The 71,395-nt window shown below is 44.3% G+C and overlaps 5 protein-coding genes across 6 annotated transcripts in view; 2 read left to right on the top strand and 3 right to left on the bottom strand.

The window, feature by feature from the left end:
- Nucleotides 1–7,009, bottom strand: part of LOC310807773 (glutaminase kidney isoform, mitochondrial-like) — a 14,808-nt gene extending 7,799 nt beyond the window's left edge. The window contains exons 1-6 of the mRNA XM_083674372.1: nt 6,709–7,009; nt 6,206–6,281; nt 3,830–3,951; nt 912–1,041; nt 477–556; nt 1–31 (exon numbers count right to left, since the gene is read on the bottom strand). The exon at nt 1–31 is cut by the window's left edge and continues 133 nt beyond it. Coding sequence (XP_083530498.1) covers nt 1–31; nt 477–556; nt 912–1,041; nt 3,830–3,951; nt 6,206–6,281; nt 6,709–6,920 — 651 coding nt within the window. The 5' untranslated portion in view covers nt 6,921–7,009. The remainder of the gene's footprint in view (nt 32–476; nt 557–911; nt 1,042–3,829; nt 3,952–6,205; nt 6,282–6,708) is intronic.
- A 12,781-nt stretch (nt 7,010–19,790) lies between these two features.
- LOC310808317 (uncharacterized protein) lies at nt 19,791–43,504 on the top strand. The gene is made up of 52 exons (XM_083675154.1): nt 19,791–19,796; nt 20,148–20,180; nt 21,216–21,248; nt 21,447–21,500; nt 22,353–22,454; nt 22,957–23,034; nt 23,799–23,843; nt 24,182–24,235; nt 24,890–24,943; nt 25,720–25,773; nt 26,005–26,058; nt 26,229–26,282; nt 26,885–26,929; nt 27,136–27,189; nt 27,590–27,634; nt 27,761–27,814; nt 28,223–28,321; nt 28,451–28,495; nt 28,661–28,759; nt 28,951–29,004; nt 29,154–29,261; nt 29,401–29,454; nt 29,751–29,849; nt 30,111–30,164; nt 30,341–30,439; nt 30,645–30,698; nt 30,962–31,015; nt 31,252–31,305; nt 31,676–31,729; nt 32,092–32,136; nt 32,247–32,345; nt 32,826–32,933; nt 33,332–33,385; nt 33,529–33,582; nt 34,081–34,134; nt 34,759–34,812; nt 35,061–35,168; nt 35,415–35,468; nt 35,845–35,898; nt 36,033–36,194; nt 36,472–36,579; nt 37,278–37,385; nt 37,809–37,862; nt 38,396–38,503; nt 38,643–38,696; nt 38,905–39,012; nt 39,146–39,199; nt 39,944–40,051; nt 40,334–40,622; nt 40,833–41,020; nt 41,436–41,678; nt 41,955–43,504. The coding sequence occupies exons 3-52, from the start codon at nt 21,246–21,248 to the stop codon at nt 42,099–42,101; spliced, it is 4,092 nt and encodes a 1,363-aa protein (XP_083531280.1). The 5' UTR covers nt 19,791–19,796; nt 20,148–20,180; nt 21,216–21,245; the 3' UTR covers nt 42,102–43,504.
- A 975-nt stretch (nt 43,505–44,479) lies between these two features.
- aaas (achalasia, adrenocortical insufficiency, alacrimia) lies at nt 44,480–49,505 on the bottom strand. The gene is made up of 17 exons (XM_083674380.1): nt 49,402–49,505; nt 49,090–49,216; nt 48,615–48,742; nt 48,465–48,520; nt 48,240–48,331; nt 47,909–47,955; nt 47,596–47,694; nt 47,109–47,252; nt 46,852–46,972; nt 46,516–46,640; nt 46,308–46,368; nt 46,119–46,209; nt 45,793–45,886; nt 45,576–45,643; nt 45,393–45,477; nt 45,120–45,204; nt 44,480–44,740 (listed from the first exon to the last, which is right to left on the bottom strand). The coding sequence occupies exons 2-17, from the start codon at nt 49,201–49,203 to the stop codon at nt 44,585–44,587; spliced, it is 1,566 nt and encodes a 521-aa protein (XP_083530506.1). The 5' UTR covers nt 49,204–49,216; nt 49,402–49,505; the 3' UTR covers nt 44,480–44,584.
- A 2,344-nt stretch (nt 49,506–51,849) lies between these two features.
- map3k12 (mitogen-activated protein kinase kinase kinase 12) lies at nt 51,850–58,360 on the top strand (the record flags this gene model as incomplete). The annotated part of the gene is made up of 13 exons (XM_083674759.1): nt 51,850–52,354; nt 53,399–53,582; nt 53,864–54,055; nt 54,180–54,338; nt 54,556–54,714; nt 54,856–54,964; nt 55,174–55,283; nt 55,582–55,698; nt 56,101–56,235; nt 56,454–57,186; nt 57,272–57,339; nt 57,697–57,994; nt 58,202–58,360. The coding sequence occupies 13 exons, from the start codon at nt 51,850–51,852 to the stop codon at nt 58,358–58,360; spliced, it is 2,928 nt and encodes a 975-aa protein (XP_083530885.1).
- A 2,328-nt stretch (nt 58,361–60,688) lies between these two features.
- Nucleotides 60,689–67,358, bottom strand: pcbp2 (poly(rC) binding protein 2). Of its 2 annotated transcripts, none has more exons than XM_083675290.1 (13): nt 67,198–67,358; nt 66,293–66,426; nt 66,030–66,053; nt 65,889–65,921; nt 65,586–65,702; nt 65,110–65,241; nt 64,277–64,405; nt 64,026–64,100; nt 63,364–63,423; nt 62,715–62,787; nt 62,534–62,589; nt 62,227–62,396; nt 60,689–61,892 (listed from the first exon to the last, which is right to left on the bottom strand). In XM_083675290.1, the coding sequence occupies exons 2-13, from the start codon at nt 66,359–66,361 to the stop codon at nt 61,856–61,858; spliced, it is 975 nt and encodes a 324-aa protein (XP_083531416.1). In that variant the 5' UTR covers nt 66,362–66,426; nt 67,198–67,358; the 3' UTR covers nt 60,689–61,855. The 2 variants fall into 2 exon arrangements, with proteins under 2 accessions (XP_083531416.1, XP_083531417.1); XM_083675291.1 differs by having other exon boundaries at nt 63,382–63,423.
- Between the last annotated feature and the right edge of the window lie 4,037 nt (nt 67,359–71,395).

Here is a 71,395-nt window from a genome sequence, read left to right as displayed (position 1 = left end):
GAACGGGACCTTGGTGTCACCGACAGAATGCCTGCAGCACACAGGACCACAGAGAGGGAGTGTTGAGAGTGAGAGTAAGGGCTGCAAATACAGTGGAGGATTCGACAAAAGCAGAAGAAGAAGAAGAAGAAGAAGAAGAAGAAGAAGAAGAAGAAGAAGAAGAAGAAGAAGAAGAAGAAGAAGAAGACTCTTTATTTGGCCATGCAATCAATTCTCATCAATTGTAGGAATTTGACACGTGCACACCCCTCCCGAGACAACACACACACACACTGCACACACCACACCCCCAAGGGAGAACAGAGCTCTGGGCTCTGGGCACAGGGCAGCCATATTCGGCGCCGCTGGAGCAGTTAGGGGTTAAGTGCCTTGCTCAAGGGGATATTCAGGGTTGGATATTCCATAGACACAGACGTGGTTCTTCAGTCACCAAACTGTAAGACACACACACACACATCATGGTAGTGTCATCTTACCTCTGGCCATCGACAGTGCAAAGAGACACGCCCCACAGATCAGGGCTGAACTTAGCCAGTTGGGGAATGTAGTCTGCTACCTGGACGAAGACAAAACACACATAGATGAGTCGATGTGTGGCATCATTTGTGTGTGTGTGTGTGTGTGTGTGTGTGTGTGTGTGTCTCTGTGTGTGTGTGTGTGTGTGTGCCTCTGTGTGTGTGTGTGTGTGTGTGTGTGTGTGTATACATGAATATTGATGTATGTACAGTTTCATACAGGAGGAGATGGTTGGTGTCTGCATGTCTATTGGTTTGTGCTCAGTCAGCACCTCATACAGTGTGTGTATAATGCTGTGTACTGTACAATGGGTGTGTGTGGGCTTGACAACGAGTGCAACCAAATGGATATGTACTGTAACACCACAGAAGAGCCATTACAAAGACCACTCTCACCTGTCCCCCTTCCTGCTGTTGGGCACTATAGTAGATCTGGTCGATGTGGGCCACAAATGCCTCAAAGTCTGGGATGATGAACTTCTTTCTGAAGGCCTGGGTCAGCAGGAAGATGTTACTGCCCACACACCTGAAACATTAGACACACACACACACACACACACACACACACACACACACACACACACACACACACACACACACACACACACACACAAGCAAATTATTTGTATAGCACATATTCATACAACTGAATGCAATTCAAAGGGCTTTACAGAAAAGATAGATAGTGCTTGACAGAAAAGATGCATTAAAAAAGAAAAAAGTGCAATATAATAACAATTTAAAAGTTCAAATTTAAAATCTAATTTAAAAAAATCATTCATAAGCAAAAAAGAGTAATAAAAAGATAAAAGTGCAGTGCAGAGCTTTACACACACACACACACACACACACACACACACACACACACACACACACACACACACAAAAAGGTCCAGTGTTCCAACCCACAAGTCTGGGAGTGAGTGAGGGGTCTGGCTTCCTCTGTTGTTGCCCTCCAGCCTCTGTCTGGGCAGAGTGCCCACTCCTCACTCTTCACCTAGTGGTCCCTCTGATCCTTCATGTGCTCAACATTTGTGTCCAACACACCAGGACCTGACCTGTCTTACTCTAGCATTACCAACACCCTTTTAGATGAGCCTTTCATGCTTTCATGAGTTCTTTGATTGGTTGCCATGCATCGTGTCAATTAAATCTGTAAAAGTGGTTACCCTCAAAAATATGCATTCTTATGTAGGATAATACAGAAGATTGGATGATGGATTACATTCATTTCAGCCTGAATGTCAGAGAGGCTCCATCCAAGACAGTTTAAATTCTTCCAGGACGCATGCTGTCAAGACAGTCCCACATTAAATCATTAAGACAGTCCCTCAGTAAGACACACACACACACACACACACACACACACACACACACACACACACACACACACACACACACAAACACACACACACACACACACACACACACACATCAGACAGGTGCACCATACCTGGACTGTCTCATAAATACAGTATCAATATATCAAGTCATCTATAACTGTCACTTCTGATCTCATGATGAAATCAGATTACACAAACCTAGTCTACAACTGGCACCCAATTAAGCCCCACAAATAGCCGACCAATCACATTCAGAATAAACAACACCCGCCTTTACTATTAGATAAACAATTGCTATGTTTAGTAAGCACAGGTGTGATCTCAAAGAATGGAATTCACATTCTGTCATATCTGAGCTGAGCTGAAATATCCGTCCCAGAGTCCTCTCTAATACAGCACTTTGGGACACTTGGGAGGGGAATAGAGGGGTTGCATAATTAATATGGAACATTCCCTTAAAAATATGAGTTTCTCTATTTCTAGTTTCCTATTTTTAGTGACTTAAAAGTGTTCTTGAGAAAGGGACGACAATATCTCATCATCACATCACGTTCTTATTCTCTTACCCAGAGAGTCTGTGGCTCCTCAGACAGTCTGTGGCTCCTCAAGGACCAAACTATGCAATTGTCTTGAGTGGAATTCAGTAACTAAGTCTAAGAAGTCGACAGACTCAGTGACACCACTACTGTAACAGGCCAGAGTATGAATCATCACTGCATTCATTAAGTTAGCTTTGCTACTTAGGAAGTAATACTGTTTGGACAGCGGTCTGGATCCGCACAAAGCTTGCTGATAAGATGAGCCTTCTAATACAACTGGCATCGCCTGCACCCAGAATTAGCTCCCCCTCGCGACTTAAGCCTTGCACAGATGTCATTCTCTGTTTGCCAACAATCCTAGAGCTCTCTCTCTCTCACACAGAGTATTGGTCTGCCTGGGTGTGCATGTGCAAGTGTCTGTGTGTGGCTCTGGAGGCAGCTGTCAGCCATAAAGCAACTGACACTGTCAGTCTCTCTCTGACTCGCATTAACCTCACCACAGACACTCAATCTATACACCGTCAATCAAACATCTGAGGCCATTAACCTTCCATGACCTTAAACAAACAAATCTCCACCTGTCCCCTGACAAGGCTTCCACACCAGACCCACAGAGAAGCAGCCAAACAATCAATAAAAATCTGGGAAAATATAGGAGCTATTTTAGTCATTGCCCCCTGCATTTTCCAGACATTCCTTGACATGGTCTGCGCCTCTCTCTCTCTCTCTATGTATTTATGTTTGGTGTGGATTGCCTTTTGCCACATAACCTTAAAGGAGATGCTATGGGAAATGTGCGGGAGTGAGAGTGTGTTTAGAAACCAGTCTGAATAATAATGAACTGCATGAATATGAGTGAGAGAAAAAGCAACACTGTATTAATCTACTGCAATCTACTGTATTCATCTACTGTAATCTACTGTATTCATCTAATGTAATCTACTGTATTCATCTACTGTAATCTACTGTAATCTACTGTTACGTTACGGGAAGCCATGTTCCGTTCTTCCACAGCCCCAAGGAATCATGCGGTTTCCTACTGCAAATACTCTGTATTTAACTATAGGATCATTCAAATGTAAAGGGAGGGAAGAGTACAAAATCTCTTCAGGCTACATCTTGACTGTCCCTCCTAAAGACCTCTTCACCTCCCACTACCCCTCTGTACAGTTCCTCTACTGTTAATAAAAAAATAAAATAAAATAAAAAGTAATCGTTCCTTCCTCTAGCATTGTGACTGCCAATGGCCCCTGGTCCTAGCATAGGTCTTATGATGACTGATATATAGATGATTCACTTACTTTAGACAAGTGCACTTGTTGTAAGTCGCTTCGGATAAAAGCGTCTGCTAAATGTCAAACATTTAAATGTAAAAATGTAAAAGGGCCGGCAGAAGCATTAGAGGGAGGTGAGAGAAGAGAACTTTGCTCACTTTCTGAACAACGTCTGGTCCATCATGACTGTTCCTATGGAGTCACGTGTAGACTGGCGCAGCTGGCTCATGCAGTCACGCAGCCGGGGATCAGACGTCAACAAACCTGTACTCCTCAACGCCTATGGGGGAAAGAGAGAGAGAGAGAGAGTAAATATTTTGAGAGAAAGTACAGAGTAGATATGGGGTATGGGGGCGGGGGGGGGGTGGGGGGGTGGAGTAAGAGATAGGGTGTTGTTGATTTGATTCCGTACTATGACAGTAATTCAAAGCACTGCGGTGATCATGGGAAGGAAATACGCCAGATATCAAAGACGACCAATATAGTCAGCTACGGAAGCTTCAAGAATCCCCAGAGATCACCCTGAAGGAGGAACATACGTACTGGAATCCCTCTCAAACATGTGTGTCTATTTCTGGGCCATCATGTGCAGAAGCCAGGAGACTTGCCTCATGGTTGGCTCCTAGTTATTTTCAAACCTGTGTGTGTCTGAGCAATAGTCTAATGAAAACAAAGACAGGGCCTACTTGAATGTTGGTTTCAGTTGTTGTATGTGAATGGGTCTTACCGCTCAGTGCCTTTCATGAAAGCCTGAAACAGTAGTAATAATAATAACAATAATAACCAATAATAACTGTACAGTGGGGATGCATTCACAGCAATGTTTGCTGACGGTTTTTTCCTCTGTTTGACTTTCAGGCACTACTTCTACTGTGTATTTGTGCATTAAGTTAAACACATACTGTATGTTTGTGTTTCCTTATCTGAGTGAAACTGTGGTGAAAGAACATGAGCTTTTTATGGTTGTTTTCATGACTGACAACTTATAGATTAGTAATATTGGCAGAACCTCTCAATGAGAATTCAAGATAAGCTCGCCGCACGAAGGACCATGTTTCTGACCGCTAGACACAGATCAAAGTCACAGGTACCTGCACTGATAGTGTTCAGTAAATTCAACGTAGAGTTTTTTTTTTCAATAAAGGTAGGTGAATGAATCAAAAATACATACATGCACAGTGTGTGCATTGTACTGTATGTGGTGAGAAATATGTGACACACATCAAGATAATATATATATATACTCTGGATGACAAATGAAGTTTCATTAAATTGCTAGAAAACACTTAGGACAGTGTACTGTCCAGACAGCTATTCCTCGAATCATCTTCTTTTGGCTGCCTTACTCCAGTGACACACTGGATAAACACTGGCTATCTGTTTACATCCCCTTCTCCCTGCCCACTGCAGCCATGTTCCTGGTCTCTACCCAACTCCAGTCTGTTCCACAGACATCTCCTATCACCTGCGGTGTGGTGTTTTCTGTCAGCCACCTCTGGCTGCATCAGCCCAACACTGTTGACACGCTTTGGCGGTCCTCATCAGGGGACACCATGTTAAAATGCCCATCTTAGTCCGGGTGACTAAGATGCAAAGGTCACTCGTCGTCTTCTCCTCCGGTTCTTCTGACACTGCGAACGGAACGCAAACTTCTCGGAGTGGTGAGGGTGTGACTGGTCACAGGTTTGAGCAAACGGCCTGTCAAATATCACAGCACGCACCGACACCACCCGGTCTTTTAATAGACGCACGGTTCATCTGGGCATGCATATGAAGGGGCCTCACGCAAGGCTCTGAGGGCGTGAATTATGCTGTAAAAGCACAGGGAGAAGGCTCTTCACACCCTGTATATACTATAAGTCAGTGTGCATGTGCAATTGACCTATGGATGAATGTGCTGGTATGACACTTTCACTAGCTGCGCTTCTACTTACGGTATGTGATGTTCAACATCGACTCATGTGACCAATGTTCTTGGGCCCTTTATACATCACATTACGTTTGAGCATGGAAATGGGTGGTGGTTAGGTATTTAGGTTAGGAAGCTCTTGGCTGCCACCCACCACAGGAGCACAGCATTGAGATGAGGCCAACTCAACCATCATTGATTAAGACACGGCAATCCACCATGGATTAAGAGGACAAAATGCTGCCCTCATTAAAGGTGGCTAGAGTTGTCCATATCTGCTATTAATCCAATGATTACATAGACATTACCTCAGCTCACGGCACGGTGTGATAGTTCCCTGTAGATTCCTGTCTCCACTCAGGTTACCCTCTTAGGGGTTCAGTGTGGATTTAGCTCAAGTCAAGAATGTGTTATGGTACAGTACATGTTGAGTAAACTCTAAAGGACATCATGGAAAGTCAACGCCACTGTCAATAGGATCATAGGGAAAGGCATTCTAGAGAAACCTAAACAGACTTGTAAAAAAAAAGAAATTCTGCTCAAGCCACAACATAGTTTTGCTCTCAGTATAAACACACGTGTGTTGTCAGGTGTCGCAGAGGGAGGGGATGAGGTGGGGACTCACAGAGACGAACTGAGAAACAGAGATCATCTCTTTGCCCTCAGTGATGGTGTAGAAGAGCAGGTCCTCCAGTCTGTTCCTGCCGAGATAAAATTCAATAGGACAGCACGTCACCATTTTTACTTGGGCCATTGTTTACTAGAACACACAATTTACTTTGTTTATTGTGTCAATGTTTTGGTCTGGTTTTCCTGTCTCAAGACCTTAAGCAGATACGCAGGAGTAATCATTAACAATGGTGTCTGAAAAATGGGTTTAATTACACAATTCAGCATTCTATTATCAATAGGCTTATAGGCCCATGTTTAAAAGAGTTTGTTAACATTAACGGGGAAATCTGGGATTCAAACAACAAAGCTTGCCCCTTTAAAGAGACACTTTAGGCCTACTAGGCCTACTGCATCATTGGGACAGCTTCAATATCATCATTCTCTTTTATCAATAACAACTTGCCACTATTGTATTAAGCACATTATTACTCTAACAACCAGTAAATAAATAGTTACCTGCAATCTCCATCTCTGTCCTGGACCTGGGCAACTTGGTGATGGAACGGTTGCTGCGTGTGTGATGCTGCGCTCGAGCGACACATGTGAACAGGTTGCTGATTCCTGGCTATGCCACTGCTGTCACTCCCAACTCGTGCGGAGTTTACAACATGTTTTAACAACTGTAAAACTCCAGCATTAGTTGTCTGTATACGTTTCAGACTGTGCATTTTGAAAAGATTAAACGCCGCCCCAAATAATTCACGTTTGATAAGTTAACACAAAGTAAGAATGAAGTTCAGAGATATCGGTGTCCAGTGCGTCGTTCCTCCTCGGCTGTCTGTGCGTTGTCATGCATGCAGACTCGAGTAAGGACACGATACCGTCTAGGGGGGTGGGGTAGTGACAGGCACAAATTGGTTGACAGATTAAATGGTCCAGTGACCAATGACGAGTCAATTCCAACCGGGAAGAGGGTGACTAATTTACGATCAATGGCACATGTATGATTTCGATTACGTGATTCAACGACAAGGGGTCAGCGAACTCTAAATATACATTTAACAAAATATATGCCAGGAAACATAACGTCACAGGTGAATAATTCAATTGAATATTTTGGTTAATGTTTCAAGTCAAAGTCATGATAAGATTTAGTTATATTTGATAATGTGACATGTTAAAGAATGTGTGAACACAGAATACAAATATAAAAGTTAATATAATCCTACTTAGAGATGGGACTAGGCTACTGTACATAATGTGTTTTGGTATTGCCAAACTATGTGACCAGAGTCGTTGATACAGCCTTAACATAGTTTTTCAACACCAGTAGGTCGGACCTGTGAGAAATAAAACACCTGCTGATTATATGACTATATTATTACTAATGCCTAAAATCATATGCCTATCTACAGTAAAAACTCGCCCACTTGTAGTGGAGTTTCAAGTCGTTTGCAGCTGTTATGGGTAGCGCCACCCCATGGTCATATACAGTACCACACTACAATTACCACACCAAGCCATCCGCTCTGCCTGTAGGTGGCAGACTAACTCCAGATGTGGCACCTCTCAGACCAGGGCTGAGAATCACTGTCAGTGTGCCTATTGTATACATGGGCAGGCATCTCTCAGGGGTCCATCACACACACACACACACACACACACACACACACACACACACACACACACACACACACACACACACACACACACACACACACACACACACACACACACACAAAGGTCCAGTGTTCCAACCCACAAGTCTGGGAGTGAGTGAGGGGTCTGGCTTCCTCTGTTGTTGCCCTCCAGCCTCTGTCTGGGCAGAGTGCCCACTCCTCACTCTTCACCTAGTGGTCCCTCTGATCCTTGATGTGCTCAATATTTGTGTCCAACACACCAGGACCTGACCTGTCTTACTCTAGCATTACCAACACCCTTTTAGATGAGCCTTTCATGCTTTCATGGGGAGTTCTTTGATTGGTTGCCATTGAAGGCTATGACAGTGCAGTATGAACATAGCCTTCTAATGACAATATTAGGTGCACCATTGACGACCATTGTCTTCTAAAATTCGGAGACCTCAATTTATAACTATCTATTGTGTCAATTAAATCCGTAAATGAAAAGTGGTTACCCCCAATCATATGCATTCTTATGTAGGACAACACAGAAGATTGGATGATGGATTACATTCATTTCAACGTGAATGTCAGAGGGGCTCCATTCAAGGCAATTTAAATTCTTCCAGGACGCATGCTGTCATTAAGACAATCCAGGCCCCCAATGGTCCCCGCCTGTCCCTGTCCGCATTGAAAATGTGATACCCACACCCATATTGGATTACATGCGTTTCAGTCTGGGCAGATGTTAACCATTCAAGCACTGCCTTCCTGGTGGACAGTACAATATCCGTTTCCTGACTCCAGAATCTAAGAGGTGACATAACATTAGCTCCATTATCAAATAAATGAAGCCTCATCATCTGGCATTGGTGATGCCTTTACTTCAATTTGCCTTCATAGGCATGCGACTCGTTGAAAGGTCACATGCTAAACCATGGCCTCTCTGCACTACCTCCACCGGTGGTAGCTTCTCTGTTTTCAGGAGAAAATGTTTTCCATTCCTCGGCCCGATGAATGCCAGCTTTGTCCCCTCGGCCTCCATCTTGTGTGAGAAAGCTCCCCTGCCCCACCCTCCATGCCTGCACAAACTTAACCTCTCTCCCCCTCTCTCCGTCTCACACAGGAAAAGGAACATACCGGGCCTGGTGCTTTGATTTGGGCTCAAGTAATCTTTGAGTCTGGATAAAGCCCTGGAGCTTCCAGACCACAATGGATGGTCAGTTTGGAAGACTTCAGGGAAAATAAAGAATGCTGTTGTTGTTTCAGAAATTACAGGTACAGTATTGATGACAAATGCATAGTTTGCAGATTTAAACATAGATTTAGATTTAGGCCGAGGCTCGTGGCACTCTGGAAGGAGCAGTTTATAATGCCTAGGGTTCCTTTTGGCTCCCAAAGCTTGCCGGGGATCCATGTACAGTATCAGATTACCGGTGTGTTAAAGAGGATAAAGAGGAACTGTTGCACACAGTTTCTTCTCACCAACATGTCCTTTGCTACATGTCTCCAATTACTCTCAGGCACTTTCTGAGGAGGAGCAACGCTTGTTTGTTTTCTGACCCTAAATCCTCTTGGGCCTGAAATGCATGGACTCTTTTGAGCCTAACTACGCAGACGGTTGGAGTGACAGTTTTATTGTCACTCAGAAAACGTGTGTGTGAAGTGTTCTATGCTCAATCCCCTATGCATTCTATGCTCTTCCTTATCGTAAGTAACTGTTACTTTCCAACTCATCATATTCCTGCTTTTCAATTTTTTTAAACAAACATTATTGTCCAACAGATGATTGTGGAGAGACCAAAATTAGAGTTGTGAGTAGTGAAATGGAACTACTAATTAGTGAAGGTTAATGCTGGTAGTAATTTGATGCATCATTAAATTCTATTTAATTCACTTCTCAAATGAGGGGATTTGGTCCATTACATATGCGCCACCCAGAGCGGATGGAATTCCCACACTTTGCCAAATGTTCACTCTCCCACATTCCCCCCATCGATGGATTCCTCCCCATAGTGACACATACAGTATAGACATACTGTACAGGCCTGGCAGCACACATACACACACACACACACACACACACACACGCACACACACACACACACACAGTACAAACACACACACACACAGTACACGCACAGTACACACACAGTACAAACACACACACACAGTACACGCACAGTACAAACACACGCCACACACACACACACACACCACACACACACACACACACGCACGCATGCACACACACACACACACACACATCCATACAATGTACAGTAGTCTCAGTAGTAGTGCTTATACAGATGTACAGCTCAAGCAAAACCGGTGAAATCTGAAATCACTGAAAACTCCTGTACAGATGGTGATTCATAGTCATGGTGACTGGATGACCAGAGCTCTGTTACAATCAGTTCTATTAGACTTCCACTAGAGGGAGTTTTTTTCACCAAGACACTTCAGCATTAGAGATGTGCACAGAAATCCAAGTATTCAAGAGGTTTCTTGTCATCCTCTTCTGCAGAAATAATAAGATAATCTGTTTTAACATTGTGCATTTTTACAGTGTTGGAGAGCAGATGTTTACATTTATATTCCTTGACTTGGTTCAACTCTTTGCTCATATCTCTACGTTATTGATGGCACATGGTTAGGCTCAGGTTTATTTACTGACTGACCATTTTGGTAAACCACCAGAATTTCCCATATGAACTCCCTACATCATTAATAAAATGATACTATGGCTATAATTACAAATGGTTTTCATAGAGAATGTATTCTGCACACAGGGCCTGCTCTTTGCTGTATTTCCTCAGGTAGGAGTGGAGACCCCCTGGTTGTTGCTCTGTGTACACAGCAAACCACAGCCACCCCTCCATCCCGGTCACTGTGCCGAAACCTAGACACCCTCTAGACCCCTGGAGCCTCTGTGCACTCGTACAGTCGTGAAAGATCAACCCCCCTCCCTCCCTCCTTCCGCCACCACCACCACCCCTCCCCCTTCCCCCCCCACCCCCCTCCCTTCATCCTAGCTTCCCCACCCTTCCTCAGCCCCCCCCCCCCCCACCCCCCCGCCTCCTCACCAAGGAGCTATCCCCACTGCCCTGCCATCTCACAGCATTCCGTGGGCCAAGCACACAGAGGACTATTGTGTGTGCAGGGAGATGGAGGCAGTGTACAGTCAGTCAAAGCATCAGAGAAATAGAATGTGTAGAATGGACAGGGGTATTCTATTACACACATCAAATTATATGGACCTCTGGTTAACATTATGGGGGTGCAGTTGAATTGATACATGTATTTATGACCATAAGGCACAGAGCACTAATATGAAATGTAGCTGTGGGTATCAAGAGACTAAACATTACGGGAAAAATAAGTCATCAAAATGGCCGCCCAGCTTGCATGTGAACAGTTGCACTCTCTGAACAGATTGCAGCTCTGTGTGTTCTAGTTCTTGAATGTGACTGTTAAGAGAGACGGTATGCTATGTACACATCCAAAAATACTTAGCCCAGATGCTGGATCAAAGTGGATCAAACAGTTGAGAAATGAGATAGATCCACACACTTTGTTGCCGCTCCAAACTGGGTCTTCTTCAGGACAAAAGGTCTAGTTCTTTGTGAAGCCATCTCCAGGATCACCTTAGGATGCAGTAGATAGAAGATTTCCATTGCCCCCTGGTCTCCTTCCTACTTCATTCCAGCTGTTTCTCTTGGAAGCCTGCCACAGTCAACTGAGTTACCACCTTTGTAGTCTTTATCATCCTCCTTTGGGCCTAATGGTAATTTAGGGGAGTGGGGTGGAATGTGAGAGGAAGAAAAGTCTATGAAAAGCATTTATGGGATATCAAATCCCGCAGTAGGCGGACCACCTATGAATATATAATTGAGAACGGCCACATGTCGTAAAACCCTGTTATGAAGTAAAAAAGGGACCACTACCCCAAGAAGAAGATATTTTACTTCATCAGTTTCCCAATTAATATCCTACTAAATAGGTCTGGTGTACTGAATTATGAAACGATGCAATGAATGTAATGTATGCACTGTTGAATCTTGGAAGACTGATCATGGATAAAGTATAATTACAGGCTTTTCTATCGCAGATACATTATTGTCACTGTTCCTAATTGAGAGGGGCCTGTATTTCAATCTTTAATCAGTCTAAATGTGTTTCATCATCAGTAAATAACATCTAACCATCCAAGTGCACTAAAACGTTTCTTTACGCCATACGCTTTTTCTCTTTGTCTCTCATTGGACCCAATATGATTGGCCTTCAAATCAAAGCACCTCACCCTACTGTCCACCATCTGTCATGTAACCAGGCAACAGTGACCTGACCCGACGTGGTAAACCAGACAGGCTGGCGTGGAGAGATAGAGTGTGCCGTAGCCTCAACGACACATCTTATTGATACAGCTGCGACAGGCAGTTTGAATTCCTGAGGGCTTCTTTTGTGAACTTTGACTTCGCCGGGGTCATCAGCATATGTGGTTGTCACTTCACTGGGGTCACCAGCATATATGGTTGTCACTTCATTGGGGTCGTCAGCATATATGGTTGTCAGTGTCACTTGTCTACCAGCCGGTTAATGTTGTAGTATTGCCGCCTCAGATATAGAGGCTTGAACTTCCAGAACCACTCTACTCTAAAGGCTACTGTGATGTCCTGAGCAGGGGAGGCTGGTGGAGGTAGAAATCGGAGTATGTTACCGTACAATGAGGCTGTCTTCCGATTTCTACCTCCACCAGCCTCCCCTGGTCCTGAGTCATTACCAGACGGTTTATATAGTTGAAGACGTCACAGTCTGAAAGTATGCAGATTGCCAGATCGGAGGACTGCACAATGCACAATGCATCTTCCTTTCCAGTATAACTGATTTCAGGTCAGCTCCCCTTTCCACATTCCAACCCTGCACCATTATGGGAAAAAACAAAAAACCTGTCCCCAGATCTGTTGTTACAGTTAGAGAGCAGAAAGTGACATAGCTGAGATGAGGGTTCAGGCCCTTTCTTCCCTGCATGAGGAATGAGGGGACTCCCCAAGAGGTCATGACCCCGGCATTACTGTGCCTCTCCACTCAACAAAGACCCCTTTTCAGACCCTCTCACCTGGACCTATCTGCCCAGAGGAGGTACATGATAAAGATCATACAGACTTTTCATTCCCTGCCCCACTGGCACAGCTTCACAATGAAGACTGATATATCTGTGTTATCTTGTCTCAATCAGGAATGTTATGTTACCGGGAGAGCATACTGTCAAAACCCATTAGGTTTCTCTATGCAGGAACCTTTGGGGCATTTGAAAATATTACGGTGGCCACTAGATTGGACAACACAGCTAAACACTTTCCAGTCCAAACACCATTACCAGTTCAAATTGTTCATTCATTTGGAAGGATAAGCTGTTAAGGTTCGAGCCCTAATATGCAGGAAACTCAGCAGCAATTCTTAGCCATTACTATCTATTGCAAGCAGCCGTAGACTTTTAACGTAGCTTTTAACCGGTTCTCACAGCCTCATGTCAACTGGTATCTGCCCCAGACAGACCCCCTCAAAAACTCTTAACTGTCCCTATGTATGAAGCATCAACATGATATAACAGTGTTGTTGATTGGTATGCTCTACGCCCAGAGGTTGCATTAGGTCTTAAAATAACCCCATTATCCAAGAATCTCTCCAGAATCTGACAACTTGGATTTAGTTAATCCTCCCTGACACAGTGTCCTGTTCCCATGGCCTCAACCCTGCAGTAGTTCTGACTCATTCATTTGGATTTTTGTCATGATTAGAATGACTAGAAAAAAGGCATTTGTACACCTGAAGTAGCCTCTTGGTACATGTGCATAAGGAGAAGTTACTGTAGATTCCTGCACACTGTCTAAGCTTGCAGGTAAGCAATTCATTGAATAAGTGCAATATTTCACTATGTTGCACAAGTCATGATTAGAATAATATCGGTGAAGCTAGAGGCCTAGTTTGGTACTTGTGCTGTACAGACACCAGAGAGGATGAACACACTATGTACCGCTTCGATATGTTTAATAAAGAATGAGATTTTGAATGTGCTGTAACCCATTTGACAAGCAGAGCCTGAGGGCCTTGTAGGGGGACAGCACAGCAGTTGAATTCATTCTCAGGTCAGACACATGATTGACAGTCCAGTTGGCAAACCAGGTGACGATATCTGGCTCCACCTTCCACCTTGGGGGGTAGAATCTATGGATTTTCAAGGGTCTATTCCAAAGATTTGTTAAGTATTTGACCCACAACCTTTGACCGGGTCAAAGTAAAGACCACCGTAAATCCAACCTGTCACACTACAAGTAGCTGGCTACCTATCTTCATGAAAACTTTATGACTCATTAATTATTTTCTCACAAGTTTATTTAACCAAGACATTGCGCTGTAGAACTACTGCAATATTAGTGTAAAATATGATAGCTACTGATTATGTCATGATAATTTGTGATATGTGATAAACTTCAAAACTTTCAAAACTACCAAAAATGTTTACGGTGATTTATTGAGTTGTTGCTGGGCAACAAATATGACCTGATGTGAGTGAGCCTATTGATTATGAGGGCGCAGCTACACTATGTAGGCCTCCTACTCTCAGAATGATTTACCCAATAAACCGGCATAAGATATCCGACTTATCCGTGTTATTGTGTGTATTCTTGTGTTGAGCCCCCTTCTGATTAGCCTACCGAAAATATCATAATAAAAAAATAATTATGTAGCTAGATTAGAGAGAGTTGGTGTAGGCTACTTCGCACTGAATGGGGGCCAGCGAGGAAAATAAATGAAACTTTTGGGTACCTCGTCCTCCCAGGCCACGGGAGGAAGGAGGGTCCAGGGAGAGAGGGCCTTGGGAGAATAGATGCTGATGGAGCGGAGGGGAGGGAGATAAGGGTCGGGTTTCAGCTCGACTGGGGGTCGGGGGGAGGACTGGTATTTTGGAATATACGAAGATTCATCGAAGGCACAGTGGACATAAAACCGCGGTTCTTCCCCTTACGCGGTGGGTGAAGTGCCGGCTGGGGCCCCGTGTTGGATTCCACTTTGATTTTGAAAGGTTGACTGCAAGGTTCTGTAGTCTCTGGGAACACAACATTACAAACTACTGAACGAGAGCTGCGTTTGCTCCGTCCCATTTTTTTCTCACCCAAGGTCCTGCGTGTCTAATATTTAGACATGTTCAGCTTTGTGGATTCAAGGACTGTTCTGCTACTTGTAGCATCCCAAGTTGTTTTGCTGTCCGTTGTCAGATGTCAGGAAGAGGATGACCGTAAGTTGCACCATATCTGTCTTGAATTTTCATTTTCAAAAGTTTGGATCTTCTTCTGATAGTGGCTCTTGATAAACTTTTTATTTTTTTATTATTTTTTTTACGGTTTGTTGCAATGCATTGTGACAATTTGGCATTCCATGTTTCTAGTAGTTAATGCCTAATTGTTCTGCAGAAGGATAGAGATGTCAGTAGATCCTAGGCAATATATGACGATATAGGAGGAATTTTATATTGTCAAAAGTGAAGAGAGTTGAACCACTGGGCTGCATTATCAGTGATGGAGTAACACGCATATTGCACTACAAGTTTACATGTTGAAGGAATGCCACCTTTGTATGTCTTATTCCAGATATAAAATGAGTCTACTGTTAAGATGATTAATCTGGACTGCTAAATTGTTCATGACGAGATCAAACCAATGAAAGAAACCGATCTCTTAAAAAGTAAATAGTAATTGTTAAGTACTGTATTGTATCATCATAATGATACTGCATCATTTGCATAGTCGAATGAGATGTTTGCAGGTGTCAAGGGCCTTAGCAATGAAAGAGTTGGCATTCCTTTTGGGAGAATAGTTGAGGCTATCAAGGCACATCTGTGTGGGATGGAGGACCAGGTGAACAGGCATCTGCTTGTTTCACTCCTGGATGGTCACAGTGAATCCTGCCCCGCCATGAACAAGTGGGCTCCACTCTGCTCTCACCATAGTCACGCTGCCAGTATTTAGGAACATAAATCCACTTGGAGAAGTAAATACAGGGAGACACAGTGCTTCTCTTGAGATGCCATGAATAGTCCCTGAGTGTTTTGAGGCAAATTTCAAGACAGAGCCTCTGCCTCTGCTGCCCCACTAAGGCATTTACACTAACAAACTAAGGCATTTACAATAACAAACAACATTGTTATTATTTATATTTCAAATAAGACCTTTATTAGTAGGCTGAAGGTGTATGAGGAGGGGAGAATAGGGGATTAAGATTATAACCTTCCCAGGCTACATCTGGAGCAGACCTGATCCTGTACGTGATGTGCAGTGGCAGGGTCAGACACAGCTTGACCCCTGACTAGCAGGCTCAAAGGGTACCCGGCATTGAGTGGCAGTTCTTCACTCAACACAGGAAAGGATGGGGGGGGTCCCATGCAGAGGCTGTGGACGAGGAGATTACGGTCCGCTTTCCCGGACACAAATTAAGGCTAATCCCAGACTGAAAATCATCTTCAATGGCCGATTTTCCATTGACAGTGTGATTTAGGTGTATGTCTGTGAAACTGCCCCGTACTATATACTATTTGTACAGGTGAACTATGGCGCTGTATGCAGAGTGTAGTATTGTAGGCCTTTATAATGTGCTGGTTTTACAATCCCTCTATTCATGCGCCTGGTTTGGTTTAATTTCCCCCCTAGTTTCTCCGTTACTGTCCTCCTGATAAATAGTATGTGTGCGCCATACGCTGTACACAGGGCATGTGCGGAGGGCTTGTGGTTTTAAGCTTTTAATAATGAAATAGTGCCTTTATAATTGTGCCTTTATAATTATCTCATAAATCAAAGATAAATAGCGAAACTGAATGCCACCAACTCCACCTTACTGTGTGGGGTAAAGACTAAAATGGTTTTACTTATGTGTTATACGGTATAGTCTGGTAGCAGGTATGTGCTAAGTAGTTGCATTTAGCAGGCCCAGGCTTTAGTCTATATCTATGAAAGCTCCCCATTCTCAATTCTCCAGTGTGTTTGAACTGCCTCTTGACACAACTATGAGATCCAGATGGAGAATTTTTAGAAGGACCCCCCCTGTTTACATAAGGCAGCAGCCTGTCAATTGGGCACAGTCTCCCTGTGAGAGAGACTCATTCATTTGGGTCCACTTGGCCACCAGAGAGCAGGGCCGGCCTACAGGTTAAATATACACCCTCCACCACGTGAAACACTACTGGGGCATCCAACGTTACAGCTAAATGTACTCTTTGTTTGTAGCATGGTTTGCTGCCTCAGAAACCTGCAGTAGGAACGGACGTTGGTGGAATGTACTCTTCCTCAGTTTTGTGCATTAGAAATAAACCTGGGTGAAGCTTCTTGAGCTGTGCTGCTTTATGAAAATAAACCACCGACTGATGGGGTTGGGTAGATACACCACCACTTTCTTGTGAGGCCCCACAGGTTAAAGCAGTGTCCTTAACCTGCACTCAAAGATGCCTTCAAGGTGTCTTCAAAGATCTAGGCCTCATTCTGCTTTTCTCAGAGGAATGTCAAGAGAGGCATAATCAAAACACTCCATGTTAGGTTTTGTTTTGAGATTGTGACGTAAATATGAATGCCCACAAAAGCCCTTGATTGATTGTGCGTCTTTCTTTCTTTCTTGAGGTTGTTAGAAGAGTGATCAATGTGTTTGTGTTTATGTGTTACGCTGGTCATATATGAAATGTGTTGATAATTCCTCACGGGATTCGTGTGTGTGTGTGTGTGTGTGTGTGTGTGTGTGTGTGTGTGTGTGTGTTGTGAATGTGTGTGTGTGTGTGTGTGTGATGAAATGCTATATGTGTGGTGTAAGTGAGGCCTGGTTTGGTGGAAGATAACTTTTATCTCTCTCCCTCCACCCACTTCCCTCCGCTCACCTCCACCCCGCCCTAATATGCCTCCACCCCGCCCCCTCCTCCCTACTCTGCTTATTTCCCCCCCATGTCTGGCCTTCTCTAACCCCCATCATCCCTTCTCCACCCAACTCCCTTCACCTGTCCCCCATCATACCTACCCCCATCATACCTACCCTCTGTGAACATCCTACTACCCACCCCCATTCCCCATTTACCCTCCTCCTGCCCCCATCCATCTCATCCCTGTGCCCGGCCCTCTGTGCGCCCCCTGGTGGTTGTCACAGAGGAGGCAGGCGGCTGCATCCAAGATGGCCAGAGCTATAATGATAAGGATGTTTGGAAGCCGGAGCCGTGTCGCATCTGTGTGTGTGACAGCGGGTCGGTGCTGTGTGATGAGATCATCTGCGAGGAGATCAAAGAGTGCGCCAACCCCATCATCCCATCCGGAGAGTGCTGCCCCATCTGCCCTGCTGACGCCAGCTCCCCCACTGGTTGTAATTTATTTATTCCCACGCTCATAAATAAATTACTGTGCCCCCCCCCCACCCCCCACCCCCCACCCCCCCCTCTTACCCTGGCAAAACTTTAGAATTGGGAACTAAATGCTGGTTATGACAGTTTATATCCTGGGGATAAAGTGATCCCCATTAGCTTTGTGTCACTGAAACGAAATTGCTGCCAATTTTTTTCTTATTCGTAATAAAATAGAACAGGATCTATAAGAGCGTTGATGTTCCCTATTCTAAAGTGTTATTTTCCCTGCTGGGTTTGGGGTGAAGACTAGCAACACCATTTGGATTCTCTCCCTCTCTATGGAAGATAATTCCATTTGGGGTTTGATCCAATGGTGTCTGCCTTTCACCTGAAATAACCAGGGGGGAAAAATGAAATAGAGTCACTTCTGAGTTTTCTTTAACTTGTGATGGTCGTAAATGAAGCATCTAGCCCCTTGATGGGCTGTATTATCCTCAACTGTCAATCATTGATTGATGTCACCCAACAGAAGCACTTTTCAAGCAACCCTATTGGGTGAAATTACTTGATGATTGACAGGGCATGATGATCCCACCCATTTTGGGGGTTCTTAAACCTCATTTCCTCCCATTACTGGTGTAAACATTAACATTTTGAATGCTTTGGCCTTTTTCACTGGCAGTGCATTTCTGTGTTATCTCTTTAAACACCTGGCCCACACTTCTCCCATAATGTGTGGATATGATCCTTTTCCCACTGACGTACACATATGGGAGTAATTACTGTCATGCCTCATTCACACAGACGTGACCCAACTTACTCCCAGAGATAACACACAGCTTTTACAGTTAGTTATAAAGACATTCTACATATCCTCACTTTGTACACGACATAGACCAAGGTATTGCTCATCAAACAGCACTACTTTACCAATGTTGCTTGTTCTTTTGAGTCATTATCCTTGCAAAATGAATGCATACATTGACACTTGAGAGGTATTCTCAAATCTGTCTTATACTGTACATAGTAACCTGTACTAGTAGACTTTCCAAATGTTTGAGAAAGTACCAATATTTGTTATAGTATAATCTAACTATTATAACCATATAAGGTGTTTAAAAAGCTTTTTTATTCCAAGATAACATCTACACTTAAATCACTTACTGTATGCTTCTTATGCTCCTTCTCAGCTATTGGTTCTTAAATATGCAATGAGGACTGTTTGTTTTGGTATCAAATCAACATACTGAGGATTTTATCCAAGTACCCATTGCTTGGTGTGTATGTACTGTAGAGGAATCTGTTCAATATTACAATCATGTTTGTCCCACCTCCCTTTGCCTTTGCTTGCTTTTGCACTCCTCAAAGTAGAACCACAACTAACCATTTAACAAAGTCTGGATGGGTTTTTAGGGCCTCTGGGTTTGGACTTTGGTCCTCGGTCTCCACTTTATTCCATTGGTGCGGTGTTTAGTCTGCAAGTCCAGGATGTCGGGCATCACACTGCACTACAACTGCACCGCCAGCCATCTCAAGTTCACCCTTTTAACGCTGTTCTCTCTCTTTTTCTCATCCCTCCATCGGCAACGTCAGATTCGTTTGGTGCGCAGGTGAGGTCACGCTCAATGCTGCTCATGTTCACCCTGAAAGCTGTTATATGACATTTTCCTGACAAATTACAATGACACACTTATATTCTATTGTTGAATGCGTTTTACAGAGTGAGTTGAACAGTGTGCCATGAAGATGATGCTATTATGCTATACTAAATAATTTCTATAATAATCTGACTATAAACATACATACTTAAACTACAGACGTATATTAGACGTATATGAAAGAGTATTTGTGGAACAGAGAGTTTGACAGAAGTATGAGAACTTGTGTGTGTATTTCATGTCCGTGTGACTCTAATGAGATTCAGACCACTGATCTTGTTGTTAATTTACTCAATCAACCAGGGACAGAAAGGTGAACCAGGCGAGATTGTAGATGTAAGTATGCATCCTCTGTTTTATAATGAAAAAAATGTGTGTTTTTTTGGGGGGTTTTTTTTACGACAAATGTTGCTTGACACAGGGTTCTATTATTTCCTGAATTGATTTATTGTCAGTCTTATTCACACTTGGTATGCTTGGTCTATAAGCCGCTGTGTTCAAGCTTACTCCTAACTGAAACGGCACCTTTTAAACCTTTGCTGGTATTGAGTTGAAGGGGAACTAATATTAGAGGATTTGTCGGAGAAAGACTGTTACTCAGAGTGATAAAATACATTGCACTGAAATATCTTGGATTATTTTATCTTGGATTATGTGCTCACGGGTATTATACTCACAGATAACTGCATGCATTCTGAACACTCAATAAGATATCTATTTATGTAGAGTAATGCCATGTTGTCCCAATAGCCCCAATTATCTCAGCGGTTTTTTAACTGTCTAGTCTACAGTAGTTTTGTCTAGCAGGCTACAAACTGGAGGGCCAGCCAACATTCCATGGAGATTTACGGATTACCAATATGGTTGTTTTTTTTCTGAATGAATCACATGATCTCAAGAGTAGCATGGTCTGAAGTTGATAGGCGGTAATTAGCTACCATTCTTAGAAAATGTTGAGCTTGGAAGTGGATGTTTTGTAGGATCAGCATCGGCAAAATGAATCCTGTGTCCAAGGAATCCTGCATTCCTTGGACATAATGGACCCAGACAAATCCTCTTCCATAATAACTGTTAATAACTGTTGTATTCACTGGTATGCAAGTCTACATGGCAAATGAACAAAGTCTGCTTAAGATGAAGTGGTCTTTTGGTGGGAGTTGATCCTCTAAAGCTGTGTTTTAGACGACATCTGCGTTATATTGCCTTTGTGCTGTACCTTTCTATGGCTAGCATTTTCCTGGAATGTTCTGTCCGACATCTTACCTATTCCAGTCAGTGCAACCTGTATGTCGACACCATGAAATACATACTACTCTTATTCCAACTGGTATTGAGAATTGATTGAGATCTCCTTTTTGTTTCCCTGTCCAGGTTGTAGGACCAAAAGGACCAGGAGGACCTATGGTAAATATTTAATATTCTAATAATTGATCGATTTGTTTTCTTGGGTATTTGGGTGAATATTATGTAGACATTAGCCATCAATCATAGACAAAGACATTAAATATTATGTTTGTTATTACTTGCAGAATGCAGAATACCTTTCAGATAGTCTGTTGTTGTGATGCGCATCTTGCTCAGCCAATGTCTTTGTTTGTTTAGGGCCCCCCAGGCGAGCAAGGACCACGTGGAGAGATCGGACTTAAGGGTGACAAGGTAGGAATCAGCACCCCTGACAGTCCACCTGTCCAAAAATGTAGTCTTTGCAGTTAATATACGGAAACATTTTTTGTTCTTATGTGGTATCGATTGAAAGGAGGGCTTTACTATTCACCTTCTATAATTGGTATGAATCATTTCTTTGAATTTAGCTGTTCATTTGGAATGATTGAAAGGATAGATACTCTACATTGGTCGTTGTTGTTGCTGCTGAGACTAAGTTAATACGATTGCTGTGATTAATAAAGAATATACCTATATTTATGTAGGACATAAATAAAATAAGACAAAAGCTTGTAATGTAAAAAGAATAGTGACAGGATACATCCCTGCATCACCCCCAATATGTTCTCTCCTACTGTAATCGAATATGTTCTCTTCAAATGTTCCACTGCTAGCCATGTGTTCTAGTAATGAACTGATTTGGTTGATTGAGGTTAGGGATAATTCTGCTGTACCTGGATCAAACCAATAATTCTGCTACACCTGGAGCATGCCTGGATCATAACAATGAACAAGGCCATGCGTGAATCATCAATAGAGCCAGTAGTCTTGGTTAGAAGCCCTAGTCTGAATAAAGGTCAGGATTAAAGGATCTAATAGCCACTAGAGGTAGGTGTATCTGAAAGCAGACAGCTGCAGAGAGGTCCTGTCCCAGTCGAGGGTTAGAAAACACATCTTTGCCTGATTTCCATTTCTCAGGTCCATGAAAGGTCAAAATACAGTTAAGATACTTAATCCAAACGATAGCATAACATAATACTTTTCCTAATGAAAGACAATACTGAACACGTTAAGAGATGTTGAACACATTCTTCAATTTGTTTGTCCCTCTCTCCTTTTCCCTAGGGAAATGTTGGCCCCAGAGGCAGAGATGGCGAGCCCGGCACCCCAGGGAACCCCGGACCCCCCGGCCCCGCAGGACCCAGCGGACCCGCAGGTCTCGGAGGGGTGAGTTGTAAAACATGGAGGAGAGGACATGAGGACAGAACTGAGCTTATGTTACTTTTGTCTGTGACATGCTGGGAACAAAGTCCCTGTTCAAGTACAATAATCTATCAGGAGTAAGCTTGCAGCCATAGGGTTAATTAAGCAATCAGTATTGGCTGTCAGTTGTGTAAGTGTTTGTGTATAAGGAGCTCAAGGGAGTTGTAGGTGTGTGTTGTAATATTAACAGGATACGGAGAGATGGATGAAACATGAATGTTTAAGCAATAGATTTTCCCTGCCTCTCTCTATCTCACCTAAACCATCCTTTACAAGATGTGTCTGTTGAGTAATAGAAAGCAAATAGAGTCACATGTCCTTTATTGCCCCTGAAGGAGCTGTGAGGTAACCAGTATCGATCCAGTTGATATTACTGTCTGACTGAAATACACCTTTGGAAAAAAGCAATGAGGGGGATCTAGACATATTAATTAACTGAATGTCGTTGTCTCCTGTGTGTCTGCAGAACTTTGCTGCTCAGATGGCTGGTGGTTTTGATGAGAAAGCTGGAGGCGCGCAGATGGGAGTGATGCAAGGACCAATGGTAAGAGGAGAGGCCAGGAGTGTTAATGTCAGAAAATCAGTACAGTGTGACCCCAGAGGCGCTCTACAAGGTTCTACAAGGAAGTAATATAACATAATTGGCAAGTCTTTTATTGATGGTTTAAAACCAAGGTGTAAAAGTGAACAGCCTTGGTCGATGCAGGTCAGTACTGAAGTGTGCATGAACACTGCCATCCAGTGGCTGAAGCGAGTTATTTAATTCTACTCCATGTGATCATGTAATGGATTACGTTGTCATTGTTACATGACGTTAGACACTCTATAATCAGTCTACAGAAAACTGATTGATTTATCTGCTTTATGTATGGAGCTTTCCGCCTGCTAATTTGAATAATTTTTTAGAATAGACTTCTCATACCGCCAGATAACAAGAGCGAGGTCATTTACAAATGATTAAACAACATACACAGGCAGACATTACAATCATATTCTCATATGTGACTCAGCTATATTTAGCAAGCCACCAAACTGTCTTGCAGCTTCCAATTGATACCAATGTCCATCCTAACTCTCTCTCTCTCTCTCTCTCTCCCTTCTCTCTCTCTCTCTCCCTTCTCTCCCTCTCTCTCTCTCCCTCTCTCTCTCTCTCCCTCTCCCTCTCTCTCTCTCTCCCTCTCTCTCTCTCCCTTCTCTCTCTCTCTCCCTTCTCTCTCTCTCTCTCTCCCTTCTCTCTCTCTCTCTCCCTTCTCTCTCTCTCCCTCTCTCTCTCTCCCTCTCCCCCTCTTTCTCTCCCTCTCCTCCTAGGGCCCTATGGGTCCTCGTGGCCCCCCTGGCCCCTCCGGAGCCCCTGTAAGTATACACAGCATATGGATACTATTCTAACAATAGGGATGATGACAAGATTAATACGATTTGAATAGCTACTGTATGACATTTAATCTGCACACATGATCAGTGTCTAAGATGTTCTGAATCTGCACACATGATACAGTGGGGTACATGCAATGTTTCACATCACACTGTGATGGGTAGGATAGGTCAGATCACAGTGCTGGCTTGTTCTTCTTTGATGGTCTACTAGCACTCACTTGCTGTTGTGATTTCTGAGCTGGCAGAAATACAGTATGCAGTGTTTTTTTTTTCAAATGGCATAAATTATTCTCTGTTCTATTTTATCTCATTTCCAGGGCCCACAAGGTTTCCAAGGTAACCCCGGAGAGACTGGAGAGCCTGGCTCAGCTGTGAGTATCCAAAACTATCCCATGATGCACCCTTGATCTCTGTGTTACAACATCACCATAGAAATAGAATGCATAGCACTTGACAGCCCGATTCTATGGCTTTGTCCCATTCAATTGATTCATTATTGAATACTAAATAAAACATAGAGAAATGTAGCATATCTTTACGAAGGTAATGCTCACTCAAACGTCGATTTCAATCAATGCCCAACCACCATGCTTGATAGCCATTCTATAGTGTCTGTTTCTATGATTTGAGTCAGACTCCAACCCAGTCTGACGTCTGATCTCTGACCTGTAGAACCGGGTGGAATGTTACCCCATGTGAGGGTCACATCCCCTACAGAGATGAAGTGAAAATCACCAACATCGTTACCCTTAATTAAAATCAAACCACTGTGAACTGGCAAACACCCCTGTTCTTCTACAGGATGTTTGTCTCCGATAAAAAGCTGTAAAAAGCTCCCTTTTTACACTACGTAAAACAACTCTTTAAGCGGTGCTGTAATATGTACAAGGTGTACATTGTAAAGTTAATGTGGCTTTTATTGTTTCATCTAAATTTATTGTAAGATGATTGCATCGATCTACAGTAAGTCTATGGACAACTACAAAGACCTCTCTCACCAAGTCCCTCGCCTTGTCTTGTAACAGGGTGCTCTTGGACCCCGCGGACCCCCTGGACCTTCTGGCAAACCAGGAAGTGATGTAAGTATTGCCGTCTTCTTCTACAAAACCAGAAACATCCAGTCTTAAAGTAGACCCATCTCTCAGATCTGACCAGTGTGCTTAATGCAAAGTAATGCCCAAGTAAATCACAAGCACAGATCCCTCGAAATCTCTGAAGGCCTCTCAACTCAGAACGAAGACCAACAGGCCAAAGTGTGTGTAAACACAACTATCCAAATACAGAGCTGTAAATACTCTCACTGTCTTCAGCGTCCTCATATGACCCTTGAGAGCATTATCTTTTAGACAATTGGAGCTGTTCTATCTTGCCACCTACACCAACTGACATTGACTCACTTGGTTAACCCATGTAGTACTTCAGTAGTACCCCTAGTTCCATCTTGCAGAGTTATTTCTTACGAATCGTTTAAACTCACAAACATGGTTCCCTTTGGCAATGTATCACTGAAGCACTCCACAATGCAGCACATTTTCCCTACCAGTTTGCCTTTGTCCCCCAATATACTATACCAGGTTTGATCATCCTCATCCACATATACATCGTATACGATCTGATTCTACCTATATTGGTTTTAAATGGAAGAATGAATGACGTCATAACTTTCTACTGTCTCTGGAGTACTGCACTCTAGCCACCGATATACAGTATACACATATATCCACCAGGGGTCACTGTCTCTCTCCTAGTGCAGGCCAATAGCAAACTGATGAAGAATAAATAGTTTGAAGAAGAAAAAAAAATACCCTTGATTTCAATCATTTTAAATGATCTCTCCCTCTCTCTTTTTTTCTAGGGTGAGGCTGGCAAACCTGGAAAGGCTGGAGAGCGTGGACCTGCAGGGCCCCAGGTACTTACAGACAGTTTTGAATTTGACTGTTAACTGTATATAGTTGAATGCCTGTGGCAAAAGTATGCATATTCATGGATAACAGGCCTTGATACAGATCGGCTGCTTTCATCATGGCAAGTAATGGTACCATTAAAGCCTCAGTCTTGGATTACTCACTGGTCACAGATGAATCCATTAAATAATATTTGAATATTTCATTCCCTAACTCCGTGCATCTCTTTATTTCAGGGAGCTCGTGGATTCCCAGGTACCCCTGGTCTGCCCGGCATCAAGGGACACAGAGTGAGTGTCTCTTGCCTCCTAATTACACCATCAAAAATCGCCACGATGTTACACATCCAACATAATTAGCAGCATAACGGATGAGCTAATTATCGCTCGTTAATCAGTGCTAATGGGAGGCTCCTGTGCTGGCGATCGCTCCTAATCTCTGACTCATTGTCTCTGCGCAGGGTCACCCTGGTCTGGACGGAGCCAAGGGAGAGGGCGGTGCAGCTGGAGCCAAGGTAAAACAGCTACACTCCCGGTCGTCGTCCCCCGCTAGCCTCCTCTTCTATTTCATTTACAGTACTTTATTGTAGCAATACAGTTGACAGGGACTGTACACATGAATCAGCATGTCAGTTTACACGTCAGTGTACATGGTAAATGTGTTGGAGTACGGTAGCTAGAGTGCTCGTTGGTATCCCCTGGGCAGGTTGAATTGGCTCCGATCTCTCCTATTGTTGTCTCTCACTGCCACAGATCTCCAGCATTTTGTGTCTCACTGCCAGCTTCACATGATAGCCCCTGTGTGTTGGTCCTGTAATCTCTCTACGGTTATGTTATTAGTGTCCCTCACTGGCACTGAATGCAATCTCTGCGTGGTTAATGTCAAGTCTATGTGATTGACTCCTCCAATACATTATGACCAGTGATGCGGTATCTGTCCCTGTGTCTGACTGACTCCCTCTCCCTCTCTCCTTCTCTCCTCTCTCCCTCTCTCCTCTCTCCTCTCTCTCTCTCTCTCATCTCTCCCTCTCTCCTCTCTCCCTCTCTCCTCTCCCTCTCTCTCTCTCATCTCTCTCCCTCTCTCCTCTCTCCCTCTCTCCCTCTCTCCCCTCCATAGGGCGAGGCTGGCGCTCCCGGAGAGAACGGCGCCCCCGGACCTATGGTAAGTTAGCCTGGATGTACTTCTGATTCTCTTTCAACTGAAGGTGACTTACTCTACCTGTGTTTCCCAGCTGTTATCACACAGCACATGAAATTGATGGACACCATGCAATCAATGGATTGCTAAAACCAGAAAAACCGATTTGTCTGAACAGGAATGAACTCTTTGTCATTGATGTGCATCTCCTCTCCTTGTGTTTCCTGTAGGGTCCACGTGGTCTGCCTGGTGAGAGAGGTCGTCCTGGACCATCTGGAGCTGCTGTGAGTAACATCCCTCCTGCCTCTCTAGAACAAACCATGCAATTATGCGTACGGTACAGCGTGACAGGCGACACCAAATGATCCAAAGCTCGACTTTTAATAAATTCCGTTTTTCAAATGGTTCTGGCCTGTAACAGTTATGGTCCAGAATGTCTCCTGATCAGACAGTATCACCCAGCATAACCCAGGATATGGGATTTTCTCGTCAGTTGATGCTGCCATATCTTATGATGGCCTACCCAGTCTTTGTCCCGTGCAGAGACTTGATCACAATCAAGATTCCAATCGTGCCGACCCTGTTCATTACCCATGATGAACACGTTCACCATCAGTGTATTGTAATCAGTGAACACAGTCCTGTCCTCATTGTAACGTTTGGCCTTGTCTGCTTTCTCCCCAGGGTGCCCGTGGTAATGATGGTCTGCCTGGTCCTGCTGGTCCCCCTGTACGTATTACCCTCCTCCTCATATTGGCCTCTTTGCTGTTTTACACATTTTCATTATTATCTGACCCAGGAAGTACAGTTGTAAGGGATGTGAACTCTGACCACTGAACTCTTTGTTTTCTACAGGGGCCCGTTGGTCCTTCTGGAGCACCTGGATTCCCAGGATCCCCAGGAGCTAAGGTTTGTACGATTGATGTTGTTTTATTGTGCTCTCATTTCCGCAGTTATTCCACAGTCCATCGTTATTCCACCCACCGTTGAAACTTAATTTCCTGCATCATCTTGATAAGCCACAATAAGTGATGAGATTCTCACTTTGCCTTTGAGATCCCCCTTTGTGAGAGTATACTCATATGCAAGGCACTCATACCTGACCTAATTAAAGATGACCACCGTCATCTAATATCACATGGCCACAGTCAAATCAAATCCAATTTTCCAAATTATTATTTGAGATAGCACAATACACATGACGGACAACTGCAAGGTGATATGATTACAACAATAGGAGCTAGGATAATATCGGTCCATAGAAATGCAGATGAAAGCAAACTCAGGTGTTGACGGTCCTGCCTTATCTCCTCACAGGGAGAAGCTGGCCCCACTGGTGCCCGTGGATCTGAGGGCGCACAGGGACCCCGTGGAGAGGCTGGTACCCCCGGATCTCCCGGACCCGCTGGAGCTTCTGTAAGTCATAGCCAGGCCCGTTTTGATGAATAATCGTTCATAATTGTACTTTGGCATTATCGATTTTATGGGTGCAAACTGATGTATTGGTTTCATCTCTCTCTCTTGCTATTCCCTCTGTTCTTTTAGGGAAACCCTGGTACTGATGGTATCAATGGAGCTAAAGGATCTGCTGTAAGTACACTCAATTTACACATTCAGAATCTACCATTCAATACTCTTTATATATGCTCTGGTTTTAACGACTCCTGTCTGCGTTTATTATCAGTCTATTACTCAGTAATAAACAGTTGTTCTCGCCCCCTCTCTCTCTCTCTCTTTCTCTCTCTCTCTGTGTAGGGTGGTGTTGGTATTGCTGGTGCACCAGGATTCCCAGGCCCCCGTGGTCCACCCGGACCTCAGGGAGCAACTGGACCTCTTGGGCCAAAGGGACAGTCTGTAAGTCCCCTCCATAATCACCCCAAAACCTGAAAACCATATCACTTTAGTAGCACTGTTGGTTGGTTTTCCTTGGCTCCTCTTGGATGATGTACAGAATGAGGGATATTGGTGTTCTTGGGATCATATCATTGATTCCTCAAGTGTTTCAAAATGTCTTGGTTGATGACTTTGCTTTTTATCTCTTCTAGGGAGACCCCGGTATTCCTGGCTTCAAAGGAGAAGCTGGACCCAAGGGAGAACTTGTGAGTTCTGATCTGTTCTGCTTCTAACAATCATCTACTGAATGGCTCATACAGTATGATACAGTACCCAGCGTTCTGTAAGTGAGCCATACATGTGCATTTGGGATTAACGTGGTGGGATTGGGATTATGCTTGGTGACTCCCTGTAGGGCCCTGCCGGTCCCCAAGGTGCCCCTGGCCCAGCTGGCGAGGAAGGCAAGAGAGGAGCAAGAGGAGAGCCCGGTGCTGCTGGACCACTTGGACCTCCTGGCGAGAGAGTAAGAATCAGGACCATCAGGAGAATCATAAATCTCCTGGAAAATCTAAGATTTGGGGCTCTGGTTTATCAGCTCTCCAAGTACAGTACATTCAGTGTATGATTCAGTATAATCATGAACATCTCTGATTCTCTTCTAGGGAGCTCCCGGTAACCGTGGTTTCCCAGGTCAGGATGGTCTTGCTGGAGCTAAGGTGGGTCTAGATCCACATTGATGGACATGAAACACTAACTGAAAGAGGAGGTTAATGTTGACACCTGTCCAACTGGGCTGTACTGTCAAAACAACCAAACCAGTTATATTAACTCAATTACCTGTATTGGTACCTTTTATGCCGGCAACAACATATTATACAACAAATATAACAATATACAACAAATTCAATGGAAAGTTACAGACGCATGAAGTGAAATACACGTTTGTGATAAGATACTGATCCCTCTCTCCCTATCTTTCTTTTCTTCCCTTCTTCCCTTCTTTTGTCTACAGGGCACCCCTGGTGACCGTGGTGTGCCCGGCGTTGGTGGGCCTAAGGGTGGTACTGGAGACCCAGGACGCACAGGAGAGCCCGGTCTGCCCGGAGCCAGAGTGAGTCCTCCTGGTCATCACCACAGTCCTCATAATCAGAGTAGATGGAGCTGGACAGATAACACGGCCTGAGTGAAATTGTCTATTCTGGATGTCATACAATAGCTAAGAGTTGCTGTTGGGGTTATTAATATGATTATTATTATTATGAATATGAGTAATGACTTGAAATATTGAACAATATGTTGTACACAGAGGCCTCCATACTTCATGTATGATGCTGTGAGACTGACTGAATGTGTGTGTGTGTGATGGTTGCAGGGTCTTACTGGTCGCCCAGGAGATGCCGGTCCTCAAGGCAAAGTCGGTCCCGGTGTAAGTATGACTCTGATTCTGAACCTACCTGGACGGGAACGTTCCCATTTTGATGTTACCGCCCACTGCATTAGTAATGTTTACAGTCAAATCTATGGAGCTCCGGGGCAACAATGTAAATTAATGCTGCTGAGTTGTCTCATCTAATCCATGGTCTTGTCTTCTGTTCTGGGTAGGGTGCTGCTGGTGAGGATGGTCGCCCTGGCCCACCTGGTCCTCAGGGAGCCCGTGGCCAGCCTGGTGTGATGGGATTCCCCGGACCAAAGGGAGCCAATGTAAGTATCACAGGCTTTGGGATTCATTGAATGTACTTTATTGATCCTCAGAGAGGGGGACATTAGGTGACAGACACAGGCAAAAAGAGCACAGAGCACAAACGGGGAAATGTACAATATAATGACTCTACATTATGACGTCATCTTGCGCTTGGCACCTAGCCATCCTTCCTGTGGCTTACTTGGTGTGTTTTCTCTTTATCAGGGTGAGCCTGGCAAGACAGGAGAGAAGGGTCTGGTTGGACGCACAGGTCTGAGGGTAAGTTGATTTGAACTTTGATTGTGTATCACACTGTAACACTTGTTGTGTTGTAGTATGGATTCTTAGGTCCCCTTGTTTTCGTAAATACATACAATTAATTGTATAAAACTGTAGGTCTTCATTCTCTTACAGTTAAGTTCTCATGTCGACCGTTCACTGATGTAAAGAAGAGAAAAACTAATATTTGTAATGATTCTACCCCATGGTTTTGCAATGGTCCATAGTTACAGTAAGTGATATCTGTTTCTCTCTCTGAACAGGGTCTGGGTGGAAAAGATGGTGAGACAGGCGCTGCTGGACCTCCTGGCCCTGCTGTAAGTATTGGACCTCAGATATAACATTTTGCAAAAATGACTCATATCAGTAGATAACATTATATCCCTGACAAACAACTCTCAAAGACATTGTATCTGCAATGGCCATCATCACTGGCTGAAGACTCATGCCATGGCATCACCATTGCCAAACGTCCACACAGCACTGTAGGGTTGTTGATGTTGATGTTGATGTGTCTGCCTGAGCTGATCATCCTTGTTTGCTCACATCACAGGGACCTGCTGGAGAGAGAGGAGAGCAAGGACAACCTGGACCTTCTGGCTTCCAGGTGAGTTCGCTTTACCTTCACACAATAGAATGTACCTTCACACACTAGACCTTACCTTCAGATTCCAGACTTTACCTTCAGATTACCGACCTTACCTTAATGATTCCAGACCTTACCTTCACAGACTAGTTTACCTTCAGATTACAGACCTCACTTAAAGATTATAGACTTTGCTTTAAGATTACATACCTTACCTTCACCCACTAGAGTTTACCTTCAGATTACAGACCTAAATCTGATACTACTTTTTTCATGATGACAGAGGCACAGTAGCCAGAACTGACAAGAAAATATAAGCAACTCTTTTCGACCTACATGGATTGGTGTCCATCTTTGATGATGTTATTCAATGTGACTGATTGTTCTGCAGGGTCTGCCCGGACCTTCAGGAGCCCCAGGAGAGGGAGGCAAGCCTGGTGACCAGGTGAGTGTCACCACTGCCACAGCCTCACACCTGCTCCGTCCAGCTCACTGTCTGTCACTGGCTGACGGATTGATTGATGTTCATCATTCAGGTTGATTGCCCTTCTGGCACATGACAGCCAACAGATTCATCCAAGGACTACACTGTTCTGTACATCAGTAACATCTTATTGAGTTATTCATGTCATGTTTGGTATCAATTACAGTAGATCAATGACTTTGTGTCATGTCAAAGGCTATATCTTCATCAAGTCACTACAGTTTCAACCACAATCACCTTCCATGTCCTGTATCTTGATAAATGTACTGGTTATTATGTGTAAGACCACAGCAACACTGACTGTCTTTCTCTTCTCTCTCTAGGGTATTCCTGGAGAGGGTGGAGCGGCTGGCGCCACTGGACCCAGAGTAAGTGTTCTGACATTGTCTTACGATGATCCTTTCTCTTCACAACGTCATAATCACAGAGATAACTCACAAATCCCAATCCACTAAACTTCCTATCTGTTCTCCCGTAGGGCGAGCGTGGTTTCCCTGGTGAGAGGGGCGGTGCTGGAGCCCAGGGTCTGCAGGGACCTCGTGGACTTCCTGGAACTCCCGGAACTGATGGACCTAAGGTTAGGAGGCGCTCTGCTCTGCTAAAGTCACCCTCAACGCCCTCTAGTCCACAGCTATAATCCCTCTGTTAGTGGGCTCTGACAAATGTTGTAGCATTTATGAGCTAATAATCTGACAGTAATCGTCCTTTGGCTAGTAATCTCCTGCCTCGGTTTGAGTGAATCTGGCATGAGGAACATTGTGGTTGGCCTGATCTATTCGCTGTTGCACATTATAGAGGTCACATCTAACTTACTACTTATCTTTGACCTGTGAAGTGCTCTGGGTATGTGATAGAAGCACTATACAAATAAAATGCATTATTATTATTATTATTATTATTATTATTACATGTGATCATGCCCTGTTGAGCAAGACAACCATCCATCTATACTATTCTCAATCCATGCTAACTATCTATCTATCTATCTATCTATCTATCTATCTATCTATCTATCTATCTATCTATCTATCTATCTATCTATCTATCCATCTATCAGGGAGCCATTGGGCCATCTGGCTCTGGTGGTGCTCAGGGACCCCCAGGCCTCCAGGGTATGCCAGGAGAGAGAGGAGCTGGTGGAATCTCCGGAGCCAAGGGTGACAGAGTAAGTAAGAACCTGAGAGACGTAGACTCTGATCAGCCATGTTGAACCTCTTGTAAATGAACCCCTCAACAACAAGGGGGTGCAGCCCAACAGGGTTTATTCTGCCAATATAATGCTTATGGGCCCATTTCTGGGACACAAGCCAAGTCGTGGACTAAAGGGCACTTTCAACTGAGACCCTCCATTAGTCTAGCAGTGGGCTTCATTTGTGTCTGGGAAACTGGCCCTTTGTGGAAAAGTGAGCGGGTTGCGTTGATTCAACCCACTTAATCTGGAAAGATCCCACAGCACGTATATATGATCTTATGTGTAGTTGTAACTTCTAACACGCTATGATCTCTGATTGGTGCTTACAGTACAGGACATGAGACTTAAGATGGGACGATTGTGTTTTACAGGGTGACAACGGAGAGAAGGGACCCGAGGGTGCCGGTGGAAAGGACGGTTCAAGAGTGAGTAATGGACCCAAGATGAGATTTTACCCGCTCTCTCCTCTGCCAACTTCTTTCTCACAATCTTAAGATATAATGGTTCGATGATACAGTGAGGTCAATAACCTCTCCTCCCCATTTCTGTCCTCTCTCCTCTCTCTCAGGGTTTAACTGGTCCCATTGGTCCTCCTGGCCCAGCTGGTCCCAACGGAGCCAAGGTGAGAATTACCCCATTCCAATGATTAATACGATTTGATATTTCAAAACACAACATTTACATTACATTTACATTTATGGCATTTAGCAGACGCCTTTATCCAAAGCAGACTTACAACAAATACATTTGTCTAAGTAAGTGAATCATCTATCCATCAGTCATCATAAGAAAAAGTAATCTATGGTAGGACCAGGGGCTATTGGCAGTCACAATGCTAGAAGAAGGAAGAATTACTTTTCTTTTCTTTTTAGAAAATTTTCTTTTTTCATTTACAAGAGAGAAACTTGTACAGGCCGGTAGTGGGGATAAAGAGGTCTTTAGGAGGGAACAATACATACAACACACAATACATACAACACACCAAACATGGCACACACACAATACATACTACACACCAAACACGACACACACACAATACATACTACACATGTTGACTGTCCGATTGGTTGTGTCCCTTATGTGTATGAGGTTCTGACTCTCCTCTCCTCTTCCCTCTCAGGGTGAAGGTGGACCTTCCGGCCCAACTGGTGCTGGTGGTGCTCGTGGTGCCCCTGTAAGTTCATCTCTCTGTCTGTGTTTCAGTGTTGTTATTTTCACTCCCTTGGCTGCAGTGAAAAGGGCTGGTTGATGTCTTGAGAGGAATCAGACACAAATCAGAATATTGTATTGACATGCAACAATGGTTGCCACAGTAGGGATTTGTCTTGGTGTGACATTGCATACAAAGATAAAAGCATCACATTAGTATAATACAGAAACACAAAAAAGTCTGGTTTTATGCACATATTGATCTCAAGACCTCTCTCTGTCTGAGAGTCGCCCATAGACTGTTTTTATTCTCAAACCAAGATTATTTATTATTTATTATTTTTATTTTATTTTAAATATAGTCTCATTGAGATGCAAGAGAGGCAATGTCATGTTATTAACTTAATTGGTCCCACAATGAGTCCTACACATTTGATGACCACAGCCTCTTTCACATTCAAGCCGAGCGCCTCTATCTGTATTGACGGGAACAAAGAATGACAGTTGTTGAGACAGATGATACACAGTTCATCAGTACCGCCAGTGCAAACACTAAGACTAAGTGGCAAGACAAAACATAATGTTAATGTTTTGAATATCTTTCATTTCTTGTGCTTGTGTTGAATGTGTCCCTTCTCTCCTCCTGTAGGGTGACCGTGGTGAGACTGGACCTCCCGGCCCCGCTGGCTTTGCTGGACCTCCTGTGAGTAGAACTATAAGAATTACTTCATATATTGGATTTTTTTGGAACATATTTTTATTACAAATGAATGCAGTACAGTAATGCAATGTACAGTATGCAGATTTTTTTTTTTCAGCCCTAGAACAATCTAACAGTGCCCACCCTTATTCCCACCCTTTACGCCCACCCCACTTAATATATTTTAAGATAAAAAAGTTTGGATATTGACTGACCATTGTTCTCCAACCCTTTTCCCTCTCATCAACCAGGGCTCAGATGGCCAGCCTGGTGCCAAGGGAGAGCTGGGCGAGGGTGGACAGAAGGGAGACGGTGGTGCCCCTGGACCTCAGGGACCCTCTGGAGCCCCCGGACCTGTGGTGGGTACCCCCAAACCCCTATCTCAATGCTACAGAGACACCACATATTCTATGTCATGGAGAAAGATGTTAGCCTTTTGCCCTACAGCATATCTATAAATGTAAAATTCATAAGATAACATCTTATGAAAACACTGTATTGCAGTAGACTTTGCAACTTTGAAATCACTATGTGGCACCGAAAGTAGGGTATAGGCTATTTTAGAAACACAATTCATTGTTGATTGATGTTGTTCTCTTATTCAGGGTCCCACCGGTGTTTCTGGACCTAAAGGAGGCCGTGGTGCCCAGGGAGCTGCTGTAAGTAAACCCTTCCTCTTCCCGTCCTACCTCACATGACTGCACTAGTGCCAACTATAACCATGGAGAGATGAGCTATAGACCACACAGCCGAGAGGACAACAGCAGTTGCAGTGGGTTGTGTTGTATTGCATTATGTCACCTCAAATTCAGGGAGTAGAGCAATGGAGTCTCTGACTTGGGTAGAAACATCATCTCACATTAACAGAGAATGTGTATCCGAGGCCCCATCTTCCTCATCCTTCCTCAAACATTCAGAAACTGGCCTATTTTTAGTCATTTCCTATCTCACTGATGATAAGAGCTCCCCCCCAGAAGTAAATGACCTACACTGTAATTGCTTTCACTGAAATATTGCCGTGTCTCTTATTGGTAGGGTGCAACTGGCTTCCCTGGCGCTGCTGGTAGGGTTGGAACTCCAGGACCCAACGTGAGTAACACACCATCACCACAAACCATCAACAGTAAACAAATAAATAATTATGTTTCTGACTATAGATTATCCAGGTATCATCAGTGTCTGTTTTAACTTTCTGCATTTCTTCTTCCTTCCTTCTCTCTCAGGGTAACCCTGGTGCCGCTGGCCCTGCCGGTCCTGCTGGTAAAGATGGTCCTAAGGGTGTTCGTGGTGACGCCGGTCCCCTAGGCAGACAGGGAGACACTGGGCTGCGTGGAGCCGCTGGTGCCCCTGGAGAGAAGGGAGATGCTGGAGAGGATGGACCCTCTGTGAGTGTTCCACTTCCACTTCCACTCTGTCATTGTCATAACATGGCCACCTCATCTGATGGAGGAGATGTCACTCAATCTCCTTGACATCTTTAAGAATGTAATGAAGTGCACCTCTGTGATGTCATATTGTACCATGCAATCTCAATGACGTGTTGTTACATTGACATCCAGGCTTGGGAAACAACCCAACAGTGTACTGGACCATCTCTGTGTAGGTGCTATACTGTATGAGGTAATGTTCTGAACTTTGACCCATCCTCCTCTCCATCTCTAGGGTCCCGATGGGCCTTCAGGTCCCGCCGGTCTGGCTGGTTCTCGTGGTATTGTTGGTCTGCCTGGGCAGCGTGGAGAGAGGGGCTTCCCTGGCCTTCCTGGACCTTCTGTGAGTGTTTCCCTCCTCATTCCGTGAGACTACTACTGTACACATAGGAACCATAACAGGAAGCAGTCTCATGAGTTATCTTGTTATCTTGTTATCTTGTCTTCCTTCTTTACGTAAGCTCTTGGCTTTCTGAATCAAGAGAGCAACAACTTGAACCCCGCTAAGAGTTATGGGACCATTGACCTTACTGATTAAGTAGCAATGAACATAGGCCAGAGGATCCATATTGATTCAAAAACAAAGCTTGAAAATGCAAACAGGGATCCAGGCCTATGATTGGACTATAAATAACTTTCACTAGACCAACAGCTGACTGGTCTGACCAATGACTCTTGCAATTATAGTTGTTACAATACAAAAGGACAACCGGTTAAGACAGAGAAATCAAAGCAAACAGACGAGAAATCATACATGTTGAGTTGTATAATTAAACAGTATAAAGAGTATAAAGTATTAAAGTATAAAATTAGCCAATGACTTTTGACTGTTCAGAATCAGAATTCTTTTATTTGGCCAAGTATATTTGCACATACAGTAAATTGACTTGGTGAGGTTGGTGCATGGGACATAAAAAACAATATTAAAAAAAAAATATATATATATATAATATATATTATTAAATATATATAAATATTTAAAAAATGTTTTAGCAAAACTGTTGCCAATGATGCTGAGTGTCCACATCTTGTCTTTCACAGGGAGAGCCTGGTAAGCAGGGAGCTTCTGGTTCTACTGGTGACCGCGGACCCCCTGGGCCTGTGGGACCCCCTGGACTGAGTGGACCCGCTGGAGAGCCTGGAAGAGAGGTCAGAATGAAACCACCAAAACAACATAAACAAGAACCATCACAACAACAAGAGACACATTACATAAAGCAGATCAAGCAATCTCACAGAAGCAACAGAAACATAAGCAGCAATAATGTTAGCAACAACAACAACAACAACAACAACAACAACACAATAAATAAACAGAACAATAACCACAACGACAGTCATGTACAGTATCATCACCACTGCAGCATCTTTAACAGGAGCAACAATGATCTGTATCTATAGAGAGCCTTTATTCCATGGATCTCACACACACACACACACACACACACACACACACACACACACACACACACACAAACACACACACACCATGCCAGTATGACAGCTAGCCTACTCACTGATGAGTAGCTGTTGCATTTCAATGATTCATGTTCTCTGCTTCTACCCACACAGGGCAATGCTGGATCTGATGGACCCTCTGGTAGAGATGGATCCACTGGTGTCAAGGTGAGACAACCGCATCATACAGGACTCCAATCAGACCAATCACTTACATTGATGGATCCAGTGGATCTATCTACTGTATATTCCTCTGTGGCTCAGTTGGCAGAGAATAACTAAGGTTGTGGGTTCGATTCCCGCTGGGAGCATATATGCAAAAAAATGTATGCACTCACTATACTGTCTATACTATACTGGATAAAAGCGTCAGTTAAATGGCATATAATGATAGATATGTATATATACAGTACCAGTCAAAAGTTTGGACACAAACTTGCCAAGAGTGTGCAAAGCTGTCATCAAAGCAAACGGTGGCTACTTTGAAGAATCTAAAATATTAAACATATTCTGGTTTGTTTAACACTTTTTTGTTTCCTACATAATTCCATTTGTGGTCCTTCATAGTTTTGATGTCTTCAGTATTAATCTACAATGTAGAAAATAATACTGGTACTGTATGTATATATCACTTCAATTGATGGATAGTATCATAAATGCAGTTGAAATGTACTTAATGAATCTGTCCTGTCCACCTGTAGGGAGAGCGTGGTAACACCGGCCCTGCTGGTGCCCCTGGTTCCCCTGGTGCTACCGGAGCCCCCGGCCCTGTCGGCCCTCTTGGCAAGCAGGGAGACAGAGGAGAGTCTGTGAGTACCCCTTCACACACACACACACACACACACACACACACACACTCTCACACATTATAAATGGTCAATACTTTGGTCTTCTGTTATTGATGGTGTAGTGGTTAGCCTGTCTAATGGTGGGCCCTCTTGTTTTTAGGGTGCCCAAGGACCTGCTGGGCCCTCTGGACCAGCTGGCGCTAGAGGAATGGCCGTAAGTGTCACCGCTCATGTCATGTGAACCACACACACACACACACACACACACACACACACACACACACACACACACACACACACACACACACACACACACACACTGTTACTGTTGATTTTTCCCTCTCCACTGAGCATTTCTCTGTAGCCTAGCATAGCAATCCATATCCAGCTCTTGACTGACACTCTCTGCCCCTCTACATCAGGGACCCCAAGGACCACGCGGAGACAAGGGAGAGGCTGGCGAGACAGGAGAGAGGGGACAGAAGGGTCACCGTGGTTTCACCGGTCTGCAGGGTCTGCCCGGACCTCCCGTAAGTGACCAGTCCTCTGGCCATGGCAGTATCTCTGGCATCCCCTAATCCATGAGACGTTCAACATATGGACTGAGTTCTATCCCCTGACTTCTTCTTCTTCTTCTTCTCCTCCTCGTCTTTGTCCAAACAGGGCCCCGCTGGAGACTCTGGAGCTGCTGGACCCGCCGGACCAAGTGGTGCTAAGGTGAGAGAGGACTGGAGACCAAATCAAATCAAATCAAATCAAATCAAATCGCATTTTATTCGTCACTTATCGCACACCGTTGTAATAGACGAGTGAAATGTTTTTGGATCTTGTACCGCCTACATAATCCCTCCGTACTCAATAACACAACACAGACAGAGACTAGCCATGTGTACCGTTAGCTCATGCTAGGATAACGAGCGGCGCAGGCCAGGGCCTCAGTCCTTTACATCCTCTGACAGCCTGATAAAGGGTAGGAGGGGAACGGCCATGTGTTTGAATTCTACATTTATATGGTAAATGGTTAAGCTACTGCTTTTGTGATTAATCCGTGCTGTGATAGAAAGAGACAGGAGAGGCCTTTATTTTTTAACAATCCCCCTATGCCAAGATAACAAGCGGACGGCTGTGGCTCTTTATAATAACCTAATTCCATGATGAAGAGGATGGAGAGAATATCCACTAATGTCCAACCCTAACCCTAACCCTGTGAATAATCATCAGTGTCCATAATAAGATTACTAACAGAGGCTGCATTTGTAAAGTTATATCTTACAAAGCAGGTTTTATGGATTATATTGTGGATTATATATATACTTACTCATGGTAAACAAGTTGAACAACAATGAACAATGTTGCATCGGGTGAAAAATGTCAAACAACTCACAAACTCTGCAAAGACATGTTATTATGGCATAGCATCCATGGGTATGAGCTGAGATTGACCCCCGCCTGTCTCTGCAGGGACCCCCTGGACCAGTCGGCATTGCTGGCAAAGATGGACATAATGGTCAGCTTGGACCCATCGGACCCCCTGGACCCCGTGGACGCTCTGGAGAGATTGGACCTTCTGTGAGTACCGCTTGTCAATTTTACATTTCCCCTAAACCTCTACAGCAGAGAAACTAAGTCCCAGAGAGCTGCAGTTTTTACAATAGTCACATACTGTGTAGGCATACACTCCTGGTACTGTATATGTAAACCTTGACAGCAACACAAATTACAATCTATTCCCTGACAAAGTATAGTAATCACAATGTAGCATAGACATACAACTCTAGTCTACTGTTGTCTTGCCTTGAGACCCAACCCAACCCAACTAACCCATCTCATCTTCTCTCTCTCTACCTTCAGGGTCCCCCTGGTAATGCTGGACCCCCTGGTCCTCCCGGTCCTCCTGGCCCTGGCATCGACTTGTCTGCCTTCGCTGGCCTGTCCCAGCCTGAGAAGTCCCCCGATCCCATGAGGTACATGAGGGCCGATGAGGCCTCCAGCTCCCTGAGGACACACGACGTGGAGGTCGACTCCACACTCAAGTCCCTCAACAACCAGATCGAGAACCTGCGCAGCCCCGACGGCACCCAGAAGAACCCCGCCCGTACCTGCAGAGACCTCAAACTGTGTCACCCTGAGTGGAAGAGCGGTGAGTAGGGGGAACGAATAGAGGGATGGAGGGAGGGAGGGATGAATGGGAAAGACAGAGAGAGAGAGAGAGAGAATGAGAAAGATAGACTTCACTTTGATATGAAGAGAAATTGGAAATTAAGGGAAAAAAATGTAATGTCTACAATATTTATGAACCATTGCAGTTCAAATGGTGATCCGTGTGTCCTCTGCTTCTCCCGTTGTCCAGGTAACTACTGGGTTGATCCTAACATCGGCAGCACAGCTGATGCCATGAAGGTCTTCTGTAACATGGAGACTGGGGAGACCTGTGTGTACCCCAGCATAGCCAACATTCCATCCAAGAACTGGTGGACAAGCAAGAGCAAGGACCGCAAGCACATCTGGTTCGGAGAGACCATGAACGGAGGATTCCACGTAAGTCTGTTTTCTGACCATCCTTACTCTTCTCCTAGTGGTCCTCTGTGGCTCAGTTGGTAGAGTATGGCGCTAGCAACGCTTACGTTGTGGGTTCGATTCCTGCTGGGACCATGTATACTGAAAAATGTATGCACTCACTGCAATATGAGTTGCTTTGGATAAAAGCGTCAGCTAATTGGCATATTATATAGTGAAAAGATACTCTAGAAAATAATTTTCTAGCCTGCAGATAAGTTACACATCATATATTCATTCATCAATCTATGTATGACCTACATGGGTCAGTCAAATCAGTGAAACTTTACTTATGCAACATATTTTGTACAGAAGTGCAGTTCAGTGCACCCAGTTTCTGACTGTCCCTACATACACTGAACCCTAACCTCTCACCCTTTGGCTCCTCCCCTTACAGTTCAGCTATGCTGAGGATGGCCCAGCAGCCAACGCTGCCAGCATCCAGTTGACCTTCTTGAGGCTGCTGTCCAATGAGGCGTCTCAGAACATCACCTACCACTGCCGCAACAGCGTGGCCTACATGGACGCCGCCACAGGGAACCTGAAGAAGGCCGTCCTTCTCCAGGGCTCCAACGACGTGGAGATCCGTGCCGAGGGCAACAGCCGGTTCACATACAGCGTGGTGGAGGATGGCTGCAAGGTGAGGGCCAGGGGGGAGCTAACCCAAGTTAACTCAAGACGACAGAAATAGACCCACTCTAACACAGACACTTGTTAGCTAGAGGCTTTCAGTGATGCAAAAACAACCACATATATATATATATATATATATATATATATATATATATATATATATATATATATATATATACTTATTCAAGACAACACAGGTACAGGAAACCTGGATAGTATAACGGAGTATCATATTCACAAAATCGACCTTGTATTAAATGTATTATCTTTTCTTGTTCTACAGAAACACACAGGCCAGTGGGGCAAGACTGTCTTTGAGTACAAAACACAGAAGACCTCCCGTCTACCCATCGTGGACATTGCTCCAATGGACATTGGAGGAGCTGACCAGGAGTTCGGAGTGGACGTGGGCGCAGTCTGCTTCTTGTAAAGTGGAATAACACAACGGCAACAAAAAAACATGAAAGAAATAACTCAACTATGAAACATTACACACACTCCTCAAAAAAAGAAGACAGGAATTGAAAAAAAGAAAAAAAAAGAAAATTGATACTTTTTCTCTCACAAAGAAGTGCTCTCCAAGTTGTACTCCCTGGATGTTAGCACGGAAGGGCACCGGCAATATCAGTACATTATTCCAGCATTCCCTGTCAACCCACTTCCTGAGATCCAGTCATGTTTCCCATGGCCCAGTGTTGACGGGAATGAGTTTGAGCCAGGAGGAAGAAGGACCAAGCTAAGGACGAGTGATGGAGAACAGAAACATGACTCGATGTCACATATTTATTGTCTAACCTGAAGGGGTAGGGGTGAGGTAGGACTGTGTGGGTTCACAATAAGAGCAAGACAAGCCCCTCCCACTACAGAACACCCAGACCTCCCAGTCGTACTCCACCTCCTTCCCTGTCTCCTTCCTGACCCACAAATGCGGCATTTTGAATCAATATAGACCAAAAAAAATATTTTCAGTAATTATAACAAGTCCTAAGTGCTCCAGATTTTACCATCATGAGCAGGAGCAAAACTTTTACTGTGTATTATAAATCCTTGGTTCTATTGTTGTAAAAGTCTGTGTTTATAAACAACCAGATGGTTTTATATATATTTCCACGTTATGTGTGTACATGTCTATATGCACACCAACACTTTTTGGAAAGTGAGGTTTCATTTGGGATGTATTTTTCATTGTCCTTTACCCCTTGACTGCCCATTAGAGGAAAATGTTTTACTCCGTAAACGAACAATCAAAAGTTTCTAATAAATTTGGGGAAAAAAAAATCTGTTTTGTTTTGTTGTAGTCATCCTGATTGTTTAAAGCTACCTCACGCTGAAAAACAAAATGAAAACGTTGACCTTTAAAATCTGAGCTGACCAAAATGAGCTTTCGGGTGGATCTGAGGCTGAGTGGCCATCTTTGCTTTTCTTTCTTCAGAAGGTGCTATGAGTTTTAGAATTCAGTCTATTCCATTGTTCCCCAAACCCCCCCCCCAATTCCCACTAGCCTCACACCACACACACCCCCCACCCTGGAGGACAGGTATAGTCGAGCAAGATAGGGGCTTCTGGGTAGCTTCTTTTGGAGTCCCTCCCCCACAGTTGAACCATGGGACTCCAAGTAGAGCTACCTTAAACGACCACGGTGGGTTGTCTCTGTGTGTGTGAGGTTGTGTATATTTTTTTTTTTGTTATTATTAATTTTATTATGGTCATGATCATTTTTTTGTTTTTGTTTTTGTTTTATTTTGTTACACTTTTAATTGATGTAAATTGGAAATAAAAGGAAAAAACCAAGTAACAATGAAGTTGATTTTTTAATTGTTTCTTTTTAATAACTAGGACATGGCGTGGGGATTGAATACCTTTTTTTGTTAACTGACCCCTTATGTGTACTTAAGATGTTTTTTGTTATAGTTGTATTTCTTGAGGTCAGTTACCCTTTTGAATGTGTGTGAATGCATGGTGTGAGAGTATGCATGTGTGTGAGAGTGACTGTGTGACTGTAGTTTCCTATGAGAGAATCTCAAAACACAGGAATGAAAGTACTGTATTCACTCTCCGGTTTCAGGGTGGGGTCGGGCATGGTTGGCTTCTGTTTGTTTGGACTTATAGCATAAATAAAGTTAAGAAAATGATATGGAGACTGGAATTGTGAAGTATTTTGTACATTAACAGGAATGATTTAATAATGCTTCAAGACATGGTCACGTAGGTCTTTGACAGTATTCTGTGACCTGCCTTTGTCTTTGCGTTCTTTCCCTTTCAATACCTCCTAAATCTTTTTTCTGAGCAATAAATATTAGACTGAAAAGACTAAACTGTGATATAAGATATGTCCTTTTATTGACATTCCAACCCACATTGCAATGTCTTAAAATACTATCTCGGGGATTCCTTTAATCCTTCAATTATCCTTGACAGAAAATGAAGGGCAAATCCTGAACATCGGAGATCAGAGATAAAATCCCATGAATGCCAGATTTAGATGGGTAGCCTAAGAACTTGCAGCACTGCCCAGTTAAGCATTCTCTTTGATCAAGAAAATATATTTCTCACCAATACAAGAAGTTCAAATAACCAGGAGACAGTAAGCCTTCTCATTACTGTTGTCAAGACACACAGAATATGACCTTAAGCTCATTCTCTAAAGGAAATTACATTATTTCAGGACTTAGGGGAGAACATAAATATTGAGTATCTGCATTACTGGTGGTGGTGAAATAGGCCAAGGTCATGCCTCTCCATGCAATGCCTCTCAGAGGACATCTGTTTGAGCAGTCATGTAAAACCAAACAAGACAATTGTAATGAACACTTTGTACAAATTTATTCTGAACTGTAGCTGTAGTAACAAACATGATCTGAAAGATTGTGTGCGTGTGTGTGGGTGTGGGTGTGTGTGTGTGTGTGTGTGTGGTCAGGAGGCAAGCTCTGTGTAAAGCGTCATGTTGGCGTAGTCGGCAGGCCTGCCCTGGGCGAGTGGGAGTGGGGGGCTCCCTCCAAGGCCAGCCTGGGGTATCCCAGCACTCATGAAGTAGAAGGGCACGTGGGTAATCCTCCCATTTGACCAGCACTGGGGAGGGAGACAAGCACACTTCTGTGACTGGGGCGCCTTTAGGATGAGGGAGACATGTTACTGTATTCATTGTTGCACTGCGACGCTTCAACAGTAGTTTAAAGAGGAATCTGTGTACAATAGAGCTGGTGATTGAACCAGTGAGAACATATAAATGGACCGGAACGTTCTCTCTCTCTTTATAGCTCGTGAACGAGTGAGAGAGAGACACATTAACAGCTGTGTAAAAGACTCACCAGTGTACAATAGAGCAAGTTACTGCACCGGCGCTACCAGATAACACCTACGTGACTGAGAGAAAGCCCTTTATAGCTCGTGAAACAGGAATGTAAGTGGAGTTAACAGCAACCATTGCTGACATTGTAGTGAGACTCACCACAGTGAGCAAGGCTCCGTGCCGGAAGTTGGGGTGGAACTGCATCAGCCTGGGCTCCGTCCCTGCCTCCCCCTCCACAAATCCACTGAGACACACAGAGATATAAAAACATTGAACCACTACTGGGTCAGGAATCAGGATACACAATACTGAATACCACTGAGACCCTCAGATACACAACTCTGAATACCACCTAAAACAAATCCATGTTCTTCTATGCATCTGTATTTCTATATGCAACATACTCTTAACAAGACAAACAACAGTACACACCATGGAAGGAGCTCGAAAATGGGGTTGGTTCGCGTCTTGAACACAGCTATCATGGCAGGGCGAAGGCCTGCTGCCTCAGGGTCGCCTGAAGGGACAGACATGAGACGGGATGTGAGAGGCAAAACACACACACACACACACTTTTCAACTCTGAGAAAGAGTAAAGAAGGAAATTAGTCTGACCCTTGAGAAGAACGGCAAGTCTCTCTCCTCTGGGGTCCCACACTAAAGACTGGACTTCTCCACCAACCCTGTGACACACACACACACACACACACACACACACACACACACTAGTTAAACTAGTTAACCGAATATCGTAATTAGACAAAGCCTGTATGTACAGTGTTTAGTACACCCTCACATGGACAGAGCCCTCTACCCTCATCTCTGCCCTTACGTGATATCTCCATCTGCCGTACTGAAAGTGGTCTCAGACAGGTCAGCCACCACTGCTGCTACCTTTGGTCCTCCAGACATCCCCAAAGGCGCCCCTAGTGGTGAAACAACAGAGCAATCAAATAAAGCAATCAGATAAAATCATCAAACACAAGCACACTACACCGACGACTGTTTACAACAATGTACCTGGCTGCCACACATGTTGAGTGTATGTGTGGTAGTGTACCCGGTGTGTGTGTGGTAGTGTACCTGGTGTATGTGTGGTAGTGTACCTGGTGTGTGTGTGTGTGGTAGTGTACCTGGTGTGTGTGTGTGGTAGTGTACCTGGTGTGTCGGTGAACGTCAGGGCATAGATGACGGTCTCTCCCTGCACACTGAAGAGCAGTCGACTTCCATCAGGACTCCAACAGCCAGACTAACCATCAGAGAAGCAGACAGACACACAGGGTAATGGGTTAACGTGCACACACACACACACACACACACACACACACACACACGTTAATGACTCACCTGACAACGTCCCTTCAGACATGGCCACCTCTCACAAGTCCACATCCTGGTCTCCCAAACCCTGAGGCAACACACACAGGTCACATAGAAACATCAACCAGAAACATAGAGACAAAACCTCGAGAATCATCACCACAGGAATAGATTCTAAAAACAAAAATCACTACCACAGCAAAACAAAACCCCTCCTTGCAATACTGTGTCTGACCTGAAGAGGGAGGAAGGTGTAGCAGCCAGCACGCGACTCCCGTCAGGAGCCCAGGACAGGAAGGTGACCCCTCCCCCTCCCATGCGCTGCAAAGGTACACAGCTCTCAGCAGCTACGTCCCACACCTGAAACACACACACACAGAAATATCAAAGTATGTCTCTCTCTCTCTCTCTCTCTCTCACACACACACACACATAAAAACAATTACCCAAAGAAGTAACATGGCAGTCAGATTATCAAGTAAATATCCTAACTTTTCGTGAACACCGACATGTGTAAAACTGGGTGCGTGTTCAGAGGAGGCTGAAGACTGAGAGTAATGGAGGGTCATACTATCATGGCTGTGTCCACGGGGGAGGCTGACACCAGCAGGGAGCCACTAGGGGACCATGCGATGGCAGTGACGGGAGAGTGGCCAGGGTGAGACAGGACCTGGGCACAGCCTGAAGAGGGTCTGGAGGAGGGAGATAAGAGGAGAGAGAAGGATAGGGAAGGAGTGGGCAGACAGGGGAAGGGAAAAGCAAAAGCATTACAATCAATAAACTGAAAGAGCAAGAGAGAGCAGAGAGAAAGAGAGAGAGAGTGCCTACCTGGTGGATAGTGAGGTGGGGTCCACGTGCCAGACCAGTATACAGTTGTGACAAGCAACAGCCAGGGCAGATGCACACAGAGGTTTCCACTGCAGAGCAGCCACACTGCGCTGTAAACGGTGCTTCAGGGTGGGAGCTGTGGCACTGAGAGAGAGAGAGAGAGAGAGAGAGAGAGAGAGAGACACATTTACAGCGATGAAAACATCCAAGAGGGGGCGCTCAGTGACATATCCTGCATGTCATCCCTCCTCTCTCTCACCCATCCTTCCTGTCAATTTCTACTATCTCTATCCCAATAATGCCCTAAAAATATATATATATATATATATATAAAAAAAAGAAAACATCCAAGAGAGACATACGAGAGGTGACGCAAGGCATACTCCGCTTACGAACACAGAAACTGTGCTGTCTGTTTTGAGGACATGCGTGAGATCGTACCACAGTGACACAGTCCCATGGTAATACAGGGCTGGGACTCTCATACCTCTTGGGGTTGAAGATCTTGATGGAGTCGTCAAGGAGGGCCACGGCAAACTTGTCTGTGTGAGGGTGCCAGGCGAAGCCCCGCACGGCACAGTCAGACCTGACAGACAAGGAGGGTGAAAGCAGAGTTCCCTCAGCCATGACTTAGAATTAATGAAAGCCTTGAAAATACCGAAAGATATTTGTATAATGTAAGATATATTTATCTTAGCAATTTGACCTTTATCTAACCAAGTGAGTCCGCTGAGAACGAATTCTCATTTGCCATGACGACTGGGCCAATGGGTAAACAATGACAAATTAGCCACACTTACCAGTCAAGCAACTGGGAAAACTCTGTGATCATGTCCTCACTGCTCAACTAAAGACAGAGGGCAAACACATATATTCAGAGAACCCTGCAGAGCAGTAGTGGCATTGCAAACTAGACCGGCAATAACGTACATTTTGATTCTCAAACAATTTCTGCAAAAACTTGTTTAAACAAGTTAAACAACCCATCTGTTCCAAATTGAGAATGAGCCTTATGAATGTCAGATAGATTGGAGATGGTACCAGGGCACTTACTGTGAGGTGGGGTACAGGGTACTTACTGTGAGGTGGGGAACAGGGCACTTACTGTGAGGTGGGGTACAGGGCACTTACTGTGAGGTGGGGGAACAGAGATCCATGGAAAGAGGAGACCCAACGAAGCAAGGCCAGGACACAGCTAGAGCTCATCATGAACCATTTGGGCACTGGGGGAACACACACACAAACACACACGTTGAAAAACAATATCTTGTAGTTTTTACAGATCAGACATACAGTAAAGTACATGCTATTATGCTCCGACCCAAATGAATGAAGTAGAACAGGGCACAGACTCACCCTCTGCACTGGAGTTGGCTATTTCATCTAAGAGTCCTGAGAGACCTGCATCACGCCTAGCATCCAGAGGGAGGCATCAGTGAACAGGGAAATAGTAGTGACTCAGTTAGTTTGTGTGTGTGTGTGTGTGTGTGTGTGTGTCACACTCACCATGCCCCTGCACTTCTCATCCACAGTGTCTCACAGTGGTCCAGAAAGGCGGCCTTGCTGCTGCTCTCTGGCCGGCTGTGGGGCTTCAATGACTCTCGTGGGAAGTAGAGACTCAGAGGTCCCGACTCCTACAGCAAACAGACACATATTTTTAAAAATCTGTCACACTCTTCTCTTTATTTAAATTCGCTCAACCGTCACGGTTCTCACGCAGTGTCTCAGCAAAGAGTAGGATGCGGGCCTGCTGTATATGTATATGTAGTATGTATCTCTCTCTCTCACTCTCACTCTCACACACACACACACACACACACACACACACACACACACACACACACACACACACACACACACAGTGACATCTAGGTAGTTGGTGATGTCAAAAGTATGACCCGCATAAATCATTCTCTGTAAGTGGCCTGAGCAATCTGCGCGATGCTGGCGCAGTGTAAACAGTGTGATCTGTACCACTCACCTGTTTCTGGTAGCTGTCAGTCGCGGTGCCCGTCACCAGCTCGTTGTTGGCCTCGTACAGGGTGGCCTGTCCGTCGGCCAGCGGAGCGGGGAACAGTGCCAAGGAGCACATCATGCACGCATCACTCCTGAAGAAGACACATCACTAAAGTTATCTTAACGTTTATACACGTCAGTACTCAGTCAGCACTGCTAGCTAATAGCTAAGTTACCTTCAACCCGACTAACTATAGTCTGCACAGCAAGACACACACCTAGCAGAGTTATATTGCCTAGGCACAAATACTTAGTTGTCCAGGTAGTTTTAAATTACCTTTGTTTACCGGTAGAAATCCTACATAAGTTGCTAGCTCTGTTTCAAAACAGAAGCCAGTGTGCGCTGCTTGGGATTCTGGGATCCCGCCGCCTGGTTCAGTAAGTACGGAATGCTGCAGTGGACAAACCGTACGAGGAATTTGCACAGCGCGGACAAAATCAGAGACCTTTGCCCAAAGGATGCGATATGCCATCTACTGGATAAATAGCAGCATTACATCAAACTTCAAACATGGCACATTAACAGATTCAAGATGATGTGTACAGTATGTGTGCCACGACTTTGAAAGGGTTGAATGAATAAGGACATTATGTCTTAAGACAACTGTTCATTTTTATGCTAGTTTTAGAAATCGCCTCTTTTCACAGTGTTGATGATGATAAATAATTTGAACAGAAGCTTTTTTACTGTGCGTGTGTGTGTGTATGTGTGTGTGTGCGTGTGTGTGTGTGCGTGTGTGTGTGTGTTACTGGGAAATTTTCTACTGAGACAGTTTGAAGCACCACGTCAAGACAATACATTATATATCCAGTTGATGAAACGTTGCTGAAAAGATGGAAACACTGTACATTTTTTTTAGGGGGCGCGCCCCCTTGTGGGTAACTTGCAACTCCGTGACGTCAATTCAGCACTGGGAAGGAGACAGCTCCCTCCCCCAACCCCGCGCGCGCCTCACGTTCCATGGGTCCCCGGTTATTGATAACACAATTTGCCCGCTGGGATTCGTTCTGATAACGTGAACTCGTGGGTCGGGACTTTCACGCAAAAAACGAGAGACAGTCCGGAGAGGAAAAACGACGATTGTTCATTATTGCTGCACGTAGAAAACTGAACCCACCCCTCACTTGACAACGCAACATCAACCAGGCAGAAAGGTATGGGAATGTCATACTATCAATGTAGATCAGATATGAAGGAGGTATTACGAGATGTGCAGGTGTGTTGTCTTTGCAGTTTGCTTCGTGCTATACTCTATGTGCATTGTACCACCACGTTATTCTTGGCAACATTGAATAATCGTCGATTAATGCGAGAAATCTAATTTGTGCAGCGTGATCGTCAACATTACGAAATGTTTGTGTTGATGCCAACGTCCAGTAAATCTACAGGCGCTGCGGCAGTTTGACTTGGCATGGACTTGTACGGCTCGGGCTTCAATTCATGCACGTCGACTGTGATGCTCGTGAGTGTCATCATCACATCCTCAGTTATTTAAAGGTTGATCGTCCTGCGTTTGTGTGCAGTTCTTCTTCCCACAGGCCCAGAGTGTGTTTTTTTCTTCTTCATTTCACGCTTTTAAATTCGCTCAACCGTCGCGGTTCTCACGCTGTGGTGCAGCAAAGAGTAGGCTACGGGGCTGCTGTATTATGTGGTTGTAGTATGTGTGGAGTACGTACTCGCTCTCTTTCTATCTCTCGCTCTCTCTCTCTCTCTCTCTCTCTCTCTCTCTCTCTCTCACACACACACACACACACACACACACACACACAAACCCCCCCCCCCCCCCCCCCCCCACACACACACACACACCACACACATACGATACAATATACAATTACATGGATGAAACATGTACAGATGCATGTACTGATGGTTTGCTGCACATACTGTCCAGCCAAATGTGTTCTGGACAGCACTAAGCACGTTACGTCCCACTGAGTAGCTTACACAATGAGTAGTCTTGATATTCAATAAGGTCTACCCACTACAGTCCATTTCTCTATCTGTTTTTATTTTTAAAATGTTTATGTGAAGCATCTTTTACTGCATCCATGTATGAAATGTGCTCTATAAATAAAGTTTGATTTGATTATGTAAAAAAACGTCAGTTAGATATAATCTGATTTCATAATGCTGCTTCGGGAATGACGACAGATACAGGGTTGTGATTAGTGCATCCTCTTTGGAAGGTTCATTCATAAACCAATCCTTACTCCAGGTGATCCGTTCAGTCTCCCATTCATTGACATTGAAATGTGGACTACTGAATGATTTTGACTTTGGACTGTATCATGGAGGCAAAATTGAATGCACGGTTGTCTAATTCCCACAAGAGTATAGTTTAGAGGAGTATTTTTTAGAGGAGTCCTCTTCCAAAGGCCCATCTGTCTGCTGTTTCTTTCTGTTATGATCACTTACTGCTAGATGAACCACCTCTATATAGTTGATTCATGTTTTCTTCAGCTGAAAGTTAAAACACCTGGCAAGGCCAAAACATACAGTGCAAATAGTTATGAATAACAAGGTAGTCTATTTCAGCACCGGACAGCTCCCAGATCGCCACTTGAACGACAACAGTCAAATGGGCAATGATGAAATAGGCTCCTAACATTTAACGCTCCTAGTAGATTTTTCCTAATTAATCTCTTTCTCTCTCCTCCCAGGCCTCCCTTTCTCCCTCTCAACTTCCACCTGTCCTCGACTGTTGTGTTGGGGGACCCCCTGATGAGTGGGACCTGCATCCATGAGCCCCGCGCCCCCTCCCCCTCCCTCTCAAGCTTCAACACCCCCATCTCAGAGCACTCCTTTCGCAGGCTGGATGCAGACACCCCTGCCTGCACCCCCGAGACTGACCTGACCCCCACCCAGTGTGTCCTCCGCAATGTCCTGTCCATCGACACAGGGGGGTCAGGGGTGCCAGGAGGTGGTGGAGGCGGGGGGTGCCACCACACCTGTGGCAGCAGCCCCACCCCTAGCGATGGCCCCCCAGGCCACTTTGACAACAGTGTTCTCAAACTGCACGAGCATGAGGCCTGTCAGTGTGGGGGTGGGGCAGAGGCGGGGCTTAGCTCAGAGGCCGGGGCTGTCCGTGGCCAATCAGACAACATCAGGCTACAGTCAGGAAGTGGAGGGTTTCTGGAGGGACTGTTCGGCTGCCTGAAACCGGTCTGGACAATGATTGGCAAGGCCTACTCCACAGAACACAAGCATAACCAGGAAGGTGCCTGGAGTGAGTATAATTCCATGTCTCTGTGTGTTTGTAGTTATGTTACATCTAATGACTCATGTACAGAATGTGGAATACAGAATGCTAATGCCAATCTACCCTAACACACAAAAAAAACCCAGAGAGACACCAAGGGATTGTTTAATTGGTGTATGAAATGCAGAACACAGTCTTTTGTCACTCGAAATGTTAGTCATTCACTGTATCAAGTAGTTGAGGTAAATCCGTAACCATGGCAATGCATTACATCTAATAAAAGGTTCAACTCTGGAGATGCTGTTCACTCTCCATTCCTTTCATTGGGGGAGAGGCTTATTTCAGCTTCCATTTCCTCTCTGTCTGGCATCTCTCACTCGGTGACTGCCACGCCGTGTCCCACTCAGTCTCCACAGGGCATGACCCTGCCTACGTGTGCAGAAGCCTCATTCATACCCTCAGCTACAGTACAGTAGGCATTCACAGCTGCTTGGGGGGGGGAGAGAGACGAGATGTGCAGCTGTCTCCACAGGCAGCAGTTCTCCAGGGACCACATCACTTCAGTGGACCTCATGAGGAACTGATCTGCTTGTTTCTCCCCTTTTCCCCAAGGTTCTTCTCTTCTCTTCTCTTCTCTTCTCTTCTCTTCTCTTCTCTTCTCTTCTCTTCTCTTCTCTTCTCTTCTCTTCTCTTCTCTTCTCTTCTCTTCTCTCACGGTGCCAGAGTTAACTCTCAGTCATTCATGTACTCTCATGACAGATAATGGAGAGATTAGGTTTGAGAGATGTGCAGCTGTTTCCCCTTTTCATCTTTCTCCAACTGCCACCATACACTGCGCATAAGCTGTTCTACACAGCTGTGCTTACAGCATTGGGGTATAACAACTACCATAGCCATCACACAGAGAAATTGCTGGTTGTTTATTACCTGTGCATCCATATACTTCATAAAATAAATGCATGTAATACTAGATAACAATCCTGCAATCATGCAGTTATGATACAGGGCATCTCAGCTGTTTTGATAACTGAATCTCTGTCTTCCGGACACCTTCTGCCCTTTACTGTTTAGAAACCTGGGAGGTTCCGTTTGAGGAGATCTCAGATCTGCAGTGGGTGGGCAGCGGGGCCCAGGGGGCCGTCTTCCTGGGGAAGTACCACGGAGAGGACGTGGCCGTTAAGAAAGTCCGGGACATCAAAGAGACTGAGATCAAGCACCTACGTAAACTCAAGCACCCCAACATCATCACCTTCAAGTGAGGAAACTCATCTAACACTAACCTAAAAAATACCATATCACCACGTTGGTCGTGGTTACCCTGGCTCAGCTAGGGATTAACCAGCCTATCATCATGTCCATATGGCAGAAAAATCGTACTTTAACTTTAACATTACCACTAATAACCTAATAATAACAAATCCCAACAATAACACTTCTCTTTCTCTTCTTGTCCCTCTTTTTCTTTTCTTTTTTCTTTTCAATCCTCCCTCAATCCTCCCTCCCTCACCTCCTTATCGGCCTCTCTGTCACTCTCAGGGGCGTGTGCACCCAGGCCCCCTGCTACTGTATCCTGATGGAGTACTGTGCCCAGGGACAGCTGTACGAGGTGCTCAGAGCCGGACGCAAGATCACCCCCTCCCTCATGGTGGACTGGGCCATGGGCATCGCCGGGGGCATGAACTACCTGCACCTCCACAAGATCATCCACCGAGACCTCAAGTCCCCGAAGTGAGTCTCTGTGCTCAGTAACACCAGACTCAGTACTATCAAAACCATCCACTTAAAGACTACAAGTCCCTAAAGTGAATTACCTTTTTCCTCTACTTTCCTCTCCTCCCTTTATCCATGTCAGCATGCTGATTACCCATGATGACCTGGTGAAGATCTCAGACTTCGGCACATCCAAAGAGCTCAGTGACAAGAGCACTAAAATGTCCTTTGCTGGTACGGTGGCCTGGATGGCCCCCGAGGTCATTCGGAACGAGCCAGTGTCAGAGAAGGTGGACATCTGGTAAGTCACAGATGATCTGAAGTATTTTATTTTATATATGGACATACATTTAGGACAAATGCAAGCATACAGTATAACATCACAAATACAATATGCAGGTGTATATCACATTTTTCGTTTTCACTTAAATGAACAACAAGAGATCAAACAAACATCTCAACATCCCTCTACCTCAGATTATGGTAGCTAGCTAACTAATTTAACTTGTGATCTGCAGGTCTTTTGGGGTGGTGCTTTGGGAGATGCTGACTGGGGAGGTCCCCTATAAGGATGTCGACTCCTCCGCCATCATCTGGGGTGTGGGCAACAACAGCCTGCAGCTTCCCATACCGGAGAGCTGCCCAGACGGCTTCAAAATCCTCCTGAGACAGTGCTGGTGAGTGGAGGGGGGAGATGGAGAGATGGTACGAACGGGAAGGAGAGTAGGAGGAGAGAGGTAGAGAGAGAGGTAGAGGGAGGAGACAATTTTACAGTAGATTTTAACTGTCTCACTGAAAATACCCTCCTGGCTTTGCAGGAACTGTAAACCCAGAAATAGACCCTCTTTCCGTCAGATCCTCCTCCATTTGGACATAGCGTCAGCTGATCTACTCTCCACCCCACAAGAGACATACTTCAAGTCTCAGGTAGTGTCCAATATTGAACCTCTCACACACAGACACGCATGCATGCACGCACACACGCGCACACGCACGCACACGCACGCACGCACGCACGCACGCACACGCACACACCTGCACACACACACACACACACACACACACACACACACACACACACACACACACACACGCACGCACACTCAGTGTCTGTGTGTGCACTGTATGGTCTACAGGCTGAGTGGCGGGAGGAGGTGAAGCAGCACTTTGAGAAGATCAAGTCGGAGGGAACCTGTCTGCATCGACTGGATGAGGAGCTGATCAACCGGCGCAGAGAGGAGCTCAGGTCTGTAACCCAGGCAGTTTGCCAAAGTCTTCTCTTCTCTCCAGTCTGTCAGAATAGCCGCTCTCACACTTCAAACTCAAACTGTGAATGAGAACCACTAACGCACAGTAGTCATGTAACCAGGGTAGTTTGTGAGCGCAGTTTGACTGACATGACCTAAAATATTCCTTTTTCAATGTCCTTCCTTTATCTACCCTTGTAGAATGGAAAAAATTGCCCTGAGTGCATATCTATTGTATAGCATTTGGGTCCCCTCATGCGAAAGCATGGTGTCATTAGTGGCATATTTTCTTTTCAGGCACGCTTTGGACATCCGTGAGCACTACGAGAGGAAACTGGAGAGGGCCAACAACCTCTACATGGAGCTGAATGCCGTCATGCTGCAGCTGGAGCTCAAAGAGAAGGAGCTGCAGAGGTAACGCTGTCTGGTCAAACATCTGCATTCACTGGCTTTTGTTCATCATACACAAAGGGAACAGTACTGTTTATGACACACTCATGTCAAACAGAACCAATAGTAGAATACAGCACATAGAGGGTATTCAATGATGTACAGTGACTGAGATATACAAATCCCTCCTAAAGACCTCTTCACCCCCACTACCCCCCTGTACAAGTTTCTCTCCTGTTAATAAAATACATTTTAAAAATGCCTATGGCCCCTGGTCTGAGCATTGATTACTTTATCTTATGATGACTGATGGATAGATGACTCACTTACTTAAACAAATGTATTTGTTGTAAGTCGCTTTGGATAAAGGCGTCTGCTAAATGCCATGAATGTAAATGTAAATCAAATCTCTTCATGCGTTCCAAGGAGAGAGCAGTCTTTAGATAAGAAGTATCCAGTGTTGTTCAAGAACCACAGCTCCAGACAGACCAGCTCCTCTAACTCCATGGACAAACTCATCAAGAAGAGAAATGTCCCACAGAAACTTCCCTCCGGAAAGAGGTGAGATATCAATCCTCATTCTGTGTGATATTTGTTACTCAATAATTTAAAAAACCAAACACTTTGTCTCCGATTGAAATATCTTGAATTATGTGATCAGATTATGTTATCATGATAATTATATACCTCAATATAACCTCATCCAGTGGGGGTACTGTGTAGTGTGTTCTTGATTTTTTTTCATGACTATGCTTTACTATTCTATCCTATCCTCACAGGCCAGACATCCTCAAGTCAGAGGTCATCATCCCCAAGATGGATTCCTCTGTGATGCAGGTCACTATCCCCTCCTGCCCCAACAGGGGCTCCACTTCCCCCAGCCGCTCACGGAGGGTAAAGACCCGCCACCGCAAGCCCGGCAAGGGCAGCAGCGGGGACCTGGCAGGCCTGAAGGCCACTCAGTCCTCCCCCAGTGGGGACACATCTGCCCCTGCCAACACCTCCACCACAGGCCCCTCTAAGCAGCTCCTGGAGCCCAGCGCAGCCCTCCGGGGCCTGGGCCACGAGCAGCAGCAGCAGCGGCAGCTCTCCTCCTCCAGCCCTGACCTCATCTGCACCACGCTGGAGGCTGAGGGCCAGGGGAAGAGGGAGCCCTCCGTGGGGGGGCTGGAGAGAGGGGGCAGCCTGAGCGCCTCTGCAGGCTTGGGGGGAGCTGGCGCAGGGGGCGCGGCGGGTCTGGATGACCTCACAGAGACCCCCCCACGCAGTGACACGCCCAGCGAGGACGCAGCCTCGTTCCCCTTCTCCAGCAGCCCAGACTCGCCCTGTGGGAGGGGGGCGGCAGCAGGGAGGGGGTCCGTGCCAGGCGCACCACGCCTGCCCCATGATGGGGAGGATAAGGATGAGGGAGCGGGGTCTGTGAGGTTGCCCCGAGGGGCATCAGGGGGCATTGGGAGTCAGCACCTCACGCCCTCAGCCATCCTGTATAGGGCAGCTATCACACGCAAACAGGTACAACGGCAAAGAAAAGCAATCACATGACTGTACTTCCTTTACTTGTGTTTCTCTAATGCTATTCTCTGGACGCCGTTCACAGAGGCGTGGCTTGTCATCAGAAGAGGAAGAGGGGGAGGTTGACAGTGAAGTGGAGTTGCCACGAAGACGGTGAGTAACCTGCTATCCTTCAAAATCAAAAATCTAAAGATTCACACTACCAGTGGAGTAGTATTAATATCTTTAATATTCCTCCCTTTCTTGTGTCTCTCTGAATGGATATGTGATGTGAGAGTAGAAGTGGCAGGGCCGAGGGGCTCATGAGAATGACAGTTTCCGTTCTACTTTGAAGCCATGTTCTGTGTAGCAAGTATAAGTTACTCTGCTTAGATTTAGGATTTTTTTTAAGGAGACATGCAACATGAATTCGCGTTTTGCAATGAATGAACTGAAACCGAACTGATAAACGATTCTTTTGTTTATCTCGCTCCTCAATTCTCCCCCCCCCACCCCCCCTCTCCCCCTCAGACGTCCGACCAGCATCATCAAATGCCCGTCAGTGTCCACCTTCAGCTCAGAGAACCTCTCCGTGTCGGACAGCGAGGAGGGCCACACCACTGACCACTCCCACAGCGGCACGCCTGACGTGGTCAGCACCAACACGGATGAGCGGCTGGACGACCGCAGCGATGACCTCCTGTCTCAGGGGTCAGAGATTCCTGCAGACAACACTGACCCCGCGCAAGCTTCTGACGGCCTGTCAGAGAGAGAAGGCGGTCTGGGCCAGGCCAAGGCTCAGCTCGACGCAGGACAGAATCCTAATGAGGTAATGCTTTTCCCTGGCCTGACTCTACATCTAGAGTTATAGTTGTCTGTCCCCTAGAGTAACATACGTTATGTTCATGTCCTTTTGCTAGAGTGAGATCATATAGTTTCTTATGCAGTACCTCTATAGGCACCATGATAAACTTGAATACCTCCTAGAAGTGAGTGGTTAGCTTCAGTTGTTTCTCTATCTATCTCTACCCCTAAGACTCGGGCTATGTGTGACGACTCTGACTGCGACAGCGCTGAGCTCGACCAGTCAGGAAGCGGAGAGCCCAGTCGTCCGCCCAGTGCGGGGGCCTGGGCACCGCCTCCTCAAGGGCCGCCATCTGGGTTCCAGTCCGGACCTCACATTGGCCCTCCGTAGGCCAACAGTAACACAGGACACTAGTAGAAAACTACAGCTACCTTGCAGTGAACAACCATCACAGAGCCTACACCAGTCTGTCAGAGCAGGACATTACTGATGTCATGAGGGTCATATCAACTGAGCTCAGACTATGCCAAGTTAACAAATGGTGTCTCGTGCAGCAATATGGGTTTGTTAGTTAGCAAACCTACCATAAGACAGCGCAGGTGGTTTGTCATAAACTGACAGCAGCTGTTATGGCAGCTTGTGACATCTGACATAATATCATTTAAGTTTAGTGGGGTTTTTAAATAGAGGGTTAACCAGGTACCTTTAGCCACTGCTCCAGTTCAGCAAAAAAACCCTCACAGACACACACATGCACACAAACACACACATGCACACACGTGCATGCCCACACACACACACACACACACACACACACACACACACACACACACACACACACACACACACACACACACACACACACAGACGACTGGGCTGTGATCGAACAATCATACTGCCTACTGATTACTAAAAGTATATACTGTATACTAACCATACTACATACTATTTAGGCTGTACTGTTTAGTAAAGATGTATGCAGTATGCAACACATTTCAGCATACATCTCATCCATACTGCAAAATCAGTAACTCAACCATGTTGTTGAGGGTAATTGGTTAAATTTCGCTACAGTCCGTCCCAGTTACCCTCTTCATTAAATTGCAGGACTAAAATCGGAATTGACTTCCTGATTATGGTGCAGTGATACAGTGACATCATACGACATGGAAAAGTGAATCTAGTATGACACTGCTGCATTTCGAGTACACTGAATTTTTTTGTAAGATTTGGCATTGTGAAAAACATTCTAACTGCAAATGGATACTAAATAGGTTGGTTACGATGGTTCAGTCTCAGCCCTGGTCAGTCTTCATCCCTGCTCTTGGAGGAGCCTAATGTCCAACACACTAATGTGTCCCATACTATAATAATGTAGATACAGTGCCTTCGGAAAGTATTCAGACCCCTTCACCTTTTCTACATTTTGTTGTGTTATAGACTCGATTTAAAATGGATTACATTTAAAAGAATTTGCCATCAATCCACACACAATGACAAAGCAAAAACAGGTTTTTAGAAATGACACTCTTAAAATTAGCTAAAATGTCAAATCAATAAGTTGAACTGAGTTAAGATATTGCATTAAGATATTTCTGTATTTCAATTTTAATAAATTTACTGAAATTTCTAAAAACCTCTTTTCGCTTTGTCATTCTGGGGTATTGTGTGTGGATTGATGGCAAATTCTTTTAATTTAATCCATTTTAAATTGAGTCTATAACACAACAAAATGTGGAAAAAGTGAAGAGGTCTGAATACTTTGCGAAGGCACTGTATTTCTACAACATATCACATCAGAAAAACATTTAAAATGTATTTTATGTGTAAGATAAGAACTGATTAAGTTGTATGCAGCCCAATGACCAGATGCATGACTACACATGTTTATATTTTAAGTTTTGGATGTGTCCGTTTTATATTTTGTGAGAAGGTTTACACTTTTTTATCCTGAAATTATTATTTCAATAGCAATTTTTGTTAAATGAATTGATGTTGGCACTAAAAAAAAAAGAATGATGTCAAAGTGGAATGAAAAACTCACCAACATGTTTTACTCTTTCAAACATGACGCTTCATGATTAGGTGGTAATGTTGAAGTCATACTTTTTTATCCTACCACTGAGTTCTGAATACTCATCCCTTTAAGATCACAGAGGGAATACCCAGAAGAGATACAATACTGCCCTCTGGTGGTAGTGGAATAGTAAGTATCATTTGAATTTCAATAGAGGTTTTGTTTTTATACAGCATTGCACATTGTAACTGTAACATAGGAATTATATCAAAAAAATCTAAATATGATGAGCAACAATAAAAAAACTGTATTGGTAAAAATGCTAAGGTGTGAAGACTGTGTTAAATTGGGAAGCTTGAGCTTGTTGAGGAAGTTAAGTTTTAATCTGTGTAAATCAATTTAATTTGTTCAGTCATTTGCAAACAAGTCATGTGAAGAACTTCTGAACGTTCTGTAATGCTCCTTGTGATAAGTGACGGTGTGACAAGAAAGAGACCTCCAATTACAAAAGCAAGGCAGGGAAAACAAACTGAAAATGTAACGTATTCCGGCATGCACATTGAAACGGCTGAAACTCTAGTTCAAACAAACTGCAAAATCAAACAGCTGTTTCATCACATTTTCTGTTTACTGGGGACAGCTCATGTTGTTTATCGCCTGACAGGTACTTTAAAAGAGGAAAAACAACTCAGAGACAGAGATAGGTTTTAGCATTTCACATCTTTTTATTTCTGTATTTAAGTTCTTCAACAATTCAATTGCACCCAAATCTACAATATTTTGAAAACGTGCACAAAAACGTGAGTTTCTTCATCCTGCAAAGAATAATAAAAAATAAAATCTGACCCAGGCAAAGGAGATAGCAGGAAACTAGTGTTAATTCTATAATATTCCTTCTAGTTATTTTTAAATGAATACCTCAGTATGATCATTTCAAGACCAATGTCTCTTTTTAGTTTTGCCCCTTGCAGCATCCCCCCACCCCTGCAGTTAAAAAAAATATTTTCTCTATTTAAAACAAACATTTCAACGTTATTACCATTATCATCATCTTAGTAATTTCAGAGAAAGAAAATCTTATTTCCTCCGGCCCCCTGTCTCCAGGTAACCATGACTCCCACCCAGCCAACCAGAATCCAGTACACAATGACACTCAAATGTCCTGATTGAGAAAAATTAAAAACGGATGGAAACACAGGAATGACACAAAAGAATTGTACAGCAAAAAAAAGAAGTGACACATAATGCAGTTTAAAATACTCCTCAAATTTCAATTAATTTCAGACATTATTGTCTATCATTACATCTTAAGAGTACATCATTTACACCCACGTATACCCATTACCCACAATGCCTCATTCAGGAAGTTCAGCTTTAGATAAAGAATGGCAAATATCAGTGAACACTAAACACAAGGAGTGGTGTTTTAAATAAAAATAAATACAGATAGAAATTCATCAGATGCAGGGAAGGAACAGTCCATCTAAAATGTTAATGAGTCCTTTTTTTCTTCATTTTTTACATTTTCTATGAAAAATCTGACATAAAAAACACATTATATATGCCTTTTCAGATTTTTCCAAAACTTTTTTTTTTTCTTCAGCTATATTAAGAAGGTCATAACGGAAATACACCAAAATATAACAACCAAAGAAAACATCTTTACAAAACTATATGCAAAGGGAATTTAAAAACATAATAAATAAATAAAATACCAATACATTGATGTAATTACAGCGGAGTAGCTGCGTAACCAAAGGAAGGAGGAAACGGTAAGTCCAGAATTGGTTTTTGCATTAACTTCAGTGAGGGACCTCTCGGTAAAAAGTAGGGGGGGTTACGTTAGGTGCTGATGAAGGGCCTCCAGCTCAGTTGGTTGCAAGTCCAGTAGCTTCAGAGGACAGCCTGCAGCAACACAAACAAACACAAGGGAAAAGCTCATTCACACAGATCCACTAATTTGTCTGCAAGACTTAGTGTATATACCTTTTTTTTAATATATATATTATATATATATACACACACACACACATATGCATACACATATAGATATATATATAATGTGTATGTGTATATATATAAAAAATATTATTATTATTATTGAGATCTGTTGTGGATTTCAATGTCAATTTATTGCCTGACCCAAGCAAGATCAACTCCCATGAAAACGGGCAATTGTAGGAATTGCATTTGGATGAATTTGGTGGCCCATGCGGTATTCCACCAGGTAGTGTCTTACCTGGCATTGATCAGGTACTCTGCCAGACTGATGCTGGCAGGGGAACCAGTGATGGTGACCTGCCTGTCAGAAGAACCCTCCACAGGATTAGCGATCTTTATCTGAGCCCCTGACATCTGCCGGATCTCATTGATCTTAGCCCCCTGACGGCCGATGATGCAACCAATCAGCTGATGGAAGAGGAGAGAAGAGGGCCAAGAAAGAAAGAGAGTCAGAGAGTTTAATACATTTCAGTCACACGCTGAGGAGTGCAAAGTACGTTTGGGCACAATTATTTTATCAATTAAAAAAAAGCAGAGACACTTACATCATTTGGAATGGTAAGCTCATGGGAGCCAGTTTGTGCAGATGCATCCATCCCACCTGCAAGAGCAAGAAAACCCATGTGAATGTAAACAAAGCACACTTGCCCACACAGTACAGTACAGTACACAGCACATACTATGAAACACTGCCTCCTCCTCCTCTCTCTCTCTCTCTCCACTTACCCTGGAAGCCCTGGTTGCTCGGGGCGATGGGGAAGGGGCTCTGCTGCATGGCCAGCTGGTGAAGTTTGGTGAGCTGTAGGGAGGGAGGGAGAGAGAGAGAGAGAGAGAGAGAGAAAGGGAGAGAAAGAAAGATTATGTATAGAGAGAGAGAGAGAGACCACGATTAGTCAAACAGTACTTAACACAGTGGTAAATGACAGTATTTTCTACAGTGCTATGCACAGTCAATCATTACTGTGGCCATAGCAACCAAATGGATGCTACTGGATTGAGAGAGAAGATACCACAGGATCATTCATTCATACATACATATACACACATATACATAAATAAATAAATATAATTAATACATTAATCAATAAATCATTTAATTTTCTGTTATCATGACAATCATTTATTTACAGTGGTAATGAAAGAAATCATGAAAGGAATGAAAGATGGAGCAGCATTAAAAAAAAGTTAAATCCTAAACTCTGTCATTTAAAAATTACAACTAATTGTTTTACATGATTTATTTTTTTACTGCAATTCAAATGTAGCAGGGGTGGTGGTAGGAAAGAACAGAAGGCAGAGCATGGGAGTGAGAGAGGAGAGGGGGCCATGGCTAGCCAGGATCGTTCACTGTGTGTAGATATATGGGCTCACTTACAGAAGGACCTTCACTTACGTCAGGCTGTGGAATGGCGTGCTGCCCTTGGACAGCGTATGCCTGCAACCAGAGAACAGCACTTAGGAGGGTGCAAGAGAAAACGGCACGGCGAGCACCCTCGCGACACACACACACACACACACACACGCATCTGTCCTTGGATGTTAACAATGGGAACAATGCTACAGGGTGTTTCAGCCATCAACACACACACACACACTCACACACACACACACACACACACACACACACACACACACACACACACACACACACGGAGCATGTACAACGAGCATGGGGACATAATGTGTGACGCACATGCGCCCTCTAGCTGGAGGCCTTCTGACAGCTACTCCAAGACTACCTCAGGCCGTCTCTCTGTCCAAAAATAGAAACTCTGGAGGGCATTTGGAAATGGTGCTGACATCTGCACAGTGCAGGATAACACAATTTGGCAGTGTAAAAATGTATTACCATAAACCTAAATGAATTCTGTAAAAAATCTGCAATGCAGTGAGAATATCGTCTGATGAGAACACTTAGAAATACAGTACACATGCATACAAATACAAAACCGATGAGGACGCATATTTTAGAAGAGAGGTACCATTAGGAAAACTATTGACAGACTGACGTTAACTCTTAATATAAGTGTTATTTACCTGACCACCTGCAAAGATAACAGGGGAGCCTGAGGGTTTGGGTCTGTAAGGGATGGTTACACCCTTAGGTGGAGACTGAGGAGAAAGAGGAATAATCAACCATTAGAAATGGACAACGTATTTAATGTAACAGTCATTTTGCATTTGGCTCTATGAAGAACAACAAAGCACTCAAAATGGAACTCAACCCTGAAAATCCTGATCAAACAGAGAACATGACTACGTGAAAATGGTGTCCCCATTCTTCCTACCTCGAGCATGACAACGCAAATCTGCTTGACGCACTCGATGATGGACTGGGGGGTCCCTGCAATGGTGATGGCACGCTCCGTTGAGTTAGGCAGCATGTCCCCTGCCACCTGTACCTGAGCTCCTGTCGACTTAAAGACAACACAGGCAGAGGGTTGGACATTAAAATTGTTCTAAAGATTCCACATGGTGATTGTTACAACTGAACAGCGATGTAGTGAGACTGAACACAGCGATGCAGAGAGACTGAACACAGAGATGCAGGGAGACTGAACACAGAGATGCAGGGAGACTGAACACAGAGATGCAGAGAGACTGAACACAGAGATGCAGGGAGACTGAACACAGAGATGCAGAGAGACTGAACACTGATGTAAAGAGACTGAACACAGTGATGCAGAGAGACTGAACACAGCGATGCAGGGAGACTGAACACAGTGATGCAGAGAGACTGAACAGCGATGTAGTGAGACTGAACACAGAGATACAGAGACACTGAACACAGAGATGCAGAGACTGAACAGCGATGCAGAGAGACTGAACACAGTGATGCAGAGACTGAACACAGAGATGCAGAGATACTGAACACAGTGATGCAGAGACTGAACACAGTGATGCAGAGACTGAACACAGCGATGCAGAGACTGAACACACTACATTACTCTTTTTGGGATAAAGGTGCTAGATCAGCGAGTCTCTCCATAACATTAGCAGAGCGGGCAAAAAACGTAAGCTCCGGCAATTACTACCTAGAATGCCCATGTAAACAAACCAGTGCATTAAGTGCAACTCATGATGAAATATCTCTCTCTCCGCCCCTTTCAGATACACACACCTCCCTGATCTCTTTGATCTTGCAGCCGCCCTTGCCGATGAGCGACCCGCACTGGCTAGCAGGCACGACGATGCGCAGAGTGACCGGTGGTTTGCTGGTGGCCGTGCTGTTCGTCATTGAGCTGCTGATGTCCTACAGAGAGAAGAGCGATAATGGAGGATTTGCGAAAATAAGTAGACCATTTCACACACCAGCTCATAAATCACAGTCCAAAACAATGGTGCAGCTTATGACAGCCCGTGGGTCATAAGGAGGAACGTCATGGCCACGTGCATTAGTGTGTGTGTGTGTGTGTGTGTGTGTGTGTATTCTGCTATTCCAATGCAGCATGGATGTGGCTGTGTGTTTTCATGAGTTGGGTTAGGGTTAGGGCTAACCCTAACACTTTTGCTTTTAATCTCATAACAGCCTTCCGGTCAGATGGAAGCATTCTACGTCATGTGTGCTTGAGATCTACAGTCAGAAGTCATTCAAACCTCCTCCAGTTTCTCGATGATCATGGAGAAGGCTTTAAAGATGGCAGTGGTGGGGCCTGCCAGGGTGATGATCCTCTCCGGGCAATTCCCCTCCGAGATGTTGATTCGCGCACCACTCTGCACAAGAGAAAGGATAACATCCTGCTTTTAGAATTGCAATCACAAGTCAGTCCTCTGTCAAACACCAACATAATCAGAGAGGGACATTTTCTAGGAATATTTTTTTTCTGCCAGATTCCTTTCAAGATCTCCATACGGACACGACACCCCCCCGTCCCCCCCCCCCGCAATGACGAAGCTTACCTCCTCTCTCATCTTCTTCACTGACTCGCCTTTCTGCAGAGAAAGCGTTAAAAAAAACACCAAGTTTATTATTTACAACACAGGAATGAGCAGTAGCATGACACTGAAAAGAAATCTGAATCAGGAAAAAGGAACACTCACCTTCCCAATGATGCTTCCAACCTCCTACAGATAACAAAAAACAAAAACAAAAAAAAACAATAAGTGTTCCATAATTCACTTGCTAACATTTTTCCCCTGGATCAAAACATGCGTGAAATGTCTGGTGTTGTATTTCCAGTATACGCTGTCAATGTGTTAAGAGGTGAGGCTTATGCTGACTATAAACAGTCATGAATGAGGTGTGTGAGTGGAAGCGCCTGTGTTGTGGTCAGACTTATCATCCATCTTCTGTGCACACTCACCTTCCCATGCATGAGTAGCCTAATGGTTAGGGTGACATTGAGCCCTCCTTCAACCACACCAGTGTCCATAGCTGCTGCTGTGTCTGTAGAGTAGACTGGCCAAGAAGAAGAGTCTTTGGTCACAAGTGTCCGGTCTGCAAGAGAATGAGATGTTTTGGACTATGAGCAAAATTGTACAGATGAACATAACAACTTCAAGCAACTACCACTGTTGTACAACAAACAAGCTGAAAAACAGTTCTTAACCAGATAGATTATCAACAACAGTCAATCACAGTAACAACTTAGAATCTCAAATGTATCCATCAAATAAGATCAACTTGAAATTGCAGGTCTCCTCCTGATGAGTGGATCAGTTTGACCACTAATCTAGAACGCCATGGATGACTTTGACAGATAGTTCATCTCACGCATGTATCTAGTTCGTGAATTCCAATGAATTAGCGAGTTAACTGCATTATGCATATGGATAATGTTCTGTCCTGGCTGGTATCGGTTTTTAACTAGCTAGCTACATGTCATCATGCCTAGCCATCTCGTTACGTTAGCTAACAAACTAGTTGAAAGAAAAAGAAAAACGAACCAATGAAACTGGCCATGATTTTGGTAAGATGATTTGGATAGCTATAGTGTGTCAAGCATTAGGTTTTCGATTAGCTAGAGTACTTTCGCAAAGAAATGAGCTAGCTAGCGAGCAAGATGCAAGGTAGCAGCAGCTATGTTAGCTGACTGGAGGTTGTGGAATAGAGTACAATCTCAAATGCTAGCAAGCTAGCCAAGATAGCTTAGCTTGTGGCGATAATCCGCTAGTATTTTCAATGCTGCGGCCTAGCAAAGTAATTGAGGCGCCCCGTTAACCCTGTCCTTCACTCAAACAGAAATATCAGCAGTTAGGGCAGTCTTACCTGATCCGTCCCTCGAGAAGTGTTCAGGGGGAGGGTAGGGTGGCAAGGGTAGAAGGGGAGAGGTTCGGGGGGAGTTTTAAAAGGACTCGGGGAAGAGGGAAGAGACACGGCTGTTCGATCGGGATCCACTCTCCTGCTTAGCACAAAAGACAACAAAATGAAATTCGTTCAACTTTCACCTTTGAACCGACACGCCCCCATGGGTTAACCAGGTCTGCTAAAACCCTGGCCGTGAGTGGCTGTCAGCTGAATTGTGTGTAGGCCTCTTCATGAAGTGACAAAAGCAAGAACGAATATTTGGCCAAATGAAAAAGATATCCGTCCAACTTTTAAATATCTGGCCTGTGATACAGCTGGGCTGCATCCCCTCATTTGAATGAATGAAGAGCAGACAAGATCCACATTCACAGCTGTTCATTTACCTCGGCCCTACTTGCTATCAAGCTTCTGCTATTTCTTGGCAGGGTCTGATGAGGCTACTAATCCCCCCACCATTTGTACTCTGATATGATTGAATTCCTTTAATTCACGAATCCACAGTTATACTATAGTGGCATATATACCTCAGGAGATGGTATTATAGGAGGGATGCATTTATTGGCAGTGTTTATGAGGCGTTTTCCGAAAGTGCATCAATCTCTCAGTTGTAATGAAGGAGGTCCACTCCACAATGTTCAAATTCACTTTCAAGTTGTTCATTTGCACACAACAGGAATGATTTTCTGAATCTGAATCTGTTTCCAAATAGCTAAAAGAGTGTGTAGAGATAGTTAGAGATCAATGTAATATTTTATTTTTCACAATGTCACTTGAACTGGACTGAAGATAAAATAGTAACAGCTTTTCAAACAATCTGTTGCAGTTCCATATGAATACAGCAGGTGGCACTACTGTATTGTGTATATCTAGTATACATGGATTTAAGCGATGACTCACACTGCAGTTTGAAGTGCTTGTCTCTATCTGTCCCAATACAGAGCGGTAGCCTACGGTGCATGAAGCATCATTACACTGGGTTACTCTAATCACTCCAATCATGCATTTAAAACAAATCAGTCACATTCACATAATTAACTTTTGTTGTTGCGCTCTGACCTTGTCCTCCAGCTACTGAACTGTAAAATGAAATGGACTAAATTCAACATTTGTGACGTAAGAACACAAACACTCTTCTACTCCAAAGTCGAATCCTTCTAATTGTATAGAATTAGCGATGTAAACATCCTCCTACAGGTGTGACATTAAACAGGTAATTTGTCCAAGCACACATCCTGAAACCTCCCATGCTGTCATGTTGTTGCTGATCATGCCCACCATGGTGGCTTTCAGCACTGAAAATAAAAATGGAATATTTATGCAGATTTACATGTGACATGTACCTCTCATTTATGCAGGGACTTTGTTACAAAACCTTCTTCATTGCCTTCCAGAGCACATGCGGCCTCTTAAGATGCAGTATTCTTTTATCTCATATTCTCTTATTAATGTATAATAGGGGACTGGGAGATGGAGGACACATGTAGCACTGTACTGCAGCAAGAGAGTGACATATTATATCTCTATAATTATTTCATGTGCACAGGCAACAGACAATCTTGGTCACCACATGTGGCCAGTGTTATTTAATCAATGCTGCATGTAGATTGAAAACGATAACCTGCAAAATGAAAGCGTAATGTGTCCATTTGTGAAATGATTCTCACACAATTCATTTCAAGCTGGACAACAGGCAGCAACATGGTTATTTTTCTGGCAATGTAAACATGAAATGTCGAAATGCCGAGTGAACAATTTCATATTTTCCACACAATATACCATTGCATTGCAACATTTTCAAACAGATTGTGCTGCAATGGGATGTTCACTAGATTCAAGTGGACATGAAAATGACAGCAATCCGCCTCTCGGTCTACACTGATATTCACCTTCAAGACATCCATGTTTTGCCTCGAAATATACATAAGTATGACCGTATTTTGACAGAAGAAGTCTCTTGAGGACAACACACAGTTGTTTTGGTTGGCAAAACCCTACACAAACAACAAAGATGTAAATAATACTAAGCTATAAGTATTATGTTATATATTTCATGAAACAGATGGTGAGTTTGAGCATTGGGTTAAGGGGATGATGTGGAGCACAGAGGTTACTGTACTCCCACGAGCAGATGCATAGGGAATCATATACAGTATGAGCCAACTATTCCCAGATGTTTTTGGCATTAAAACCTTGATTACCAGCCAATGAAGGTAATTATGTCAGAGTGAGACAGAGGAGAGTGTCTGTACACACACACATGGTACTGTATGAAAAACAACCCATCATCCTCTTGCCTTCTGCCAGACAGGCCGATGCTAACTGCTGGAACTAGAACAGTTTCTGGCTGCACGTAATGTACGCCAGCAATGAGCATCCCTCAGTAACGTAGCCCAGTCTGAAATGGGGCTCATTTTCTCAGTCATTGTCTCTCGCTTCCTGCTCCCCATGCCCAGAAAGAGGTGCAAAGAACCGTGAGAGGGGAAATGATGTTCTGCTTTGAACGGCCCCCAACATGGGAGGAACTGTGGAGAGGTCTCAGGTTAAGGAGAGCTCAGAGCGCAGAGCGTCCTGGACATCCCCCTGCAGAGATTTTGATGATGGAGATACAAAGGGAGAGAAAAAACAAGACAGAAAAGGGGAAATACACGCTCCTCCCCGCAGTCTGTACCGATAAGTGTCAGCCCGGGACCAGGCCCACCCACCATGGCTGTGATGTCGCTCCCAGGGGAGCTTGTTGGGGCTGAGATCGCTCAGTGTTCTCAGTGGGGCAGACCTCCTTCCTCCCCGTCAGGCCCTGCAAGTTGACTGTTTAATCTTGGCTATCTGCAGTATGACGGCTCTGGGGCGCAGAGCGTGGGGAAGCAGAATACCAGCAATCATACAGTTACACCCCTCATTCAACTGTTTGCTTGCCTGGGAACCATCTGGCTGTTGGAGGTGGTGTTGGAGCGCCAGTACTGAGAACTTAGGGGGACCCCAAAATCCAAGGGCAGGTTTGGGGATAGTAAAAGTACAACCCTGAATGTTTATGCTGTATCGGATGTGTCAATTGAATTAAATCTGACACACCAGGCAGCTTGGCTACTCAACCTCCCACATCCAACATCTCATGTTCATTGGTTATTAAAATTGGAAATTGAAATTCTATTGGATGAAGATATTTCAGTCCAAAATAAAATAGCAAATCCAAAAACATCCCTGAAGGTAGCCAATAGGAGAGAAGTTCAATACTTGGCCTATTGATGTACAACAATCAACTTCAGCCCACTCATTCAGGCAGTAAGAATAAAAGGCAGTCATCTTGTTAATTCTGGGAATGATTGATGACTTTCCTGTTCATGATGGATTACTTTGTTTTCTGTTGAGGCTGATGGTGGTCAGCTGTGATGTCATATGATTGATGGGGTGATTGAGATAATGAATGGTGTGTATGGTTTTGTACACCAGATAGGGTTACTGAGGGTTTCAATTTGCATAAGGACGGTGATTAGAATGAAAACATTTGAGGAAACATACGTATCAATGTCAAAATGTGGTTTGATACTACCAGGATTATGATGGGAATATATACTCCACTAAACACAACCATATGGCCACGTTGCTAGAACAATCTGTCTGACCTCACTCCACACATGTTCATTACTCTGATACACATCATAGCAACTGTATAACAATTAGTTAATGGACAGAAGAGCTAATAATAATCTAGGGCAAAACAATCCCACTACACACATTCTAAAGCCTTAGTTAATCTTACACAGCCCAAGCGTGCAGAGAAAGTGTCTGGCACTGAAGACGAAGGTCCTTCGACAGCTCTGAGGCGATGTCTGGATCAGTTTCATGCGACTAAAATCCCTCTAACTTCGTGAGATTGCCTCACCGTGGGTAGAAATTCAATTCAGCTCTTAAAGCATGTGTTGTCCTAGCGATTCCCTTTCTCCTAGCATGAATTCAGGCGGTGGTGTGTGGAGTTTAACAGAGCCATCTGCGGTGCTGCGTGAACAGTGCCAGGAGTAGAACACTGATGTTGGTTTTAAATAGAACCATTGGCGGGGTCAACCAGAACTAGAGACAGCCAAGCTCCGGGTACTTACTGTACGCACAGAGAGGGTCATCACCAAAATCAAAAGATCGCAGGGGCAGGATATTTTGAGGGAGC

The sequence above is a fragment of the Argentina silus genome (assembly GCF_951799395.1).
Source record: "Argentina silus genome assembly, chromosome: 8".
Classification (NCBI taxonomy): Eukaryota; Metazoa; Chordata; class Actinopteri; order Argentiniformes; family Argentinidae; genus Argentina; species Argentina silus.
The sequence above is the reverse complement of the archived record's forward strand: the minus strand, read 5'-3'. Positions and strand labels throughout refer to the sequence as shown.

Coding starts and splice junctions, on each gene's coding strand:
- LOC310808317 (XM_083675154.1), top strand. Junction 26,283..26,884: donor GCGGTGCAGCTGGAGCCAAG/GTAAAACAGCTA, acceptor TCCCCTCCATAG/GGCGAGGCTGGCGCTCCCGG. Junction 34,135..34,758: donor GTGGTGCTCGTGGTGCCCCT/GTAAGTTCATCT, acceptor CTCCTCCTGTAG/GGTGACCGTGGTGAGACTGG.
- aaas (XM_083674380.1), bottom strand. CDS start 49,203: ATGATGTGCTCCTTGGCACTGTTCCCCGCTCCGCTGGCCGACGGACAG. Junction 45,644..45,792: donor ACGGCAGATGGAGATATCAC/GTAAGGGCAGAG, acceptor TGTGTGTCACAG/GGTTGGTGGAGAAGTCCAGT. Junction 45,205..45,392: donor ATTTTCGAGCTCCTTCCATG/GTGTGTACTGTT, acceptor TGTGTGTCTCAG/TGGATTTGTGGAGGGGGAGG.
- pcbp2 (XM_083675290.1), bottom strand. CDS start 66,361: ATGGACACTGGTGTGGTTGAAGGAGGGCTCAATGTCACCCTAACCATT. Junction 64,406..65,109: donor AGATCAAAGAGATCAGGGAG/GTGTGTGTATCT, acceptor GTTGTCTTTAAG/TCGACAGGAGCTCAGGTACA. Junction 64,101..64,276: donor TTTGCGTTGTCATGCTCGAG/GTAGGAAGAATG, acceptor CTTTCTCCTCAG/TCTCCACCTAAGGGTGTAAC.